General features: G+C 41.1%; 1 protein-coding gene and 1 pseudogene across 1 annotated transcript; one reads left to right on the top strand and one right to left on the bottom strand.

Moving 5' to 3' along the window:
• Positions 1 to 23562: 23562 nt before the first annotated feature.
• SPMAP2L (sperm microtubule associated protein 2 like) lies at positions 23563 to 62374 on the bottom strand. Its single transcript, XM_069595029.1, has 9 exons — positions 61766 to 62374; positions 51163 to 51193; positions 47384 to 47449; positions 45125 to 45253; positions 43818 to 43955; positions 35212 to 35326; positions 28110 to 28241; positions 25540 to 25715; positions 23563 to 24019 (listed from the first exon to the last, which is right to left on the bottom strand). The coding sequence occupies exons 1-9, from the start codon at positions 62235 to 62237 to the stop codon at positions 23905 to 23907; spliced, it is 1374 nt and encodes a 457-aa protein (XP_069451130.1). The 5' UTR covers positions 62238 to 62374; the 3' UTR covers positions 23563 to 23904.
• Positions 56201 to 56663, top strand: LOC138442910 (small ribosomal subunit protein uS17-like; annotated as a pseudogene).
• Positions 62375 to 62586: the final 212 nt, after the last annotated feature.

The raw sequence follows: 62586 nt of genomic DNA, 5'->3' as shown, positions 1-62586 counted from the left end.
TACAGTCTGTTTCCTAGAATTCATTTTCCTAGAACACATTGCTAGGTGGCTGAAGAAAATTTGTATTTTCTTATCAAAGAAGAAGGAAGGGGCTCGTCTAGTGGCTTAGTGGTAAAGAACCCGCCTGCCAGTGAGGGGCCATGGGTTCAATTCCTGGTCTGGGAAGATCCCACATGCCTCAGAGCAACTAAGCCCATTCACCATAACCACTGAACCCACATGCCGCAACTACTGAGCCTGCAGCCCAGAGCCTGTGCTCCATGAGAAGAGAAGCCTCTGCAATGAGAAACCCGTGCACAGCAACTATTAATAGAGTAGACTCCACTAGCCACAACTAGAGAAAGCCTGTGCAGCAATGAAGACCCAGCACAGCCAAAAATAAATAGATAAAATTATTTTTTTAAAAAAGGAAGAAGGAGGAATGGATTTTGAGCAGTCAGCAAACAGCATATGCCACATTAAGCCATTTGTTTTTTGTTTAATTAATTATTTCTTGGCTGTGCTAGATCTTTGTTGCTTTGTACGGGCTTTCTCTAGTTGCAGGGAGTTGCGGCTACTCTTCACCATTGTGCTCGGGCTTCTCATTGCGGTGGCTTCTCCTGTTGTGGAGCACAGGATCCAGGTGCTCGATCTGCAGTAGCTGCAGCACGCAAGCTCAGTAGTTGAAGCTCACAGGCTCTAGAGGACGGGCTCCGTAGCTGTGGCACGTGGGTCTCGTTGTTCTGTGGCATGTGGAATCTTCCCAGACCGGGAATTGAATCCATGTCCCCTGCACTGACATGCACATTCTCATTCACTGTGCCACCAGGGAAGTCCAAGTTATTTCGTTTCTTTCTTTCTTCTTCTTCTTTTTTGTTTTTTGGTCAAACTGAGTGGCTTGTAGGATCTTAGTTTCTCTATCAGGGATTGAACTCAGGACCCTGGCAGTGAAAGTGCCAGGTCCTAACTACTGGTCCACCAGGGAATTCCCACACCATTTCTTCTTAAAGCAGAGGAAGAGAGTAACCCAAGAAAGAGCTTATTATTCTCTAATGGTTACTCTAGGAAAAAAATGTTCTTTGGATTTAAACAAATTCATGGAAGGGAGTAGTATCTTATTAGGGGAGAAGTTACCATGTTCTAGAGAGAAATGAACTTTTTTCTTCCCAGCTGAGACATCAGTTTCTTCAAGGTATTCTCTGCCCAGACCCAGTCTGGGTTAGGCGTCTTTCCGTGTATTATCAAAGGTACTCTTTACCTCCCCATAGTATAGCACTTGCCACACCAGATTGTACTTCACTGTCGACCCCTGCTGTGGAGACTGTGTGTGACTGTGTGTGTTCCCTAAGCTCTTTCCTCTGTCTTTTGTGCACTCAGCTGTGTTTCCCAACCTCCTCTGCAGTTAGGTGTGACCATGTGACTCAGTCTGGTCAATGCAGCCCGGGTGAAGTGATGTTTGCCACTTCCAGGTTTGGCCTTATCATGAAAACTACCCACGCAGGCTCCTAAACTCTCTTTCTGATCTGCTGGCTGAATGGAGAGGATTCTGTAGACCTAAAAGAATGTGGAAGGAGCCTTGGACTCAGAAAGACTGCATGGAGCAGAACACCTGTCTTCATGCTTGAAGAATCCGTTTGTTTGTTTTTTTTTTTTTGCATGTGTGCTAAGCCACTAAGAATTAGCTATTTGTTTGCGTATTTTTGTTAGTGAAGTTAGTCCACCTTGACTAACACAGTTCCACATTAGAATGAAAACCTCTTGAAAATAAAAATTTCCTCTCTCTTTTCCGCCAGGTATTCCTTGCTTTAGTATAGTGCCTATCACACAACAGGCACTTAAAGCATTGTTTTTCATTGTACTGGGAAATATTCTACTTTTTGGCCTCTTCCTTTGTTCTTTGAAATAACCATCTCTCTGACCCTCCCTGGTTTAATCATGGCCCCATAAAGGAATTCCTTCAACAGCAGCTTTTTACCTCTAAGAGGCAGCAATGACAGGTGGCTGAATTTTTTTTTCTGCTGTTTCTCTGCCCCCAGTACCCCATTCTATTTCTTGCTCCTCCATCAAAATCTTAAACATTTTTTCTAATGAAATAAATGTAACTGTCTCAACATATGTCAAGTACCTGAGTGAGTGTTAGTCAGTCAGCTGTGTCCAACTCTTTGTGACCCCATGGACTGTAGTCTGCCAGGCTCCTCGGTCCATGCAGTTCTCCAGACAAGAATACTGAAGCGGGTCACCATACCCTCCTCCAGGGGATCTTCCCAACCCAGGAATTGAACCTAGATCTCCTGCATTGTAGGCAAATTCTTTACCATTTGAGCCACCAGGGAAGCGTCAAATACCTACTATGTGCCAAAATAGCTTTAACTTTGCAATGATGTATCAGTAATTCTTGATATCTCCTCACAGCTCAACACTGAAGCTAACAGTAAATCCTTTTAATAGAGGACTGGGATCACCTATGTTGATTGTCCTCCTTGGCATCGAGGAAGGGAGGAAAGAAGCTGACTCTCGTATGTAAACTCTGCATTGCTAAGAAGATGACACCCAGGGGGCAAAATGAAAGGCACAAGCTGTCCCCCAATTTTTATGTGTTTAAAAAGAATACTCAACAAAACATTAAAGGATCAAAAGATCAGTGTCAACAAGGTGCTCTGATGTAAAATGAGTCGGAAATATTCTTGCTATTATCCCCAGGACACGTTACATGCAAGTATTGCTGAACCTCTAACCAATGTTTTGGAGTAGGATTTGAAACACCAGTGATATCACCTGGGGGGTATATTTAAAAAAAAAAATTTGTTTATTTGGCCATGCCTGGTCTTAGCTGTGGCACACAGGCTCTTCAATCTTCGTTGCAGCATGCAAACTCTTAGTTGCAGCATGTGGGATCTAGTTCCCTGACTAGGGATTGAACCCATGCACCCTGCATGGGGAGCACAAGTCTTAGCCACTGGACCACCAGGGAAATCCCTGGGGTATCTCTATAAAATTGCAGATTCCAAATTTTTAACTAGCTTTCCTCCCAGTAAAGTTAGAGGGACATTGTTACTTAGCCTGTTTGTTTTTTTTTTTTTTTTAGTCACCCATTTTCAACAGGCAAATTGGAAACAACTTTAGCATCTCCCATTCTGTCAAATCACTTTCCCTTTTATTAATAACTAACTAATGTCCCTGCTAGATAGCATATTCAAAAGCAGAGACATTACTTTGCCAACTAAGGTCCGTCTAGTCAAGGCTAAGGTTTTTCCAGTAGTCATGTATGGATGTGAGAGTTGGACTGTGAAGAAGGCTGAGCGCCAAAGAATTGATGCTTTTGGACTGTGGTGTTGGAGAAGACTCTTGAGAGTCCCTTGAACTGCAAGAGATCCAACCAGTCCATTCTGAAGGAGATCAGCCCTGGGATTTCTTTGGAAGGAATGATGCTAAAGCTGAAACTCCAGTACTTTGGCCACCTCATGCGAAGAATTGACTCACTGGAAAAGACTCTGATGCTGGGAGGGATTGGGGGCAGGAGGAGAAGGGGATGACAGAGGATGAGATGGCTGGATGGCATCACTGACTCAATGGACATGAGTCTGAGTGAACTCCGGGAGTTGGTGATGGACAGGGAGGCCTGGTGTGCTGCGATTGATGGGGTCGCAAAGAGTTGGACACGACTGAGCGACTGAACTGAACTGAACTGAACTGAACTGAATGTCCCTGCTAGGAAACCACCCCAAAATATCTGCAGGGTTTTCTTCCTGCTGCATTGTTTTGGGTGGGACAGTTATAGGTGCCCTCCATGGCCTGTGTATTATTTTTCTTTCATCACTCAACTGCAAAGCATGGCCAGTTCATATCCCACAGGTCATGGCAAATTTTATGCAGCCAGGAACTTGGTTCAGGTTAAGGTATTTACTGATTTTCTTTTCATCTCCAAAACTGGAGTTCTCAATGTTAGTGAATGTGTCAAATGATACAGCTACCTCTGAAAAACTGTTTGATAGTATCCACTAAATTTAAAACATATCTTCTGTTTAACTAAAGATAGTTAAACCTATCTTCTGACCCAGAAACTCCTCTCCTAGATATATCCTCAAAAAAAATGAATGTGTATGTCTATGAAAAGGCATTTACCTCAGTGTTCATAACAGCTTTATTCTGAATGATGCCAAACTTTAAATAACCCAAATGTCCATAAACAGAGGAATGGATAAGTTTTATGGCATATTTATATCATAAAATACTATACAGTAATAATAAGATCAAACAATTGATACACACAACAATATGGATGGTCCCCAAAACATTAGGCCATGCAAAAGAAGCCATACACAAATGAATATATGCTGTATGATTCCATTCATATGAATTACCAAGAAAAGGTGAAACTAACTTACAGTGATATGAATAAAATTATAGGCCACTTCTGGGTGAGGAGAGAGGGCTAATGAGCTGGAGGGAGTATGAGAGAATTTTCTGGGAAGTTGGAAATGTTCTAAGTATTGATTTTGCTGGTGGTTTTATAGGTATATATATGTAAAAATTCATCGAGCTAAATATTTAAGACTTAAGCATTCTACTTCATTTAATAGAAATATGGCTAGTTTCTACTACCTTCTAGGGGCAAATCCACATGCCTCTATCTGCAACCTTCCTGTCCTTTCTTTTCTGGGTTTCCTCCACTCCAGAGGCCTCTGCAGTTTCATTTGTTCTTACTGGAAGTTTTTGGCAGTTGCCAGTCTCTGTTCAATCTCCCTTTTAGAGTTTTCTCTTGTTGCTGCAAGTGGTGCCAGAGCTGATCCTGTGTACAATTGTCCCATGTACACTTGATCCTGAGTCCAATTGTCCTGTGAACACCTGATCCTGTGTACACTTGATCCTTTGTACAATTGTCCCTTGGGGTCCTTGGGTGATTGGTTCCAGGATATTCAACAGATACCAGATGCTCGGCTGCTTAAATCCCTCATATTAAATAGCATAGTATTTTCAAACAGCCAGTGTACTTCCTCCTATAGACTTTACATCATCTCTAGATTACTTATGGTGCTGGTATGTGTGTGTGCTCAGTTGCTCAGTAGTGTCCAACTCTTTGCAATCCCATGGACTGTAGCCTACCAGGCTTCTCTGTCTTTGAAATTTTCCAGGCAAGAATACTGGAGTAGGTTGCCATGCCCTCCTCCAGGGGATCTTCCTGACCCAGGGATAGAACCCATGTCTCTCACATCTCCTGCATTGGTGGGAAAGTTCTTTACCTCTAGTGCCACCTGGGAAGCCCCATAAATACTGTATAGATTGTTGCAAATACAATGTAAATGATACATAGATAGGTGTTTATAAAGGGCAAGTTCAAGTTTTGCTTTTTGGAACTCTGGAATTTTTTCTCAAATATCTTTTGATCATGTCTAGCTCTTTGTGACCCTCATGGACTGTAGCCTGCCAGGCAAGAATACTTGAGTGGGTTGCCATTTCCTCCTCCAGGGGAGCTTCCCAACCCAGGGATCAAACCTGTGCTTTCCGTATTGGCACATAGATTCCTTACCACTGAGCTACCTGGGAAGCCCTGAATATGACATTCATCATATGTTATATTATATATTAATATAGTAAATGTAATGTATTTGTTAATAAATTAAGCATACGTTCACAATATATTAACATACTGTATATTAATATAATACATTAAATTTAATATAACATGTAAATAGATTTACATATTAATATATGCTATGTAATAAAAATAAAATATAAATAACTAATTTTAGATCAATAGTACCCATATTTCTGAAACACTCATTCAAAGCACTCAACAAGTTTATCTCTTCCCTTCTTCCTCTTACCCACAACTCTTTGCAGTACCTTCAAATTGGTATGAGGTTACAGAATACAAGTAGTTATAGTATCTGTCTAAACAAAATAAGGTTAGGCAAATAACTTCATTATCCAAGTAATATGCAATATAAATAAAGTGACCATACAATGCATTCCCAAGACAGTCTTGATTTCAAATCTCCTTTATCACGTTAATCACGTTAAGAAAACAGTTTGCCACATATATACCACAAGGTCAAACAGCAACCATTTAAAATCTATTGCAAGTTTAAATAATTCCATTGCATCTCAACTAAGTTACTCCGTTTGCACCGATAGTTGGGAGCTATGAGGGCTGAGTTAATGAAACAAGAACAGAGGTTTGGTAATTAATAAATCAGTCATAGACCATCTGATTTTTTTTTTTTCCAATTTGGCTTTCCCTGGTCTAAGTTGCGGCATGCAGAGTCTTTGCTGCACGTGGGATCTAGTTCCCTGACTAGGGATTGAACCCCAGCACCCTACAGAGGGAGCGCAAAGTTTTAGCCACTGGACCACCAGGGAAGTCCCATTAATAGATCATCTTCAAAAGCCCAGAAAGTTTCAAAATAGCAGCAACCTAAGAGTTCCTGTTTATGAATTTAACTGAGTCTAAACAAAGATATTAAGCAGGGAACTTGCCTTACACACAGGGAGAAAAGCCACGGAAGGGTCAGGTCTAACACAAATCCCAGACAGAAGGGCTGTTTTGCTTCCAGGAGCTGAGCAGCTGACCAAAGGAAAGAGAGCCTTTGGTATTCCTGCCCTGGCCAACTCGGTCATTCCTTTCATCTTTTCTCATCAGGAGTCCACTTTGTTGTCCAGTCTTGGTATAAAATACTTATTCCATAAAAGCGCATGACTATCTGGTCTGAAGATAATAAGGGGTCTTTTCCTTCACTTTCTGCTCCTTTGTCCATTGCACTCCTTGATGTTGAGGAGCATGGAGAGCAATTAGCAAAGCAAAGACAAGAAATTAGAACCATCTGAGTCACTCAGTAAAATTAATTTATCTTTTTTAGAATCTGTGACTTATTAGGATATTAAAAGGCTTGGTGAGGTACACCTAAATTCCACAAACAAGGACTAAATGCAGCTCATTTCAATACAGTAAATATTGAGGGGATGGCCCCCAGGTGGCAGACACAGGGCTGGGCATGGGGGTGTAGGGATAAATGAGGCCTGGACCACTCTCACCAGACAGGCTGCTCAGCACCCAGCCTCCACGTTTCATACAAATAACGAATCATCATGTTGTACAACTGAAACTAGTATAACTTTAGATGTCAGTTACATCTCAATAAAAAAAATTCTTAAATTGATATAGTTGAAAAAAAAGTCAATGGCCTTGACAAGTTTCAGGGTTTCGAGAGGTGGTGGGGCATGGAGAATTCCATCAGCCCTAGGTGGTAGAACCAGGAGAGGAGAAATGATTGGAGCAGAGAAGGGCTTTTTCCCCTTTCTCTATCTTCACGGTACCTCCCAGAGGGAGCCACCCAGGGGCATGAGACTCCAGCCCACACAGCCAAAACCCTGGGGAGCTAAATACCACTCAATATGCACAGCAGCAGGGGCTTCCCTGGTGACTCAGATGGTAGAGAATCTGCCTGCAGTGTAAGAGACCAGGGTTCGATTCCTGGGTCAGGAAGATCCCCTGGAGAAGGGAATGGCAACCCATTCAAGTATTCTTGCCTGGAGAATTACATGGACCGAGGGGCCTGGTGGGCTACAGTCCACGGGATTGCAGTCAGATATGACTGAGTGACTTTTACTTTCACACATAGCAGCAGGCTCCCTAAGGAGTTGATCAGAAAATGAATAAAGCTGTCATAGGACAACTCACAGAAAAGAAAGCTGATGGATTCACACAATGCCCTTTCAGCAGATGCAGGGCCTACCAATCCTGGACAAAGTTACAAACCTCTGGGCTGGTTTCTGAGACCCTTTCCCGTTCCATTTCTTGTCCTAGTTTCCCATGGTGGGGACAGGGATGGGGTGGGGTGCTGTGGCCTTTTCCTTCCTCCTTCTCACTTTCTTCCATCAAACCTTACTTGTCCAGTGTCTCATTCCTTCAGGGTTTCCTCTCTGCCGAGTATCAGACAGACGTCATCTAAGAGCATCAACAAAGAGCACATTTACGTTTTAAGACAGGCCTCTGATGCCTCAGCTTAGAAGAGTATTCGATGTGTGGTTGCTGGGGAAGCACTGTGGCATTTAGGGGTAGGAAACACAATGTAGTAAGGTTTCCACCCCTTCCCTCCCCTTGCCGCCATAGTAATATGGTTGTTACATTCACCATTCTCTTGATGATTTGGACTCAATCCTTTCCATTTGCTGAAAAACAGTTTTAAAAATCCACCTGATATGGTGAACTGTGTTCAGAGGTATCCTGTGTCTCCAAAGGTGGCCAAAAATGTAATTGTTGGCAACGACTAGGAAGGGAAATCCTAGGATTTAGGGGCCAGGATGTGACCGTGACTGCCCCATAGAAGCACTTTAGAGCTCACTTCAAAGCTGGGCAAGGTCAAAGGAAGAGCAACCAGAGGTCGTCAGGAGTACACCTTCTCACTCCACAGGCGCTGGGGAGGGCATAGGAAAACCAGTCACACTATCAGACAGCCTAAAACAGACTAACAGAGATGAGCCTCCATGCAAACAAAATATGTGGCCAAATAATATTTTCAAATACGGATTTCTTCCTTTTCTCTCTGTAGGGCTCCTTTCCCTTCCTTCCATCACAGTGGGCTCTGGCCTCATTACCTTGAGGAAGGGTTGTTCATGGGAGAAAACATATAGTTAGAAAGTATTTTTGCTTCTTGTTCCAAAAATGTAATCGTTTAGGGAATCCTGGGGGCTGGGTGGAGGCGGGGGTGGGGGTTGCAGAAAAAATTAAAGAAAGAGAATCCATGTCATCCCCAGACTGGAAGGTGTTTTTAACAGGTAGGAGTCAAGAGGGAAAAATGAGAGGTGGTGGATTCCAGGAGCAGAAAAGATCTGTGCCTGCCTTTGCAGCAGGCTTCCCAGGTGGTGCTAGTGGTAAAGAATCTGCCTGCCACTGCAGGAGACACGGCTTCCATCCCCGAGTCAGGAAGATCCCCTGGAGGAAATGCTTGGAGAATCCCATGGGTAGAGGAGACTAGTGGGCTACAATCTATAGGGTCGCAAAGAGTCGGACACGACTGAAGCTACTTCGCACACAGCAAGTTAGTCATGACTTTGCAGCCCAGTCACTACTCACGCAAACAATCCCAGAGAGAAGATGGCTGTGTCGAGACAGATAGGATCAGAGGTAGCCCTGCCAAAGACTCCCACACGCCAGTCACAAGGGAAACCAGCAGAAAGCGGGAAGACCTGTAAGGAACTTGTGGAGAGAGATGACATGTCTAAGCAGTAACCTGCATGGGCCAAGGCCCAGAGGATCCTCCCCACCTCACCCCATCCCCATCACTCAGCGTCTTGGCATTCAGAGGTTCCTGGAACCCTAGAAAGATGGGAGGCTGTTTTTCCACCAGCTCAGCTTAGTAAGGCTTGAGGTCAGAAAGCAAGCTGAGTTGAATAAAGACCTGGGGTTTTGTTTGTTTCATAGACCTGAGTTTATGCCCAGGATTCAAGGCAGAGAAGGTGGTGAGTGGCCAGAGCGGGGAGTGGGTAAGTGGCTCCAGGGCTGGAGGAGACTGAGGTCTCATTGTAAGAATGAGTTTGAATTCTCCAACATTATGGAGTTTGCACTACAGAGAGATTACAGAACTGGTTCTCCCCTGAGCAAAAGCTGTGTTCTGATGAAGTGAGATTGCTGATCAACAAGATACTAACAGAAAAACACTTTGTTAAATACCTTCAAATATGTTTGCTGATATGGTGAATCCTATAGTGAGAGTTGCCAAGATACAGTGTTTTCTTACCAAATCAACTGAAGAAGATTTGGAACTTATCCTATAAAGGGTAAAATTTGTTCCTCTGAATAGATTGATTCAATGTTCATAATAGTCACTCAAATGAGAAAACTTCTTTTGGCAATGGGAGCAAGACATTCTATTGCTCTCATTTTGTTCTTAATCCTTATGCCCTTGCAAAATAATGCACCTTTAGGTAAAGTAAACGAAGAACTGAAAGCATGTTTTAGCCTTGATGATTCAAGATTTCCCCAAGACTCAGCAATCTCTTTATCCACCAATTTACCTCTTTTCTTTAATTAGCATACTTTAACAGGGGGTCAGTTTTGCATTTTTCAGATGAATCGAGCAGAAAGTGCAGAGTTCCCATATACCTCCTCGCCGCTGCTCCCCACCCCACAGTTTCTTCTGCTAAGCTCAGTCATGTCCAACTCTTTGCAACCCCAAGCACTGTAGCCTGCTAGGCTCCTCTGTTTATGGAATTCTCTAGGCAAGAATACAGGCGCGGGTAGCCATTCCCTTCTCCAGGGGATCTTCCTGACCCAGGGATCGAACCCAGGTCTCCTGCATTGCAGGCAGATTTTTTACTGTCTGAGTCACCAGGGAAGCCCAGTATCTTGTATTAATGTGGTACAATCGTTGCAATTGATGAGCCAATACTGATACATTATTATTAAGTAAAGTCCATTGTTTAAATTAGGGTTCTCTCTTTGTGTTGTGTAGCCTATGGATTCTGACAAATATATAATAACACACATCCACTGTTACAATATCATGCAGAATAGTTTCATTCCCCTAAAAATCCCCTGTGCTCCATCAGTTCATCCTTCCTCTCTTCCCCTCCCAAAACTGTCTGCCTCTCCAATCGACTTTTATCATTAACACAACTCTGGAGAAAATAAGGACCTTGTAAATATAAGCACTATTTACATAGGTTTAAATTAAGTCCCCATCCTTGCCAGTAGTCAAGCTTGTATTTTGTCCATAGTTGAAATAACTGTACTATTTTGAATTCTAATTTTTTTCAGTCAACATTATTTCAGAGGTCTATTTCCATGTATAACTAGAGTTCACATACTTATCATCTCTAATCTTGCCATAATTTTAAAGATGAATTACTTCATCGTTGCCGTGATTTCACAGGATTAACTGCCCTACAGTTTTTAGATGTTTGTTCAATTTCTAGCTCTTCTACATAAACACTTGCCATTGAATCACAGTTTGATTCTTTACTCATGAACTAAATGATGTCTTAGTTTTTGTCCCTATTTTACTCAAGGAACAAGCTTTTGTAGTTCTCTCATAGGTCATGAGGAGTTCATTTATAGAGTATAAAAATCTGTACCTATTGCAGCACATTTTCACTTTAATGCTCCTTTTAATTTTTAAGCAATATTTAAAAATTTTCCCACAGGGCTATCTCTTAATGTGTGCTAAGTCGTTTCAGTCATGTCTGACTCTTTGCAACCCTATCAACTGCAGCCCGCCAAGCTCCCCTGTCCATGGGATTCTCCAGTCAAGGATACTGGAGTGGGTTCCCATGCTTTCCTCTAGGGGATCTTTCTGACCCAGGGATCAAACCCATGTCTCTTATGTCTCCTGCATTGGCAGGAGGGTTCTTTGCCACTAGCGCTGCCTGGGAAGCCTTAATAGCATAGTATTAATTTGGTTGATGGCCTTATAAACACCATTTTATCATATATAACTTTTATTCTGTAGTTTTTGACTTATAGCTGTGTTTTTCAAGGCTTAGTTTTAGCAATATCCTGACTTGAATAGTATTTTATAGGATTTATAAACCTTTCAAATTACAGAAATAGTGTATGTCAGAATAGTCTCAAAGAGTCAGACACAACTGAGCAACTGAGCACGCAGGCATGTCAGAATAACAATGTAATTCATGCTAAAATTACAACTAGAATTCCAGATGTCTTCAGATAACCATAGTTCTGCTGACGCTGAGCATGAAGAGGACTACAGCTTGCCAGCTGAAAGGACTCTGCCAGGTGCCAGGCAGCAAGAGGGAACAGTTTACAAGTCACTTCCTCAGGCAGCAAGACAGTATTTGTATCATACTACCATTGTTGGGACCTAGAGTTGATACAAAGATTTTTTTTTAAAACTGAAGACCTTTGAGATTCAGCAGATGTGGAAAGAAACCTTCTCAGAGTTTCCCTTATCTGACTAAAAGCAGTAGCTTCTGGGAAATGAGGCTGCCATAAATCCCCTTTGAGGCTCTGAAGGCAGAAAGACTGCTGCACCTGCATAAACAAACATTACAAACGTCTTATCCCATTTGTTCTCCTAAAAATCCACGTCTTTCCTAAAGAAACCTATTTGTCTTCTCATAAGGCCTTTTTCCTCCCTCCTTTTTCCCCTGCTAAGTCTATAAACCTCTAGCTTAAACCGTTTAAAGAACCGACCGCTTCTTTCGTTGGTTTTTATATGCATACAAATAAACCTTTTTCTCTTGTTAATCTCTCTTGTGTCATGTAATTCACAGGCTCACAGACACCTAACCTCACAGAATAGAGAAGTTTTTCCTTCCTAACATTTTAGATTCACAAGAATCAAATTTGCTTACCATGCATTTCCACAGCTGAATGCAGCCCTCAGCCTTCCGCACTGAATTTCATATATGCCTTAAAAACATTAGAAGTTTGTTTTGTTCCCTTCAAGCTGCAACTCATTTCATCTGATCATCAAAAAACCACTTTTTTGTGCGTGTGGAATGTAATCTTTTTAATTTTTTTAAGAAAATTGAGTTTGTTTTTTTTTTAAGAAAATTTACATTATACTAGTTTCAAGTTGTTGTTCATTAAGTTCTGTCCCATTGTTTCTGACTTCATGGACTGCAACACACCAGGCACCTCTGTCCTCCACTGCCTCCCGGAGTTTGCTCAAATTCATGTCCATTGAGTTGATGATGTTATCTAACCATCTCATCCTCTGCTGCCCTCTTCTCCTTTTGCCTTCAATCTTTCCCACCATCAAGGTCTTTTCCAGTGAGTCAGCTCTTCGCACCAGGTAGCCAAAGTTTTGGAGCTTCAGCTTCAGCAACAATCCTTCCAATGAATATTCAGGATTGATTTGCCTTTGGATTGACTGGTTTGATCTCCTTGCAGTCCAAGGGACTCTCAAGAGTTTTCTCCAACATCGAAGCTCAAAAGCATTAATTCTTTGGCGTTCAGCCTTCTTTGTGGTCCGGCTCTCACATCCATACATGACTGCTGGAAAAACCATAGCTTTGACTAAGCCTATTAGTTTCAAGAGCACATATAATTATTTGATATTTGTATATACTGCAAAATGATCACCACAATATGTCTGCTTAACGTCCAAGGATTTTCTTCTTTTCAACATGAAAAACTTCCATGGAGCTAAACAACAGCAACTGATTTAAAGAAGCTTTGTTCTGGCTATGTAAAAATCAGTCTGATTCCTGGGCTATGATTTTCTTTTCCTTAAGAGTTACTTTGCAGAAATAGGAGGCAAGCTGCAGCTGTGGTCTGCCATTTCCCATGCAGTTCTTACAACTTGCTGCTGCAGGAAGAGGCTTTGAAACAGCCTTTTTTCAGCTAACTTCTTACAATTGTTTCAGTAATGTAGATGCTGAAGAACCCCAGCCTGCCAGCCTTATCTGTGACTCTGAGGTGCTGCCTAAAACCATCACAATATTGTTAATCAGCTATACCCCAATACAGAGTAAAAAGTTGGGGAAAAAAAAAAAAGAACCACTCCATGTGTATCAAACCTATGGAGACGAGTTTTGTTTTTTTTTTTAAAGCAATGAAGTTGTAGGAGTTTTTAAACATATTTTAGAGATTAACCCCTTACCAGATTAACCCCTTTTCAGATACACAGTTTACAAATATTTTCTTCCATTCTCTAGATTGCCTTTTTACACAGCTGATTATTTCTTTTGCTGCGCAGAAGCATTTGAGGCTGAGCTAGTCCCACTTGTTTATTTTTGTTTTATCTTTTTGGAATGAAAATTCATGCCTGGAAGGCTGCAGTCCATGGGGTCACAAAGAGTTGGACATGACTGAGCTACTAACACTTATACCTTATATTACCTGGTGAACCCATACTATTTCTGTGATTTTAATTTAGAGCCTTGCTACTGAAAGTGGTGGGGTTCACACACTCAGTAGATAGCATGTGAGGGGCTAAATTGTGTCTACCCCCTGCCAAGACCTTAGAATGTGACCAAATTTGGAGGCAGGGTCTTTAAAGAGATACATTAAAATGAGGTCATTAGTGTAGGCCCTAATCCTATATGACTGGTGTCCTTTTAAGAAGGAGTTTGGACACACGTGCACAGAGGGGAGACTTGTGAAGGTACAGGGAGAAAGAAGGCTGCTGTCTGTAAGGCAAGGAGTGAGGCCTCAGAAGAAACCAACCCTGTTGATACCTTGATCTTGGACTTCTAGACTCCAGAACTGTGAGAAAATAAATTTCTGTTGTTTAAGTCTCCAGGTCTGTGATCCTTTGTTATGGCAGCCCTCAGAAACTAATACATAGCAGTAACATCACCTGGGAGCATTTTAGAAGTACTCATTTTCAAGCCCCAACTCAGACATGCTGAATCAGGATCTCTGGGGAGTGAAACCCTGAATCTGTGTTTTAGTAAGTCCTCCGAGTGATACTGGTGCAACTGAAGTTTAAGTAGCACGGATCTGGAGTCGTGTTTCTCAAGTTGTGCATTAGCCATCACCTGGGCAACTTTGGTAAAAGAGCAGTGCCTGGGCCCCACCATAACATTCTGGTTCAGCTGGTTGAGGGTCGAATGGGCAGCAGCTGCAAGGGCAGACCCAGTTTAGATATTTTCTAAAGCTGCCCTGTTGACTCTAAGGGACTGCCTGGGCTGAGCTCCCCAGGTCTAGAGCCTGTTGTCATGGTTTGGAAACCTGCAGAAGAGACGACTGAGTGTAGGTACTTTGGGTAAACTGAGGCAGCTTACTAACCTCCTAACATAAGAGGCCTCATCAGTAGTGTGATTTCAAGAGCAAGACTAGAAATGATGACCCATCCCTCTTCTACCTGCAAATCCTCAGTTCCTCTCTATGACTTGGTGAGATGGTTAGTTTAATGTATCAACTTGATGGAGGTGTCCAGACCAAACATTATTTCTAGGTGTGTCTGTGAGGATGTTTCCAGATGAGATTAACCTTTAAATTGGTGGACTCAGTAGATGGCCCTCCTCCACGTGGTTGAGCTTCATCCGATCCATTGGGTGTCTGAGTAGAAAAAAAGCAGAAACGGGTGGAATTTGCCCCTTTTCCCCTTGCCTAGTTGCTAGAGCTCAGACATCTCAACTCATCATCTCAAGTCCCCAGACTGAGATTTATATCCTCAGCTCCCCTGGATCTCAGGCCTTCAGACTCCAACTGAATTACTTCACCAACTTGGCTGGGTCTCCAGCTTGCAGATAGCAGATCGTGGGTCTTCTCAGCCTCCATAACCTTGTGAGCCAATTCCTCATGATAAACTCCATTTAGATAGATAGATATGAAGAAAGAAGAAGGAAGGAAGGAACAAAGAAAGGAAGAAAGAAAGATTTCTTTCTGTTTCTGTTTCCCTGGAGAAATTTGAACAAGCACAAACACCAAGGAGGTAACAGCATCTTACTAGATGGGACCAGCCTGACACCAGATTGAAAGGGGGAAATTCAGGGGTTCTGGACCTAGCGTTATTGTCCTTAGTCTTACATGGACTGGGAATGTGCAAGGGTCCTTCAGAACAGCTTAAGGATGTACGGGGCCCTTTCTCTGAGGGCTTAGTAAAGCTTATATTCTAAGCTTCCAGGATTCCTGCTTAGGATTTTATAAACTCCAAGGTGTAAATACCTGATTAGATTTGGTGAGCCCTTTCTTCCTGTGTTTGCATTTTAAAAAGGGATAAAGTCTTTAGGTCATGAGAAACAATTCTGGAGGTGAAATCACTTTATGTACTAGCAAACTGGCAGGAGAAATGAGGGCTGGAGTGGAAAATAATGCTACTAATGGTAACTAATTACTGAGTATTTCTGCCAGCCAATGCAGGAGATGTAAAAGATGTGAGTTCAATCCCTGGGTTAGGAAGATTCCCTGGGGACGGGCTTGGCAACTCACTCCAGTGTTCTTGCCTGGAGAATCCCATGGACAGAGAAGCCTGGTGGGCTATAGTCCATGGGGTCGTAAAGAGTTGGACACGACTGAAACGACTTAGCACTCTCAAGACTATACGTCGAGCACCTCATCCATTGTCTCATTTAATCCTCATAACAATACTGGAAGTAAATCGGGAGAACTTGAACCTAAACCATCTGTACCCACACAGTTCACTGTCTATATTAACATTACTTTCACCACTGCCTCCAGTAATATGCTTTAGGAAACTCTTGCCCAGGCAGATGAAGTTACACACAATTTTTGCTACTGTCCTGAAAGTACACTGCGGGTCTCATCAATTCTCAAAGTTTCCTTTAGAAACCCTCGCCCTGCTGTGTCTGTTAAGCCCTTGCTCAATCCTAAACAAGCCCCAAACCTATAAATATCCCACCACTGCCCTCTCTTCAAGAGATGCTGCTAAGACTCTGTCGAGGAAGGGATCGCCCTGATCTCAGTGAGTTATAAACTCAGCTTTGCTTTGCCCACCAGTTCCTTGGTGGTGCCCTGTGGAGCAGCATTTGACAGCACCATGCGCAGGCTCCTCTGTCCATGGGATTTCCCAGGCAAGAATACTGGAGTAGGTTGCCATTTCCTTCTCCAGCAGATCTTCCTGATCAGGCATCAAACCCACGTCTCCTGCATCTCCTGCATTGGCAGGAGGATTCTTTACCACTGTGCCATCTGGGAAGCTCCAACTTGCCAATCATGGGTCACTTAAAAATCACAGAGGAGCCAGAAATTAAAATGGATGGCTGTCTGATGTACGCCATGCTTTAAGCTCTGCTGAAGCCAAGACTGTGGTGCTTTTAAACTATACAAGCCCCAGGACACTCCTGCCTGCTGAGACATTACAGAAAAGGCAGTGTGTTACCTAGAGTCTATTACTGCTTTCCTTTGATGCCTATCTGCCCAAGCCTCAGCCACCCTTGCCCATTCACAGAGCACTGCCCGCCCACCGCCATCGTGTCCCTGGCATCCTAGGGTGAACTCACTTCCCACTTCACACTGAAGACCAGTAGCTTCTTTCTGCTCCCCCCCACCCCCCCCCCCCACCCCCCCACAGTCCACTTTCTCTGTCTCCAGTCTGCTGCCAGCCCTGTCTTGCAATGCAAACTAGGAAGTCTAACGTCCTGGAAATTCCAGCAGACCACGCCTTGGCAACAGACAGCAGGCAGGAGATGCCTGCAGCAATGGGTGGGGAAGCTTTCCGATCTGGCAGCACCTCCCAGATGGAGATGAAAACCCAACACAAACTGTGGAAGAACGTGTACCTTCAGGCTCCCTCTCCTTACTACCTGGGCCGCGTCTCTGCTGTTAAGAGTGGTCACAGGCCAGGACCTCCTCAGATAGGTCCTTAGGAAGCAAAATCCTCTGGGGGAAATTAGGTAAGGTGGAGGGCTCAGCTTTGTCAGTGACCAGTACACTCCTCTGCCTCAATTCATGCAGCTTTTTACCGACCCACCAGGAGCCACTTAAGTTCAGGTCTGCTACAGGTTAGATCACACATGTCAGCGAAGGGACTTACAACAGCTAGTTGAGGGAGAAGTGTGTGCTCACTCATTTAGCAGACCCAAACCAAGGACTTGCTCACAAACTGGAAATCAGCCCACTGCAATCAGCAACCCCTGCGGCCCTCCCTACCCACCGCAGCTTCAGTCTCTTGCTCCACCGGCTTACTAGCTGTTTGCTCACTATTGCTGAATAACAAATCAACCCCAAACAGGAACTTTAAACAATAACCATTTTGTTTTCTGACAATTCTGTGAATTGGCTGAGCAGTCTTTCTGTTTGTCTTGCGGGATCGATCATGTGAATGCATTCAGCAGAGGGTGAGCTGGCTGCCGGGATGGGACCTCTCTTTCCAGGAGGTCTCTCAAGGTCTCTCAAGGGTTTCTCTTTACGCTTTTCCAGAGCAGTGATCTAAGAAAGCAAGAGCAGAAGCTACAAGGTTTCCTGGGGCCTTGGAAGTCCTTCAGTGTCACTTCTGCCACCTTCTGTCAGTCTAAGCAAGTCACAGGGACCCTAGACTCAAGGCGTTGGGGGGTGGACTACACTTCTTGATAGGGGTATTGTGTTTTCACTGGGGGTACAATGAGGAAGTGACTCCATTATCCACAAAGATGTGGGAAGCTTCTTAATATTCACTATTAATAATGACTAAGCAGACAAAGCCTACTTACCATGTACTGGATACTGTGCTAAGCACTTCACAACAACCCAGTGATAAACATTATCTCCCAATGCTCCTGTTTCCATGTGGAGAAGGAGAATTCCCCAGAGAAGAATTCCCTCACTTTTGCCCTCACCCATCACTATTTCCTCCTTCCTATGGGAGCAGTGACTCCTCTGCTGGTGAACCTAGAAGAAGGAGTGCATTTCTTCTTCCTTGAGATCTCAGAGCCATAAGCAGAGTGTGGTCTGTCTGCTCTGGGGGCAGGTGTGCCTGGAGGAAGGGTATTTAGAAATCCAATTGGTTCACTAAAATCACATTCTCCAAACAGCTTTATCAGTTGTAAAGGAGTTATATTGAACTCCATTTGTCTGGATTTCTCAATTGTTTCTGAACTAAGGCAAGGAAAGGACAGGTATAATTTATTGGAGACTGTCAAATCTCAACAGCACACACTATTAGCTGCTTTTCATTGAGAAGTAATTTGTACAAGGTTGCACAGTTAATACTCTGTGAAGCCTCACTCCGGAGCCAACAACCTTGAACAGAAACAGCACTGCCTTCAACCCCTCTCTCCTAGATTGCAGGAAGCCATGTAACATTAATGCTCCAATTTTCCTTCCTTCAACCAAATCCAGGTTAACAAACAAAAGTCAACTTTTTCTCTGTTCCCACTTGTTCGTCACTTCTTGAGAGTCAAGCCGTTGCAACCCAGGGGTCAACAGAGGCATCCTGACCTTGGAAAATTCAATTAGAGTTGACTCGAAACCCTTTCCCACCAGAAGTGTTGTGAAAGTTCTAAGTCTCACTCGTTCCCCTGGATTTGGGGTAGGAATACCAGTTTATCTCGTTTATTTCTAGTGCGTTGTTACTCCGCCATCCTATTTCCACTAAATTATAAAATATTTTACCATCTTGTGTGTGCTATTTCTCCCCTACACCAGCCATGGAATACGGACAAATTATCTTGACTTCCCCACTTAAATAGCCCTAACACCAACTGTGTGGGAGGCAAGCAGATCAGGCTGGTGGCGTGCAGTTTTGGGGGAGTTTTGTGCTGCTCAGGCCTCTCAAGCCTCTGTTGAGACCTGCTGAGACCTGTCCATCCCTGCTCCTCTTGGACTTTCCACTTTATTATGCAAAACTTCAAGCATGTCTAATAGAAGAGAGACTATTACAATGAACCCTATGCTTCCATCACCTAATTTCAACAATCACCAACTCACAACCAAGAGTTGTTTCATCTATACTCTCATCCACTCCCATTGGGATTATTGCAAAGCAAACTCTAGACAGGGCTTCCCAAGTGGCACTAGTGGTAAAGAACTCGCCTGCCAGTGCAGGAGACATAAGAGGTGCGGGTTTGATCCCTGGTTCGGGAAGATCCCCTGGAGAAGGGCATGGAAACTCACTCCAGTACTCTTGCCTGGAGAATCCCATGGACAGAGGAGCCTAGCGGGCTACAGTCCATAGGGTTGCAAGGAATTGAACACGACTGAATCAACCTAGCACACACACACAAACTCTAGACATCACTTTATTCACAAATGTCTCAGCTTCCATCTCTAAAAGAACTGCTTTTAAAAGCGTGACCAGAACTGCCCTGGTGGCCTAGTGATTAAGAATCTGCCTGCCAATGCAGGGCACACAGGTTCAAGCCCTGGTTCGGGGAAATTCCATCTGCCTCAGAGCAACTAAAGTTCATGCACTGTAACTACTGAAGCCCACGGGCCCTAGAGCCCATGCTCCGCAACAAGAGAAGCCACCACAGTGAGAAGCCTGCACACCACAACTCGAGAGTAGCCCCTACTCACCACAACTAGAGAAAGACCACAAGCAGCAACAAAGACCCAGCACAGCTAAAAAATAATATTTTTTAAAAAGCTTTTAAAAGCATAATCACCATATCAATACCCTCCTAAACATAATCAACAGCACTTCTGCAATACCAGCAAGTACCAAAGCAGGATTCCTCATTTCCTGGTCCTACCTCTCACCAACCCCTAGTCCCAACCACAGCTAACTGAGATGACCTGCACGTGTGTATCTCTGGGAGCTGTCAGGTCTCTACACTGCCACACAGACCCAAGGACTACCTACCTGAACACAGTGCACTGCCCCACCCGGCACAGCAGGCTCAGTACCTACAGCCCCCAATACTTTTAGGAACTTACAAAGATGGTTTAGCCCTTTTCTTTTGACCATGTGGCATGAGGTATCTTAGTTCCCCAACCAGAGATGGAACCCATTCCCCCTGCAGTGGAAGTACAGGGTCCTAACCACTGGACTGCCAGGGAATTCCCTACTGAGATATTTCATTTTATTTAAAATTTTTATTTTTTACTTTATTTTACTTTACAATACTGTATTGGTTTTGCCATACATTGACATGAATCCACCACGGGTGGATTTTTATATGAAAAGGAAAAAAAATGAACTTTTAGTTTAAAAAAAAGTCTTAATATAAAATACTGATATATTCATCTTTATTTTAATACAGTCATAAAATATAATTTTAATATGGTTTAACTAAGTTTACCTAATGAGAACTTTCAATTAAGCTTTCATCTTAAAACCAGAGGAGTGAAAGACGGACTATCATCAGAGGTAGAATAAAACAGTTTTAACCTTTATCCTGTGTCCTGAGAAATTTCAGACCTTTCTGAACTAGTGGCTTAAAAAAAAAAAGTTATTTGATAGTTTTGGTAGACTATGAATAGTCTCATTGATGCCATTTTCCAAAATGGACAATATTAACTTACCCAAATTTCACAAATCTAATAATTATATTATCTACCTTTCTGCTAATAAGGAGCTGAAAATCACTCCAAGGCTTAACAGAGACAGTTAATACACCCAGCTGGGAATAAAAGCTGCAGAAAGGTGACCATTTGCAGCTATTACACTTGACAGCTGAAAGGGGTGAGAAGACATTTGAGCTTCTTAGCAAAATTATTATAACTTTTGGTAGTTAATCATAAGCCTCTGTATAATTCCTCAATGATCTTATTTAATAACTGCTTCTTTAAAGGATTTAGGAAACTTTCAGTTTATACACAAACACATAATAAAGACAGGCACACATACATATGAACATACACACACATCCACTCCAGGGAGCAAGTAAAAACAAATTCAGATTAAAGTACTGATATCAGAAACCAAGCAGAAGAGCGCACAGACAAGCTGTCAATCTCCTGGGGTAGTGGTGGAGGTGATGACGGTAGCAGCTGTTATTTTTTGGTTTCCTGCTATGATTAGGCATGATGCCAGAAATTTTATTTGCTGAGGGGGCTCGCCACATTTGAACATTACACTCATTAAGCTCTAAGATTCTTGTGTGCAAGTCAAAGGAGGAAACAGGTAAAAAGTGAAAACTTAGGGATTTAAAGACAGAACTGGAATTTGTGGCAAGACACAATCTGCCAAAAAGGAGTTTGAATGTCACAGACTTTCACCTTTCTTACTGAATTTTCATAGATATCCTTGAATAGATGTTTCTTTATTTGCTGTTTGTCTTAAGGGTCATTTCCAGAAACCTTAATTTTTGTTTTATTTGGCTATGTCCAGTCTTAGTTGTGGCATGCAGGATCTTCCATCTTCACTGAGGCATTCAAACTCTTTAGTTGCAGCATGTGGGATCTAGTTCCCTGACCAGGGATGGAACCCAGTCCCCTTGCATTGGGAGCATGAAGTCTTAGCCACTGAACCACCAGGGAATTCCCCATATTTCATTTAAACCAATAAACCTAGCTTTCTTTTCCTTCTATCTAAAAAAAAACAAAAACAAACAAACAAAAACCCCCAAAATCAAACCAAAACAAAAAACAACCAAAACTACTACATGGTATTACCTCTCCATGACACTAGTTATTAGCTTAACATAAAGGCTTTAGAGATAGAGCTCAATCATCTGTAAAACTGGTTTCCAAACAAGCTAATTTTCATGCAAATCTAGATAACCCATGAAAGTTAGTTTACTCCATAAAATACTAATCCACGGAGATAATAAAACAAATTAAATTAAAAAAATTCTGGGTGGATGCAATTTGACAAAGCATTATAGCAGTTACCAAATGCCTAGTTTCTGTCACTCATGATAAATGACATTGAGCGTGAGAAAAGGAAGAGGCTGGTGGAGACGGAATCATTTAAAGTAACCCATTTCCTATGGAAACGTGAGGCAGCACTATTTTTGGGGGGCAGCACTGCCTTCACCATTGGCTGCATGACATTTGCTGCTGCTGCTGCTAAGTCGCTTCAGTCCTGTCTGACTCTGTGTGACTCCATAGACGGAAGCCCACCAGGCTCCCCCGTCCCTGGGATTCTCCAGGCAAGAACACTGGAGTGGGTTGCAATTTCCTTCTCCAATGCATGAAAGTGAAAAGTGAAAGTGAAGTCACTCAGTCGTGTCTGACTAGTAGCGACCCCATGGACTGCAGCCTGCCAGGCTCCTCTGTCCATGGGGTTTTCCAGCCAAGAGTACTGCAGTGGGCTGGCATCGCCTTCTCCGGCATGACATTTATGCTTCTGCAAAATGGAGACCAAAACACTCCACTGCAGCAACCCCAAGAAGAACCAAAAGACTCCATTACCTTATTCCCCAGAAGACTCAGTCCTCTTTTGAGCTACAAAAGCTACCCAAGGCTCCCTTCTGCTTCCAGTTGTGGTGATAAATATATAGTAGTAAAACATAAAGTCTACTGGTTTAATCAAATATTTTGAGAAATGAAAAGCTATCATCTAGAACACTGCTTCATAACATTTTTCAGGGCATGAATTATTTTCAGACTATGATAAGAACCATGGATGTGGACTTCACTGGTGGTCTGGTGATAAAGAGTCCAATGACCAGTGCAGGTGACATGGTTCATTCCCTAGTCTGAGAAGATTTCACATGCTGCCAGAGAAACTAAGCCCACACAGCACAATTACAGAGCCGGAGCGCTGCAGTTAGAGAAAGACCACAAGCAGCAAGAAGACCCAGCACAGACAAAGAAAGAAGCATGGGTGCTATTCCCAGCAAACTGACATGCATGCAATTGTACATGAACTCATAGAAGATTTATGGACCCTGCAAAGGCTGTCTTCAGACTCTAGGTTAAAAAATTCTGATCCAGAGTAAGCAGAAATTACCAAGTTTATCAATAATTTGATTTTAATATATAACTATATTTTTAATAAAATTATACTTCAATTTGGAGCTGAAAGTTGCAATTTGATTTATAACTCTATGGCAATATAATCTAGGCATATAAACTCTGGATCTCAATGTTCTTGCTTGTAAACTGAAGATGATAATAATTATCTCATAAGGTTACTGTATTTCCTTTGATATGTATCTAGTGTAGCACTTATCACAAAAATATTTAATACATGTTCATTTACTCATTCAAAAAAATATAGTAACCTGTTTCCTAAATTTCATCTACAGATTATAGAAAGCATTTTGACTTATCCACAAAGGCTTCACTGTTTTTCAGTGTTACTTCTCAGTAATGAGGGGGCAATGGAAAAGTAACACGGAGAATGATTTCAGTCTTCAGGATTTATTTGAGAAGTCAGTGAGATGTGATCAGCTACTGGAGAACATAGATCACACTGGGAAAAGAAAAGCAAAACCAGCAAATATATGGAGGTTTTTTTTTCAGGTCCGCCAGAGCAATGAGACCGCTGAGATATGCATGGGGAGAGAAATAAGGATAGTAAGGCGGGCATTCGTTTTCTCTTTAAAGCATGCTAGAATCCCCGGACCTGCTGAAGACATGATTGCAGGTAACAGCAGCAGTGGTGTTCCCTAGAGGTCCAGGGTGTATTGAGGGGGTGGAGGCTGCAAACTGACAGCAAGAGACTAGGGAACTGTGGCTTTCTGTTTTTAATGAGTAATAGGTTCTGCCAACTCCTGGATCCTCGGAGAACACTGTGTTTTCAAGGCAGCTGGCTTGACTTTAAAGACTTCTGGATCATAATAGACAATATGCATAGGAGTCCTGAAATGGAAAAAAAGATTCAACTTGAAATAGGATGAAAGGGAAAGAGAACTAACACTCCTCAGGCATCCACTATATGTTGGGCACTGTGATATTATCCCATTTTGATTTTCATAAGCATCTCATAAAACAGGTATCATTGACTTCCACTATACAGATAAGGAGATGAAGGTTCAGGCAAGTCGTAAGAATGACCTGTGGTCAAATCTAGATGTGTGTCAGATTCCAAAGCCTTTCCTCTTTCCATAGAAAACAAATGCTGGAAATTCCTCAATAATTTGGCAGTGTTAAAACAAAGCCAGACAGTTCACTAGTGAACTTCAAGAAATTATGTTTTTTTGAAGTTTCCATCCTTAACCACCAAATAAGAATTTTGCTACCAGGACAGAATCTTGAGTACCTGATCTTACTCTTCCCTTTCCTCGGTCAGTGTACAGAGAATGACTGTCATTTCATTTGATGTTTAACTTTTTTTTTTTTTTAAGAAAAACTTATTGCAAAATTTTAAAATATTTTATTATGTAAGATTGAATATATTTCCTATTCCCTGAGCTCAAGACTACTACAACTTTTTCAATTATGTTTTCTTGATGGTGCTAGAAAAAGGGGATCAAGTATTATCCCTTGAAGGTAACAAAATGAATTGAGGTTCAGGCAAGTTGAGAAGTCTTCTGAAAAATGAACAGGAATTAGAGGCAAGTTTTTCTTTGTTGAATATTTTTTCTGATTTATTTGAAATAGTTCATACATGCACATGATGCAAAAACATTGAAAAATTACAAAAGTCTATTTAGGGAAAAATAAGTCTTCTTCCCATCCTAGCTCCCTAGGCCTCCAAAGTAACCATTGTTACCAGCTTATTATGTACTCTGAGATAATATAAGTGGGGCTTCTCCCACGGCTCAGCCCTTAAAGAATCTGCCTGCAATGCAGGAAACTGTAACAATTATGTTTCTGTTCTATAATTCGTTTTCCTTAACAATATAAGTATAGATGTGTGTTAGTCGCTCAGTCCTGTCCCATTCATTGCCACCCCATGGACTGTAGCCCAACAGGCTCCTCTGTCCATGGAATTCTCCAGGCAAGAATACTGGAGTAGGTAACTATTCCCTTCTCCAGGAGATCCTCCTGACCCAGGGATGAACCCCAGGTCTCCTGCATTGCAGGCACATTCTTTATCACCTGAGCCACTAGGGAAGTCCCAACAACAGAGATAGATTATTCCCTTAATAATATAGATGAATAATCCCATATCCATAATAACAGAGTTGTATCCTAGGTCTAAAGCTCAAAGCTAGTTGTATCCTAGGTCTAAAGCTAGTCCACTATTTAATTGTAGTCTTATCAACAATTCATGGTGAGAAGACCATAGATTTGCCACAATAAATGTAACAAGTGAGATGATTTAAAAAATGTATTGTTTTCCTGCAATTCATTTCACTGACCTTACCAGATCACCTTTTCCCTCTCCTTAGTATCCCCAGGCTTTCCTGTCCCATCTTAGCCTTTAATTGACATACCTTGTATTTGGGTTAGCTAGTTCTTGAATTCTGGGAGATATCTTGGAATGGATAGCAGCATAAGATACTGGCCAGAGGGCATCGCGGGGAGGTAAATAATCTTTATGAAGAGGCTTGGCCTTAGCTAGAGCTACTATTCGAGGGCTAGGGTGGGCCAGCAAGGCAGCGTGGGAGATCTATAGTGGAAACAAAATGACACAAAAATTTCACATCTCTCTTTCCAGGTATAGCATTTATCCAGTCACCATTATCTCTCTCCTGATTACTCTCTAACTGGCCTCTCTGCTTCCCTTCTTGCCCCATACAATCCAGCCTTCATACAGCAGTTACTGAGGGCGAGAAGGTGCATTTTAACAAATGTATTCCATGAGCCAGAGAGTGTTCTCAGGGATTTGCCTGTATCATTCCCATGCAATCACCATAATAACTTGACGAGGAATGTACTTTCCAAGGCCCAAGTCAAATCATGTCACTCTCAGGGTTTAAACCTTCCAGCAGCTTTCCATTTTGCTAAGAATTAGGCTCCTTACTGTGGTCAAGAAGGCCCTACATGATCTGCCTGCTATCCTCCATGATCTCACCTTCCTTCCATCTCTCCCTTGATCACTAAGACCCCAGCCACACAGGCCCCTCTGGCCCAGCTCTTTCCATCTCAAGACCTTTGCACCTGCCAGTTCTGCTTGAAACTCTCTTTCCCCATTCTTGTCATGCCTCCTCTTCATCATTCAAGTCTCTAGACTCAAACATCACATCCTCAAGAAGCTCTTCCCTGACCATCCAAGGTATACCAGCCATTCTAATTACCCTATTTTATCTTCTTCACAGAACTCACCAACACCTGCCTTAGCTCATTTATTTTATTATTGGGGTGTTTATTGTCTGCTTCTCCCCACCAGAATATAAGCTGCTTGAGAGATGTACCTGTTTGCCCAAAGCTAGACTAGATTCTGGTGCATAATTATTGCTGAATTAAGATATGCTGACTGACAGACTCATTGACTCATTTTGGTCTTACTTTGGAAACCACATCTGCCAGGAGGCCTTTCTATTATGTTGCTTTGTTGGTAAAATAGGAAAGATGACATGTAGCTACTATTCTCTCCCTCTGAAGAGTATGATTATCTGCAGTAGTGCATGTTCAGTTGCTCAGTCATGTCTGTCTCTTTGTGACCCCATGGACTACAGCCCACCAGGCTACTCTGTCCATAGAACTTTCCAGGCAAGAATACTGGAGTAGGTTGCCATTTCCTTCTCCAGGGGATCTTCCTGACCCAGGGATTGAACCCTCATCTCCTACATTGGCAAGTGGATTCTTTACTACTGAGCCACCTGGGAAGCCTCATCTACAGTGGAATCATTTTTTTAAAAGATTTTTTTAGACCCCCAGACAATTCTAGCAATTAAAGATGGCTATAATCGGGATTTCCCTGGTGGTCCAGTGGTTGAGACTTCACCTTCCAATGCAGGGGGTGCAGGTTCGATCCCTGATTGGGAAGCTAGGATCCCACATGCCTCATGGCCAAAAACCAAAGCATAAAACAGAAGAAATATTGTAACAGTTTCAATAAAAAAACTTAAAAAAAAAAAAGATGGCTATAATCACATACCAAGAAAACCAAGAATCAAGTTTTGATTTGCCCAAAGGTCACAATTCATTTTAGCAAACTCAAGTCACTCTCCCAAGGTTTTATTGATTCCCTAGGGAATTTCCTAACAGAATTCCACATCTAATCCTCAGATTCCTATAATGATGAAATTGGTGTGACTTCCTTTGGCAACATGATCATTAGGTATTTATTGAAAACTCAGTTGGGATTAGAAGTCAAGTAGCCACTAAAATGAATGGAGGGAAGTGTCAGGGAGGAAGAGTAAGGGAAACCACTGAAGGTGCTGGGCTCTGGGCTAAACACTTGCCTTATTGACACCACAAGTCACAACAGTCCTGAAACTTGGAACTATTATCTTGACAATCCCCTTGCTCACAATGCCATCACAACTTTAGGACTTTGGCATGTGCTCTTCCCTTTACTAGAACATTCTCTTCTCTTCTCATTCACTTAGCTGACCCCTTCTCATTCAGCTCAAATAGTCTTTCCTTTGAGAGTCTTTCCCTGATTACTATACACAATAAGCATATTCTCTACCCTCAGCCATAGTCACTCCTTTCCCATTTTCATCATAGCACTTACCACTACTTGACATCATCTTATCTATTTAATTTTTTTTTTTTTGGTTTCCCTCCATTGTGTTCACTGGGCATGGTATCTGGCACACAGTAGAGATTCAAATCCTTATTGAATGAATAAGGCTCAAGAAGGTTATCACAACATCATAGAACTAGCAGTAGTGAGGCAGGAACCTGAACCCAGCTCTTATTGACTCCCAAATCCATGATGCTCTTCACCCTCAACCTCTCTCCGTATCTTGCAGCTAGAACTTCCTTCCTGCTACAGACTACTCTTTCAAGGTTTTCTTATCCAATGACTTCGGTCTATGCCCTACAGAGGCAAAGTAACACCTTGGAATGAGCAGAAAGTGAGCTGAAGGATGCCAAGGTAGTGACGGCTTACGGGACGAATGGGCTTTTCACTTCTTTCTCTTTCAAAGCACAGACCCTCTATCTTAATCCGTGGATGGGCAAGGTCTACAATTCTAGGAGGTGCAATAGCAGTCAGGGTAGACGACAAAATCTTGGTTTCAATCTAGGGGAGAAAAAGAAAATAGTAATTATAAGCATCAAACACTACTATCTAGATCATAGTTACAAAGTAGTATCTGATTGCTAGACCAGACTTCTCAGTAAATTCAACAGAAGAGATGAGAATATTGCAGTAACCCATGATTATAGCCAAAAGGATAAATTTCCATCCTTCTGAAACTAGGTTGTATAGATTCAAACTCAGCTGTTTTGGAACTTACTTTTAAACTAAAGATAGGGAAGAACTGAACCACAACAGTCCTAACAGTTACTATTAAAAGAGACTTAGTATGACATTCATAGAGGTAAAAGGCCTTCCTACAGTGTATCCATCAGAAGTCTCTGGTGGCAAGTAACCTCAGGCACTTGTAATAGTAACTTGACTTCTTTTGTGGGTGTGTGTTATTTTTAAACTCTTAGAAGATTTAGAATTAACTGTCAAATAGCTAAGAACATAAAACTCATAGAAATAACACTTTGTCTTCAGTATGCTGCTGCTAAGTCGCTTCAGTCATGTCTGACTCTGCGCGACCCCATAGACGGCAGCCCACCAGGCTCCACCGTCCCTGGGATTCTCCAGGCAAGAACACTGGAGTGGGTTGCCACTGCCTTCTCCAATGCATGAAAGTGAAAAATGAAAGTGAAGTCTCTCAGTCGTGTCCAACTCTTAGCGACCCCATGGACTGCAGCCTACCAGGCTCCTCCGTCCATGGGACTTTTAAGGCAAGAGTACTGGAGTGGGTTGCCATTGCCTTCTCCATGTCTTCAGTATAAGTATGTGCAAAAATTGATGAAATTTGAACAGGGACCGTAGAATAGATGTGGTACTATATCAATGTTAAATTTCCTGATCTTGGTAACAGTACTGTAGTTCTAAAAGATAATAGCCTATTGTTAGGAAACACAATAAAGCACTGAGTGAAAGGGGTATACGATGTCTGTAACTAACTTTCAAAAATGATTCAGGGAGGGAGTTCTCTGATGATCTAGTTAGGACCTGGCACCTTCAGTGCCGTGGCCCAGGTATGATCCCTGGTCAGGGAACTGAGATCCCAAAAGCTGTGCAGGGTGGCCGAGAAAGAGAAACATATGAAAAAAAAAAAAAAAAAGAAAAACGTATGAACTGAAAAGTGATTCAGGGAAAAAATTAAATATACACACACACACCCTACACAGAGGAGAGAGAATGACAAAGCCAATGGACTTTAATTTTTGCAGATTGTCAGTAAATTTGAAATTACTAAAAAACAAAAAATAAGTGTATATTAAAATAAAAGTAGGCACACGTTTTAGGAGAATTTGGCCTGTAAGAATGATAACATTACAACTGCAGTTTGCAGTGTATCAGGGAGTAAACTGACTTGGAAGGATGACATTCAGCTGAAATCTTCACTTTATGTCATTCTGAAACAAGCTGGGACCTGGGGCCTTTTATTGCAGTGCCTGCACCTTGACAAGTGCCTCCTGGAGCAACAGAATACAAAGAAACTATAAGGGGACTAAAAAGAACTGCTTATGTGCACAGCCGGGGCAAATTATGAATAAGTAGAAGATACAAAAAGGTCAAAACTCAGCTACCACTTTGAGATAACAGGAGCAAAAGCATGATCCCTGCACACAGCACCACCAAGGGAGCTGGCAGACCACCTAAGCCACCCTTCAGTGGCTCAGTTGAGTCCAACTCTTTGCAGTCCCATGGTCTGTAGCCCACCAGGCTCCTCTGTCCATGGGATTCTTCAGGCAAGGATACTGGAGTGGGTTGCCGTTTCCTCCTCCAGGGGATCTTCCCAACCCAGGGATCAAACCTGCCTCTCCCACACTGGCAGGCAGATTCTTTACCACCAAGCCACCTAGCCATCTGTCCCTACCCTCCCCCTGTTTGAGGGAGCAGCTCACCCCCTTCTCAGGAAGCAAGCAAGGGCACCTCTTACTTGTTTTCCCTCCCCCCTGCTGCAGCATGAATCCCAATGAAGCCTTGCCTGAATTTTTCATCTGGCCTCTTATCAATCTGTTGATTAAAGAGTCCAAGAACCTGGGCCAGTATCAATTCTTACAACATTAAAAAACTTCAGAAAAAAAAAAAAACTTCAGGCTCACTATATTTATAAGTTTAATGTATTATATTTTTAAATAACTATTTAATACTTGAGGTTTTATTAATGTAGATGGTTGACATAAAGTAACCTAAAAAGAAATCAAATTTAATATATTTAGGCTTCCCAGGTGGTGAAGTGGTAAAGAATCTGCCTTCCAATGCAGGAGACACAAGAGATGCAAATTCAATCCCTGGGCCAGGAAGATCCCCTGGAGAAGGAAATGGCAACCCATTTCAGTATTCTTACCTGGAAAATTCCATGGACAGAGGAGCCTGGTGGGCTGCAGTCCATGGGGTTGCAAAGAGTCAGATACGACTGAGCAAGTAAGCATGTATAAATATAGTTTAAACTATTTAAATGAATTTAATTAAGTTTGTATATCAAATATTACTTAGGACTCTTAAAAGTTGCTGTCAAAAACTGCTAGAATTATAAATAGAATAATAAAACTACCAAACTAAACTTAAAAGTCTAATAAATAGATTTTCTAATTTGAAATTTAAAAAATTGGCTATTAATTACTCAAGAGCATACCTTTGCACGGTTTTTTCTTCATACAAAAATCATGCTCAAGGATACCAAAAGACTCACATCACTGGGTGTGGAAGTTTTTTCTTAAGTGCCTATAAATTCTTTGCCACTTCTCTCATGGAGAGGTGGGGTTTGCGGCCCTGCCCCCTGGAATTTGGCCAGACTTGTACCTTTATCAATCAACAGAGTATGCCTGCAGAGACATAATGTGACTTCCAAGGCCAAATCATAAGAAAAACATGGAGCTTCTACCTGATTCTTCTGGAAGGCTCACCCTTGGAACATTATAATTTAGGATATTCCTTCTCAGAATACAGCTGTCATGCTGAGAGAGGTCTAAGCCACATAGACCATACAAAGGTGACCCTGTAAATAGTCCCAGCTAAGTTTAACCTTCAAGTCATTCCAGCTGGGGACACTACAAATAGTTTTTGTAATGGACTGAATCAGAGATCAAATTGCGAGCTATTATTTCATGGAGAAAGCAAGGGAGTTCCAGAAAAACATCTGCTTTATTGACTACACTAAAGCCTTTGACTGTGTGCATCACATTAAACTGTGGAAAATTCTTCAAGAGATAGGAATACCAGACCACCTTAGCTGCCCCTGAGAAACCTGTATGTGGGTCAAGAACTGGACATGGAACAACTATCTGGTTCAAAATTGGGAAAGGAGTATGACAAGGCTGTATATTGTTACCCTGCTTATTTAACTTCTGTACAGGGTATATCATGTGAAATGCCTGGCTGGATGAATCCCAAGCTGGAATCAAGATTGCTAGGAGAAATATCAACACCCTTAGATATGCAGATGAGACCACTCTAATGGGAGAAAGTGAAGGAGAACTAAAGAGCTTCTTGATGAAGGTAAAAGAGGACAGTGAAAGAAATAGCTTAAAGGCTAACATTTCAAAAATGAAGATCATGGCATCTGGTCCTATCACTTAATGGCAAACAGATGGAGAAAAAGTGGAAACAATGTCACATTTCATTTTCTTGGGTTCCACAATAACTGCAGATGGTGACTGTAGCCATGAAATTAAAAGGCACTTGCTCCTTGGAAGAAAAGTTACAACAAACCTAGACAGCATATCAAAAAGCAGAGATGTTACTTTGCCAACAAAGGTCCATCTAGTCAAAGCTATGGTTTTTCCGGCTGTGAGAGCTGGACCATAAACAAGGCTGAGTGCTGAAGCATTGATGTTTTCAAATTGTGATGCTGGAGAAGACTCGAGAGTCCCTTGGACTTCAAGGAGACCAAACCAGTCAACCCTAAAGGAAATCAACTCTGAATATTCATTGAAAGGACTGATGCTAAGGTTCTAAATACTTTGGCCACCTCATGCAAAGAGCCGACTCATTGGAAAAGATCCTGATGCTGGGAAAGACTGAAGGCAAAAGGAGAAGTGGGCAGCAAAGGATGGGATGGTCAGATAGCATCACTGACTCAATGGACATGAATCTGAGCAAACTCCAGGAGATAGCGGAGGACAGAGGTGCCTGTTTTACTGCAGTCCATGGGGTTGCAAAGAGTTGGACATGACCTAGCAACTGAATAACCACAATGGACTGAATGTTTATATCCACTCCCTCAGCATCCCTCCAACCTCCAGCCAAATTCTTATGTTAAAATCCTAACCCCCAATGCAATGGCACTAGAGGTGAGGGCTTTGATAATTAGGTTTGATGAGGTCGTGAGGGTGGAACCTCCATAAAGAGATTAGTGTGCTTATGAGAAAAGGGAGAGAGATCAGAACTCTCTCTGCTTACATACAAAGCATAGGTCATGGGACACATATCGGGAGGATGGCTGTTACAACCCAGAAGAGGGTCCTCATTAAGAAAAGAATCTAAGGGCACCTTGACTTGGATTACTCAGCTTCCAGAATTGTAAGAAATGTCTGTTGTTTAAGCCACCCAGTCTACGGTATTGTGTTAACAGCAGGCCAAGCAAGGCAGGTATGGAGCTTTCAGTTGATTTCAGCTCCCTACCATGTGAGACACCCAAGCCATTAGAAATCTCCTAGTTGAGGCTCCAGACATCATGGAGCAGAAACAAGTCATACCTGCTTCCCTGTCAGAGCTGCTGACTCATAAAATCCTTGAGCAGAGTGGGCTTCCCTGGTGACTCAGGGGTAAAGAATCCGCCTGCCAACATAGGACACAACTCTGCAACTAGAAAAAGCATGAGCAGCAACAAAGACCCAGCACAGCCAAAAATAAACAAATTTAAAAAAATTTATTTTAAATCCTTGAGCATAACAAAATAACTGCTATTTTACATCACTATGTTTGGGTGTGGTTTGGTATAAAGCAACAGATAACCAGATCAGAACTTCGGGATGCGTCCTCTGTTCAGGCATACTGTGTTTTGTGGCACTTTGCAAATGCTGTCTTTTTTTTTTTTTAATTAAAAGTTTGTGGCAACTCTGCATCAAGCAAGTTTATAGGCACCATTCCCCCAACAGCATCTACTCACTTTGAATCTGCGTGTCATATTTGGGTAATTCTCATAACATTTCAAATTTTTTAATTACTGTTATATTATGCTGATCTGTGATCAGTGATCTTTGACTTTACTATTGCAAAAAGATTATGACTCACTGAAGGCTCAGATTATGGTCAAGAATTTTTAGCAGTAAAATATTTTTTAATGAAAGTATATACATTGGGTTTTTAGACATAATGCTATTGCATACTTAATAGACTACAGTAGTATAAACATAACTTTTATATGCTCCGGGAAAAAAAATATTCATGTGACTTGACTTATTGCAATATTTGCATTATTGGCATGGTCTAGAACTGAACCCAAAATATCTCTGAAGTATACCTATATTCGGAGAAGGCAATGGCACCCCACTCCAGTACTCGCCTGGAAAATCCCATGGATGGAGGAGCCTGGTGGGCTGCAGTCCATGGAGTCACTAAGAGTCAGACACAACTGAGCGACTTCACTTTCACTTTTCACTTTCATGCATTGGAGAAGGAAATGGCAACCCACTCCAGTGTTTTTGCCTGGAGAATCCCAGGGACGGTGGAGCCTGGTGGGCTGCCATCTATGGGGTTGCACGGAGTCGGACATGACTGAAGTGACTTAGCAGCAGCAGCAGCATACCTATCTATATTAGTTCTAGACTACCTGGAATTTGTTCTCTGAGCAGATTAGATTTAAAGCTATTAATGATTCTATTGCCAGGGGTCAAAAAAAAAAAAAAAAAAGACACTGGTAGTCCATGGCATCCATTGACAAAACAGAAAGCAACATTTGGGTAACCAAATGAAATAAAGAAGTATATGGGGTTGGTTTATTGCCTCTAAGTGCACTGGAGAAATTGAGAAAAGAATTATCAGCTCAGGGCTTTAAATTCCCACTTGAAGGTGTAGTTAAGAGACTGGAAAAGTTTTTGTGACTTCATAAATCCTTATCTCCTATGGTCACAGGACTGAAAATACTGAAAACCAAACTCAAAATCTACTTCTGTGAATAGGTGTGCTGCTGCTGCTGCTAAGTCGCCTCAGTCGTGTCCGACTATGTGCAACCCCAGAGACGGCAGCCCACCAGGCTCCCCCGTCCCTGGGATTCTCCAGGCAAGAACACGGGAGTGGGTTGCCATTTCCTTTTCCAATGCATGAAAGTGAAAGTGAAAGTGAAGTCGCTCAGTACTGTCCAACTCCTAGCGACCTCATGGACTGCAGCCTACCGGGCTCCTCCGTCCATGGGATTTTCCAGGCGAGAGTACTGGAGTGGGGTGCTGTTGCCTTCTCCGGTGAATAGGTGTAGTTCAGTGCAAATTGAATTCCCAAACTTATATCGTTTCCTATATTAAAGTTAAGGAATTAAAGTTAAGATTGAGAAGGAATTGGACCTTGAAAATTGGAATTGAAACATAAGGGCACATTCCAGTGAAGCTGGGTACCCTTGAGTATCCTGAGCCTTCCTCCCTTGTCTGAAGAGGTGAGACTCTCCTGGACTGAAGAACCTGAAATGGCCACTGAAGCATTTTCCAGGGAACTTCTGATTTGCCCCTACTCTCTCTCATTTCTCCTAGGTCTATGACCAGACCCAAGTCCCAGCTGCTATGACAGTCTTCCATAGACTTCTCATCAGCTCCCATAATTTCTTAAGGTTAATTTAACATAATATTCATCGTGAATCTGCTTCTCACATCAAATCCTGACTGATACATTAGGCACAGCGGAGATAGCAAAGTTCATTTGATGAGAGGGGAAAATAAACAGGAAGAAAAGAAAAATACCCACCTAGAAATAAGAGGGAAGACATTACAGTTACAGTCAGGTTACAGAATCTATAGGAACTGTCTCTTTCACATACAGACCCACTTACACTTTTTGGAGGAACATAGTTTGGATTTGTGGCTTTGGCTACTGAGAGTCGTAATATCCGAGGAGAAGGATCAGAGAATTGAAGAGAATCTCTTATTAAGTAATCACTGAAGGGTCTATAGGCAAATGGAACATGAAATATAATCACTGGAAGAACCATAACTCCATTCTTCATTGCTATAATTAACCTCCAATCAATTATATATATATTGTTTCTATCTCAGGAGCATCTTTTCCCCAAATCATTCATGCTCTTTCTATTAGATTGGTGTTTCTCAAAGTTGTTTTACTATGACCCACAGTACTAAGTAAGTGAAGTCACTCAGTCGTGTCTGACTCTTTGTGACCCCGTGGACTGTAGCCTACCAGGCTTCTCCGTCCATGGGATTCTCCAGGCAAGAATACTGGAGTGGGTTACCATTTCCTTCTCCAGGGGATCTTCCCGACCCAGGGATCGAACCTGGGTCTCCCACATTGGAGGCAGATGCTTTAACCTCTGAGCCACCAGGGAAGATTTTATGACATAGTATATGTAAATTTGCATATCTGAAACTAAATGATTATGAAATGATGCTTTCCCTAGGCAATATATTCTGATTTTTAAAATTTCATTTGATTTCATTAAAAAAATAATTGGAATTGATTTCATGATCCACTGATGGGTTGAGACTTGCAGTTTAAAAAACACTTCACTGTCTACCAAAACATCGTATTAAAACCCTGAGATAAAAATTCCAGTCACTATCAAGAACCTTCTGTGGTCCGCTCCTCTGCAGTGCAGTCTGAGAGTACTGGCCATAACTCCCAGCAACCTGGTCGATTATCACAGTGGCTTCCCTATGTATGCCTTTTCCAGAACAGATCTGTCAAGCAACAAACCTACAAACACAGTATGGAAAAAGTTTTTCTCAAATAAATACGATTATCCTCTAGGATTGGTCTGTTAGATTTAAAAGCTGAAATATTGTTAGCATATCATAGAATTTACCCTTTGAAATGTACAATTCAGTGCTTTCTGGAACATTCACAAAATTGTGCAATCATCACCACTACCTAAATCCAGGATGTTTTCAATGCTCTAAAGAGAAATCCCACAGCTACTAACAGTCCTTCCCCATTACTCCATTGATCATCCCTAGAACTAGTAATCTACTTTCTGTCTCTATGGATTTGCCTATTCTAGAAATTTCGAATAAATGAAATCATACAAATATGTTGCTTATTGTGTGTGGCTTACTCTACTCGGCATATTTTCAAAAATCATGTATCAATTGTTGTTTCTTTTAGGGCTGAATAATATCACATTATATGGACTTGTCATATTTTGTTTATTCATGCATCCACTGATGAACATTTGAGTTGCTTCCACTTTTTGGCTATTTTGGAATGCTGCTATGAATAACCATGTACAAGTTTTTGTGTGACCATGTTTTCAATTCTCTTCGGTGCATGCCTAAGAGTAGCTGATCATATGATAATTCTATGTTTAACATTTTGAGGACCTGGAAAACTATTTTCCACCCAAGCTTCACCATTTCACATTCCCACCAGCAATGTATGAGGGTTTCAATTTCTCCAATACAAGTTATTTTATGTATATTTATTATTGACACTCTAGGGTGTGAAGTAGAATCTCATGGTTTTCATGTGCATTTCCAAGATGATTAATGATATTTAGCATTTCTCATATGCATTTTGGTTTATTGTATATTTTCTCTGGAGAAATGTCTATTCAAGTCCCTTGCCTATTTTTAAAATTGGGTTGTCTTTTTTGTACAATTTTAAGAATTATTTATATATATATTCTGAATACTAGTCCCTTATACAATCTGCAAATATTTTCTCCCAATGTATGAGTTGTCTTCTCATTCCCTTGAGAGTGCCCTTTGATGCAAAGAAAGTTTTTACTTTTGATGAAGTCCAATTTATTGTACTTTTTTTGTCACGTGTGTTTCTGGGGTCATATCTAAGAAGCCACTGCTTAGTTACAGAGATATATGCCTATGTTTTCTTCTAAGAGTTTTACAATTTTTGCTCTTATATTTAGGTCTGTGATTCATTTTGAATTAATTTTTATGCTTGGTGTGAAGTAGGGGTCATTTGCAAAAGAATGCATTTGGACCCCTACTTCACACCAAACATACAAGGAATGAAAAGCCCAGTTATCATGGGCCTCCCTGATAGCTCAGTTGGTAAAGAATCCTGCAATGAAGGAGACCCCAGTTCAATTCCTGGGTTGTGAAGATCCCCTGGAGAAGGGATAGGCTACCCACTCCGATATTCCTGGACTTCCCTTGTGGCTTAGCTAATAAAGAATCCACCTGCAATGTGGGAGACCTGGGTTCAATCCCTGGGTTGGGAAGATCCCCTGGAGAAGGGAAAGGCTACCCACTCCAGTATTACGGCCTAGAAAATTCCAGACTGTATAGTCCATGGTGTTGCAAAGAGTCAGACACGACTGAGCGACTTAAAAAAAAATCAGTTATCATAGCACCATTTGTTTAAACGACTATTGTTCTTCAATTAAATTTTCCTTGTCAAAAATTAATTGATATAAACATAAAGGTTTATTTCTGGACTTTCAATTCTTTTCCATTGATCTGTATGTCTTTTGATCTTTTCATTGATCTATATCTTTATGCCAGTAACACAATGTTTTGAGTATTGCAGATTTTTAGCAAGTTTTCAAATCAGAAGCTGTAAGTCTTACAACTTTGCTCTTCTTTTTCAAGACTATTTATTTGCTACTCTAGGTTTCTTGCATTTGTATATGAATTTTACAATCACCTTGTCAATTTCTAGGACTTCCCTGGTGGCTCAGATGGTAAAGCATCTGCCTAGAATGTGGGAGACCCAGGTTCAATCCATTGGTTGGGAAGATCGTCTGGAGAAGGAAATGGCAACCCACTCCAGTACTCTTGCCTGGAAAATCCCATGAGGAGCATGGTAGGCTCCTACAGTCCATGGGGTCGAAAAAGATAGCTAGAATTTTAATAGGTATGAGAAGAGAGAGTTTTACTTCTTCCTTTCCAACCTGAATACCTTTTATTTCTTTTTCTTGCCTCATTGCTCTGACTTCAATCTGTAGTATGATGTTGAACGGCAGCTTTCCTGGTGGCTCAGTGGTAAAGAACCCACGTGCCAATGCAAGAGTCACAGGTTCAATCCCTAGATTGGGAAGATACCCTGGAGTAGGAAATGGCAACCCACTCCAGTATTCTTGCCTGGTAAATCCCAGGGCCAGATGAGTCCTAGCAGGCTACAGTCCATGGCGTTGCAAAAGAGTCAGACACAACTTAGTGACTGAGCATGTGCACGTGATGTTGAATAAAAATGGTAAGAGCTGATGTTCTTGTCTTACTCCTGATCTCAGGGTAAAAGCATTCAGTCTTTCACCATTAATTATGATGTTAGCTGTGGGTTTTTGTAGATGCCCTTTATCAAATTGAAGAAATTCACTTTGATACCTAGTTTGTTGAGTATGATGTGTGTTAAATTTTAAGTTCTTTTTTTTGAGTCTATTCAGGTAATCATGCTCAGTTCAATTCAGTTCAGTTCAGTCGCTCAGTCATATCCAACTCTGCAATTCCATGGACTGCAGCATGCCAGGCTCCTTGTACATTACCGGAGCTTGCTCAAACTCATGTCCATCAAGTCGGTGATGCCATCCAATCATCTCATCTTCTGTCGTCCCCTTCTCCTCCTGCCTTTAATCTTTCCTAGCATCAGGATCTTTTCCAATGAGTCAGTTCCTCCCATCAGGTGGCCAAAGTATTGGAGTTTCATCTTCAATATCAGTCCTTCCAATGAATATTATTCAGGACTGATTTCCTTTAGGATTGACTGGTTTGATCTCCATGTAGTCCAAGGGACTCTCAAGGGTCTTCTCCAACACCACAGTTCAAAAACATCAGTTCTTCGGCATTCAGCTTTCTTTATAGTCTAGTTCTCACATCCATACATGACTACTGGAAAAACCATAGCTTTGACTAGATGGACCTTTGTTGGCAAAGCAAGGTCTCTGCTTTTTGATATGCTGTCTAGGTTGGTCATAGCTTTTCTTCCAAGGAGCAAGCGTCTTTAAATTTCAAGGCTGCAGTCACCATCTGTGGTGATTTTGGAGCCCAAGAAAAGAAAGTGTCAGTTTCCATTGTTCTCCATCTATTTGCCATGAAGTGATGGGACTAGATGCCATGATCTTAGTTTTTTGAATGTTGAGTTTTAAGCCAGCTTTTTCACTCTCCTCTTTCACTTTCATCAGGAGGCTCTTTAGATCCTCTTCACTTTGTGCCATTAGGGTGGTATCATCTGTATATTTGAAATTATTGATATTTCTCCCAGCAATCTTGATTCCAGCTTGTGCTTCATCTAGCCCAGCGTTTCTCATGATGTATTCTGCATATAAGTTAAATAAGCAGGGTGACAATATGCAACCTTGATGTACTCCTTTCACAATTTGGAACCAGTCTGTTCCATGTCTGGTTCTTGGCCTGCATACAGATTTCTTAGGAGGCAGATAAGTGGTCTGGTATTCCCATCTCCGGAAGAAGGTTTTTTGTTCTATTTGGTGTACTACATTGATTTCAGAATGCTGAACTCAATATATTCTTGTATTCCTGGAATAAATCCAACTTTGTCATGGTGTATAATTGTTTTTATATGTTAGATTTGTTTTCTCAGTATTCTGGTATGGACTGCTGCATGTATATTTTGACTTGGTTTGGTAGTATTTTGGTATGAACTGTTACATATATACTCATAAGAGATATCGTCTGTCATTTTGTTCTCTTGTAATGACCTTTCCTGGTTTCGGTGTCAGGAATAATATGGATCTCATGACCTAGTTTTTGGAGGAAACTGAAGGATTGGTGTTAGTTCTTCTCTACACATATCACTAAGTTTATCACTGAAGGCATCTGTTCCTGAGCTGTTCATAAGAAGTTTTTAAAAATTATTAATTAAATCTCTTTATTTATTATGAGTCTTTTGAGATTTTCTATTATTCAATAAGTTTCAGTAGTTTGTCTTCCTAGGAATTTGTCCATTTCATTTATGTTATCTAATCTGTTGACCTTATAATTGCTCAGAGTAATCCCTTATAATCCTTTTTTATCTCTATAAGGTCAATAGTAGTAACTCTTCTTTTGCATATTATTCCTTAGAAAGGTCCTTTCTTTCTCTCATGGTGGTTTAGTTGCTAAGTTGTGTCTGACTCTTTGCAACCCCGTGGACCACAGCCCACCAGGCTCCTCTGTCCTTAGGATTTTTCAAGCAAGAATACTGGAGTGGGTTGCCATTTCCTTCTCCAGGGGATCTTCCCCACCCAGGGATTGAACTCAGGTCTCCTGCATTGCAGGTGGATTCTTTGCCAACTGAGCCACCAGGGAAGCTCCTATCTTTCATGATTTTAGTAACTTGAATCTTTTTGTCTTGTTAAGTCTAGCCAAAGTGTTTTTTTGTCATTGTTGATGATCTTTTCAAAGAGCCAATGTTCGACTTTGTTGATTTTTCTCCATTTCCCTAGTTCCTATTTGTTTCTACTCTGATCTTTATTATTTCCTTCTATCTGCTACTTTTGAATTAGCTTGATTTTCATTTGTAATTTCTTAAGATGGAAGGTTAAATTATGGTTTTCAATCTTTTATTTTTTAATGTAGGCATTTATAGCTAAAATTTCCCGCTAATCACTATTTTAGCTATAAGTAGTGGTATATTGAGTTTTCATTTTTATTAATATCAAAGTGATTCATTCTTTGACCCATTGTTTTTGTTTAGGAAGGTATTTAATTTCACATATTTAAAATTTCCCTTCTGCTATTGGTTCCTAATTTCATTTTACTGTGGTCAGAGAACTGATTTTATATGAATTCAACTCTTCTCAAATTATTGACATTTGTTTCATGACCTAATATATGATCTATCCTAAAGAATATTTCATGTACAATTGAGAAGAATGTGTGTTCTGCTGTTATTGGGTATACTGTCTTATAAATGTCAGTTAGGTATTGTAGGTTAATATGAAACATCAAAAATGTCTCAAAAATTGGTGACAAACAAGTAGTCTTTTAGTTTATACATTAAAATCTATAACTACCAAATTTACATGTATATTTTAACTAAATTAATGGATTTTATTGAATAAATTGATAAATAAGCAAATTTTGTGGATGAACTGGGCCACTTTTGCTGGATTTTATGATGGAAAAAGACTCAAGTTTTCCAGTTCAACCACTCCCTGAATGCAGGAATATTTTTTAAAATCCACATAGTAATGCTCAAAATTCTCCAAGCCAGAATTCAGCAATATGTGAACCATGAACTTCCATATGTTCAAGCTGGTTTTAGAAAAGGCAGAGGAACCAGAGATCAAATTGCCAACATCCACTGGATCATGTAAAAAGCAAGAGAGTTCCAGAAAAACATCTCTTTCTGCTTTATTGACTATGCCAAAGCCTTTGACTGTGTGGATCACAATAAACCGGAAAATTCAAGAGATGGGAATACCAGACCACCTGACCTGCCTCTTGAGAAACCTATATGCAGGTCAGGAAGCAACAGTTAGAACTGGACATGGAACAACAGACTGGTTCCAAATAGGAAAAGGAGTACGTCAAGGCTGTATATTGTCACCCTGCTTATTTAACTTCTATGCAGAGTACATGATGAGAAACGCTGGACTGGAAGAAACACCAGCTGGAATCAAGATTGCCGGGAGAAATATCAATAACCTCAGATATGCAGATGACACCACCCTTATGGCAGAAAGTGAAGAGGAACTCAAAAGCCTCTTGATGAGAGTAAAAGAGGAGAGTGAAAAAGTTGGCCGAAAGCTCAACATTCAGAAAACAAAGATCATGGCATCTGGTCCCATCACTTCATGGGAAATAGATGGGGAAACACTGGAAACAGTGGCAGACTTTTATTTTTGGGGGCTCCAAAATCACTGCAGATAGTGATTGCAGCCAAGAAATTAAAAGATGCTTATTCCTTGGAAGGAAAGTTATGACCAACCTAGATAGCATATTGAAAAGCAGAACATTACTTTGCCAACAAAGGTCCGTCTAGTCAAGGCTATGGTTTTTCCAGTGGTCATGTATGGATGTGAGAGTTGGACTGTGAAGAAAGCTGAGTGCCGAAGAATTGATGCTTTTGAACTGTGGTATTGGAGAAGACTCTTGAGAGTCCCTTGGACTGCAAGGAGATCCAACCAGTCCATTCTAAAGGAGATCAGCCCTGGGTGTTCTTTGGAAGGAATAATGCTAAAGCTGAAGCTCCCGTACTTTGGCCACCTCATGCGAAGAGTTGACTCATTGGAAAAGACTCTGATGCTGGGAGGGTTTGGGGGCAGGAGGAAAAGGGGATGACAGAGGATGAGATGGCTGGATGGCATCACCGACTTGATGGACGTGAGTCTGAGTGAACTCTGGGAGTTGGTGATGGACAGGGAGGCCTGGCGTGCTGTGATTCATGGGGTCACAAAGAGTCAGACATGACTGAGCGACTGAACTGAACTGAACTGAAAGTCATCATCCCTGTTTGTGCTTGAACATTTTCAGGGAATTAGGTGGAGATAGCAGTTGATTTCTCCAGATAAACACTTTCCCTACTGAATAGTTATCAGAAAGATTTCTGTACACTTAGGTGACGCTGGCTGCTCTATAAATTCCTTGTTCTACTTCAAGTTCTAGAATCAACATTAAGTAACTTTAATTTGATATTCCCTTCCCCTTTCAGATGCTGACCTTTTAAACACAGCTATCACCTTTTAAACACAGTTATCACTGTTTCTTTGGTGTCTTCTCTAAGTTAAACATATTATTTCTCCTAACTATTATTCATATAACACTTCCCAGAAGACTCAACATCTTATTCATTCCCATCTGAATAGTCTCAAATTTATTATCAGTTTCTTAAGGTATAACATCCATGAGTGGACATACACACCTAATGTGCGCTGACTAAAGTAGTGCACAGTAGTAGTATCACACTCCTGTATGTGAACCTTGTACATATTCCACTAATACAACCTAACATTTTCCCCAATAACCTCACTGCAATCATAGTTCTCATGTGGAAGGTATCACCTAAGCTGTCTTTTAAAGTGAAAGTCGCTCAGTTGTGACTGACTTTTTGTGACCCCATGGACCGTAGCCTGCCAGGGTCCTCTGTCTATGGGATTCTCCAGGCCACAATACCAGAGTGGGTAGCTGTTCCCTTCTCCAGGGGATCTTCCCAACCCAGAGATCTTTTAAAGACAAGTAGAAATCCAGCATTTAAAGCAAAAGGAAGAGTATTTATAGTCACAGGGGCATAAGAGAACATGAATTGCAAAAACCTGTAATGTTTCATTTGAATATTTTTGAACTGGCTGACAATGGTGAGTATGGTGTGAATTTTAGCTTCACTACAGTTTGAGTCAAATATAATTATTGATGATGATCTTCTGATTACCTAAAATTCCTGCAAACTTTTGATTTTTCACTCTGATCCTTTGAAAACCAAGTGGACTTCTATTTTGTGAAATTGCATATACTCAAATAAGAACAACAATATTGTGACAGTCACCAAATCAGATGAGAATTTATAGAGATTCTCAAGGTACTCTACCTGTCTGTTAGGTACCCTCTCTTGAATCTGTTGGGCTGTGCCAGCTTCTGGATCCTTTTGGAAGGGTGGCAAAACAGTGCAGGAGAGGGGATCTCCCAGATTACAGACTCTCTACCGCAGCTATAATAATATTGAACCCTGCAAGTTGTAGAAGAGAAAGTGAGTGAAACAGGCATGAATTTGAATGATCAAATCCAAGCAGTCTAATAGTGTAATAGGAGCCCACAAAGAAGTAATAAATTCTATACATTTTCCAACTGATTCTATGAAGACAGCATTACCATAAACAAAGACACTACAAAAAAAAAGACACTAGAAGAAAACTACAGATTAATATCTTACGAATATAGATGCAAAGATTCTAAGGTTTTATTGGAACACAGGCACAATTGTTTACATATGTCTATAGGTACTTTCTCGGAGTTGCAGCAGACAATTTATGGCCAACTTTACATCTGGCCCCTTTCAGAAAAAGTTTGCTGACTTTTAACTAAATTGTATATTGAAGGAGGTAGAAAAGTGGCTACCTCAGTTATCATATAAACCAAACTTCACATAATGGTTATCTTCCCTTTTTTCTTTACTTTAACTTCCCTCATGCCTGTACCCATCCTCCCCACACCTTATCTTCTTTCCTCAAAGCGCCAACTAGGAAAGTCCAGTCATTCAACAAACATCCAATGAAAACAAATTTGCAAAGGGCATCAAAAGTCTTAACAACATTATTACTTTTAGATGCCCTAATTAACTCATTATAACCAAGCCCATAGGTGCTATACAAAATTCATAGTTTCATGAATAAGTGTTATATATTGTACTATATGTAGTATATAGTATATAACACAATAGTGTTATATATTGTACTTGAGTGTGTGCTGTCGCTTCCGTCATGCCCAGCTCTTTGCGACTTTATGAACTGTAGCCCGTCAGGCTGCTCTGTCCAAGAGATTCTCCAGGCAAGAATACTGGAGTGGGTTGCCATGCCCTTCAGGAGATCTTCTCGACCCAGGGATCGAACCCTCATCTGTCTCCTGCACTGGCAGCTGGGTTCTTTACCACTAGCACCACCTGGGAAGCCCATCTATGGTACATATCCTTGCATAACACCCTCATTTTATTAAAAAATCAAAATCATGATAAGCCAAGAAACTGTAAGATATAATACAAGTCTGCAGTAGCTAAATATTAGATGTTGCTCTGGAAAACTTTTACTGTAGCATCAGATTGGAAATGGATATAGAATCCCTAATCTTTAGTAAATTTTGTGTTTCTGAAAACATACAACCTGGTAATACACAAATACTAACCTGTTAGGTACATATCTGTGGGAGACTTCCTTAGGCTGGGCAAGGCTCTCTAATCTTTGGGTCATTTGAGCCTTCATAGCACTCCGGGAAACAGGGCGAATAGGATCTTGATTTCCCCAAAACAGTTTTCTGTTAAAAAGCAGAAAAAAAAAAAAGGTAAGAAAATTCACTGATAATTGACATCTTAGAAATGGCTCTTGGTGGCTTCTCTATTGATTTTACTTCACTTCAAGAACTATCTCTATTATAAAATTTTACAATTTCCAGGCATCAGGAGCTGATAAACTACTTATGGAAGTTAAAACAAGAACAAGGCTGTTTTATCTACTGTCTTAAAAGGTGATGACCAAAAACAAATCTATTAGAGACAGTTCTGTTTCTGCCATCATGTAATGGATGCTGTAATTACAGTAAGATCATCATAAAATGGGCACACCACTTATCCACACTGTGACCTCACCTTGGTGAAGCATTGTGCCAGGTGGTCAGATCTAATTAACTCCCATAGACCCCACCTCCAGATACCACCCCACTGGGGCTCGGGATTTCAACATGTAAAATTTGAGGGGACACAAACATTCAGTCCGTATCATCTGATAAAGTACTGGCATTCAAAAATACAAAGAACTCTTAAAAATTCAACCATAAAAAACAAACAATCCAATTAAAAAGTGGACAAAATATGTGAATACATATTTTAAAGAAGATGATACACAGATGGCAAATAAGCATATGTAATATGCTCAACATCATGTCCTTAGGGAACTGCAAATTAAAATAATGGGGTACCTCTGCACATTTATTAAAAGGGCTAGAATACAAAGCACTGATAACACCAATGCTGGTGAAGATGTGAAGCAGCAGGAACTTTCATTCGTTGGTGGTAGGAAGGGTACAGATACTTTGGAAGACAGTTTTGCAGTTTCTCACAAAGCCAAGATCATAGTCTAACCATATGATCCAGTCATCGTACTCCAAGGTCTTTACCCAAATGAGCTGAAAACCTTTATCTACACAAAACCTAAATATGACTATTTACAGCAGGTTTATTCATAATTGCACCAAGTCAGAGGCAACCAACATGTCCTTCAGTAAGTGAATACACTATGGTACATCCAGACTATGGAATATTACTCAATGCTAAAAAGAAATGTACTATTAATGAAAAGCCATGGAAGAACACTAAAGGCATTTTGCTAAGTGAAAGGAGGCTGTCTGAAAATTTACATATTGTATCATTCTGACACTATGTAACATTCCAGAAAAGGTAAACCTGTAGATACAGTTAAAAGATCAGTGGTTGCAAGGGGTTTGGAGAGAAGGGAAAGAGGGAGAGTGATCAATAGGTGTCACACAGGTAATTTTTAGGGTAGTGAAACTATTCTGTAAAATAATATGGGTCGGGAAGATCCTCTAGAGAAGGAAATGGCAACCCACTCCAGTATTCTTCCTGGAAAATCCCGTGGACAGAGGAGCCTGGTAGCCTACAATCCATGGGGTCGCAAAGAGTCAGACACGACTAAGTGACTAAACTGTCACTTTTCAATGCAAGTTAATACTGTTAATAATAAGGTGAAGTAGGGGAGGGGTGGTAATACAGAAACCTTCTCTGTACTTTAGTTTTTCTGTAAGTCTAAAACTGCTTTAAAAAATAAAATCCATTAATTTAGAAAATAAAAGAGCAATGGATTAGTGAAAAAAATCAGGCTTTGTTCACGAACCAAAAGAGAAAAGGGGATGTCCTGTGATCAGGAATGGAAAGCCAGTGGGTCCAGCCTGCTGGAGACCCCCGAGAACAGATATGCTCTCGGCAGAGGCTTAGAGACACAGGACCAGATGTTAGAAGTGGCAAACCCGAACTCGGAGGATGGACGCAAGTGTGTCACGTGTGTGTAGAATAATGCCCTGAGACAGTGATTCTCAAACCTGTCTGCCTGTTAGGATCATCTGGGAAGTCTTTAACACTCCTAAAGTCTAGACTGTGCCCCAGGCCAAGTGAGTCAAGATTTCTGGGGATGGAACACAAGAATCAGTCAGCTTTTAAATTTTCCAGATGACTCCAGTGTGCAGACAAATTTGAGAACTACTGACCTAAGGTTCGCTTTCCATGTGCTGACTCAGCTGAGGTGACAATACTGATTCAGTGGCTCCAGCCGAGCACAGAGGTGCTAGGATGCGGAGTAAGCGGACAGGTAAAAATAATACTCATTGAATGTAAGGAATAATCATCACAAACAAGACTACATAATATCACCTTACCTATCTGGGGCTCCCCATTGTTTCTTAGGCCTAGAAAGATCTTGAATTCTCTTCCTAGAAAAAGAACTAACAAATACCAGCAGATTAATTCAATGAGGATGCTTAACAAATATGTTTACATTAGATATAATCAAACAAATCTCATCTGAGGGAGAAATAAAAACCAAGGTTCTATTATACAGGATTTGAAGAGTACTAAAAAAGCTAAAAGTATTCAAAAATATTGTGAACCCCAAATTCTCACTTTTAAAATCATTAAAAATATACTATACAATAAAACAAAGACAATAAATACACAATAAGACTGTACTGTCTCCAGCAGAATCCAAGTAAAATGTACACTTAATGGCAAAACCCCTCAATTTTCATAGAAAGTAAGTTTGTAAATGCTTGAAAGCACTGGATGTTGAAGAGACTGTACAGGAAAATTTCAGACAGAATTTGTGGCTTCAGGTAAACTATGAAATAGGCAAAATATACTTTGGGTACCACTCAACCTCCATCCTGCTCTATTCTGCTCCCTTGGACTTCCCTGACTATCCTGAATCCACTTATAGCAGACAGTTTGTGGTCCCCACGTATCCACGTGTTCCTTTACAGTTTCCAGACTCCTTTGCAGCTGTTTGAAGCTATGTGACTAATTATGTCTATCCTCAGCCGAAGTTACTGAACAATAATAACAAATCTTTTCAAACATGAAATTGTGATGGTGATTTGAGATAACCAAAAGATTCTTTCGCAGTTAAATGTTTGAGGTCTGATATGTAATTGATGGACTTCCTAGGTGGCTCAGTGGTAAAGAGTCCATCTGCCAAGGCAGGAGATGCTGGAGACACAGGTTCAATCCCTCTGTAGGGAAGATCTCCCTCTGGAGAAGGAAAAGGCAATCCACTCCAGTATCCCTGCCTGAAAAATCTCATGGACAGAGGAGTCTGGTGGGCTACAGTCCATGGTGTCACAAAGAGTTGGACACGACTGAGTCACTGAACACGACTGAGTGACTGAACACACATATACGTAATTGATAAAATGCACCCTGCCCCAAGCCATGTCTGCTATTGTCTAGAAATAATGAAGATACTGTCCACTGCCAGGGAGAAAATAACTACAACCTTACTCAATTTTAAAAAAAAAATGATTTTGCTATGCAAGTACTGTTCGAACCCTGCTATGATGGCCTGAACCAACTTTCCAGAGAGGGTAGCTACGCGGAGGAAAAAGCAAACTATAGTGCAGACAAAACATCTTCTTATATATGAATCTTTGCAGGCAATTTAGCTCCTGGCTTCATCATCACCTCTAAGCCAGGTTTTCCCTTTCTATCTTTTCTTCACCACCTAAATAATATTATTTTAATGCATCACTTTATACATAAGACTACTGACAGTTTCTCCATTTATTTATATAGATGGTTAAACTGTATTGTTACTTTAATTGGAAATGATCTCATTAACACCTGCTAATCCTGTGTGAAGGTCTGACTAATCTCTCCTTTTCATTTACTTATTGTGCATTGTGTCACCATAGCTACGATTTCAACCTACATCTCTTCATCTTAACGCAGGCTTGCCTTCTCTCTCAAATATTACATTACCTTACCACATCTACTCGTGATCCTGTGCAGAAACAAAAGAATGTGGTGGAAGGATCTGAACTCCTGAAGGCAGATTTCTTTTTTAATGAGGATTACTTTGCTGTTCCATATTTTCATTGATAATTAATCTCCTGTTAGTTTGCCAATAGCTAACAAAAATTTTGGAAATTCTTACCTTAGGAGCAGACCAATAAATATATGTTTATATAGCAACAATTAGGAAACAATTTCATGTCTGAATTGATGGGGTAATTCAAATAATTCTTTCTTTCGGTCAGAATGCTCTTTTACACTTGACAATTTTCCTTATCCTAGAGTAGGAAATGGCAACCCACTCCAGTATTCTTGCCTGGAAAATTCCATGGATAGAGGTGCCTGGCAGGCTACAGTCCATGGAGTTGCAAAGAGTTGGACATGACTGAGTGACTGAACACCCATGTGTATTTTGCTTATACTAAATATTTCTTTTAAAACCATTAGGTACAGCACATTTGTTTAACAAGATTATTTAGAGAACTGGGACAGGCACAAAACAAAATTTTCTCACAGAGTCAAACCAAATTAACCAATCAAATGAAAGCAAGAAACAACATAACAACAAAAACAAAAACACTGAAAGAAACACTCTTCATAGTCTTTTTTTAAGTAGAAAAACTTTCCAGATGTAAATGATTTCACTGTCTATTTAGTAATAGGAGAGTTTGCTCACTTGGCATGCATTTATTTGAAGTAACTTGGTATTTTAAGTGGATATTCAGGAATATGCAGTAAAGGTTATTTCTACCAGATTTGCTGCCTGCTACTGCTACTGCTGCTAAGTCACTTCAGTCATGTCTGACTCTGTGTGACCCCAGAGACGGCAGCCCACCAGGCTCCGCCGTCCCTGGGATTCTTGAGGCAAGAACACTGGAGTGGGTTGCCATTTCCTTCTCCAATGCATGAAAGTGAAAAGTGAAAGGGAAGTCGCTCAGTCGTGTCCGACTCCTAGCAACCCCATGGACTGCAGCCGACCAGGCTCCTCCATCCATGGGATTTTCCAGGCAAGAGTACTGGAGTGGGGTGCCATCGCCTTCTTCGGATTTGCAGCCTAGTCATCTTACAAAAGTGACATGATTACTCTGAATTTCACTTTCTCTCAGAAAATCTAGTTGATTATATCCACACTATCAACTTCTCAGGATTCCTGTGAGAAAATAAACTTTAAACAGCAAAGTAGTGCATAAAAATAAGGCAGCAGTATTTAATGCCTAAAAGAGGTGAGAAAAAAAACAACTAGAAAATATAGCACTTAGAAAACGCAAACTAAGTCCAACCAATGACAATAAATGCAGATGGTAAACAATAACAATATGAATAATTTCAACTCACTTATTAAAAGAGTGAAAAAATAAAATCTGGTATTATTTACTTCTCATCTATAGGAGCCATTGACATGAACCTTTGGTATTTTCTCTTGAATGATTTTATCCTATTACCTTTTCTAAATAATCTTAACCAAATCAAGAATGAGCATCTATTTTCAGGAGACATCTAGTTTATACATTGCAGATACACACACACACATTTACCGCCCCCCCCCAAGATTGCTTTATCATGCTTTATTTTACTTTCGTTCTCTTTTTTATTTATGTTTTAACTGAGGAATCAATTTTATTATAGAGACATATGGAAAGAATAGGTTATTTTATTAAAGTTTAAGTTTTTTTTTAATTTTTATTTTTTTAACTTTTTTTTTTTTAAACATTTTTCACACATTTCTTTTTCTTCATAGAGGGCACTTTCTTGAAATTTCATTAGCTACTGAATTTTGAATTAGAGGCAAGAGGAGACTGAGATACACTAACATGGAGCTTCACAAAATCTGTGACATGAGATGGTCAGTGCAGAATCCCAAGTGCCTTTAGGGACTTAACCTTTAGTTTCAGCCCTATTAAGTGACACACACAGCACTGAGTGACAAGTAAACACTGAGCAAGAATTCTCCTACATCTCTATCTTAACCACTTTATCTCTCTTCTTTCCTTTTCCCAAGGGAATTGCCCCTAGAAAAGGGCCTTATGACAAAGGGAAAGAACAGGAATCTTCTCAAAACCCCCAAGATAGGCTTTCACTTCAAATGCCCCAGATTGAGTGCCCCTTTCAGCTGGTAAAGTCTGAGAAAATAGTGCTATATCTATACTCTTACCGTTTCCTTACAAAGTCACAAGGACCAGGATCTGCAAAAGGAAAAGTAAAAGCAAAAATAAGATTCAATAAGAATCAAAGATATTCCTGCACACCACAACTAAAAGATTCCACATGCCACAGCTAAAAAAGACCAGCATGCTGCAAAGACTGAAGATTCCCAAGCTGCAACTAAGACCCATGGCAGCCAAATAAATAAGTTTTTTAAAAATAAAAGATATGATAAAAATAGCCATTACAAATCAATAAACAAAGGGACTAGGAAAAATAACTATTTGGGAGAAAGGCCAAAGTGGCTCAGACAGTAAAGAATCCATCTGCAATGCAGGAGACCTGGGTTCGATTCCTGGGTTGGGAAGATCCCTGGAGAAGGGCATGGCAACCACTCCAGTCTTCTTGCCTGGAGAATCCCTGTGGACAGAGCAGCCTGGCAGGCTGCAGTCCATGGGGTCGCAAGCGTCAGGCATGACTGAGAGACTACGCACAGCACATCTTGCCAAAGTAAACCATAAATAGTTAAATTTTTTAAAAAAATTGAATTAGAGTAAAAATAAGAGAATATCTACTTAATGACTGGATTTTAATCTGCATTAAAGGTAATGAAAGATAGAGAGGAAACATACAGATTAAAATATTTAAAACTTAAAATGTGTGTCAAAAAATAAACTTTAGAAAACAAATTGGGAGAAATATATAGTAACAAAATGATAAAGTCTTAATATCTGAAGAGTATAAAAGTACAGATGAATAAGAAAAACACTAAAAAAGTTTCAAAAGTTAAATAGACGAAGAGGAGTTCAAAGAAGAGGAAGACATATGAAGGGCTAATAAACATAAAAAGTTCAAACTTGCTTATAATCAAAACAATACAAATACAGAATGAGGTTTTTTTAAAAACTATCACATTAGCAAAAAGTTTTTACAAAGAATAACAACGCTGGAAGGATCAGATGAAGTACTTCCATGCTGCTGGTGGATATTTAAATTAGTTCATTTTGTGAAAAATAATTTGGTGTATGAGTCAGCAATACTTATCTTCCTTAACCTAATTCTACTTCTAAAATAGAAGTACTTCAGAGTACTTTAGAAGTAATTCAGAGTACTTTCTTTAGTCCTCTAAAGAAGTAACTACAAGTGTGGGCAAAGACTTATGCACAAAAATGTTAATGGTGGTACCTTCAGCAGTAAAAAGCTGGATACACCTGTATTATCCAAAACAGACGAAATGGAAGCAAATTAATTCATGTTTAGAAGTTCTTTTTTATGTGGGTGAATATACGCCTTATCCTAAGGCCTATTACAGTAGGCTTCTTTAGGACAAATTGTTCCAGTTTCTCCTGGGGAGTTTCTAACCATATCTGGGAGCTCTGAAATAACATTTTGTACTGTCTGGAGTGTTCAGGGTAAATGAAAGTGGGTGTGCTCTGACATCAGACAGACATGGCTCAAACCCCAGTTTTATTATTTACTCAACTGTTCAATCTTGGGCAAATTAAATAATTAATGCTAAAAAATTTTCTTTTCTTTTTTAAAATATAAATTTATTTATTTTAATTAGATGCTAATTACTTTACAATATTGTATTGGTTTTGCCATATATCAACATGAATCTGCCACGGGTGCACACGTGTTCCCCATCCTGAAACCCTCTCCCACCTCCCTCCCCATTCCATCCCTCTGTTGAAACATGTATAATATCATATGTGAAACGAATGGCCAGTCTGGATTCGATGCATGATACAGGATGCTCGGGGCTGATACACTGGGATGACCCAGAGGAATGCTAAAAATTTTTAAATTAGGATTCTGCTTAACTTTCTATAAGTAAAGAAAAAGTTTAAGTAACTATTAAGTTTGAGTAATTGTAAAGTTTAACTAATTTACTGTTAAGGGTTCCAACTATGAAAAGCAATATTAATACAATGAGAACCTAATTGTGAACATGTATTCACGTGTGTTTTCACTGATTTCTTTATGCCTGTATACCCTCCCCTTCATTTCTAAAAGGACTTGAAATTGCTTACATAAACACATAACAGGATATTACTAAGATGAAAAATTCAGGAAAACAGGTAGAAAAAAAAGGTGGACGGAGAAGGGAAATAAAAATACAAAATGAAGAATGTAAAATAAAGTCATGTACCATTATATCTGAACATTTTACCACTGAGAGCAAAAGCCATAAACTTTTCCTAATATGAAATCTGAAACTCCTCTCTTGAGGTCTCTCAATGGTTTTATACACACACACATTAAATAAATTATAAGACTTGATAATGAAAAGATGAAGAAAATCTTATTTTCTTAGATTTTTCCTTCTTCAAATTTTATTTTTGATATATGTATTACATGAAACCAAGATAAATTTTAAAAAATAAGAAGTTTTCAGTAAAGTATCATAATAACTGAATATAAGGCTAGATTTTATTCCCAAAAATTATTTCTCAGAAAAGAGGTTACCCTACATGCAAGTCCTTGTAAGAACTCATCTTAGGAAGCACTTCCTCAATTACTTTCCCAACAAAGAAATGGCAAACAAAAACACAGCAGCCTGAAATAATTTCAGTTAATGCTAGAATGGAATAATTATAGAGCTCTCCATACAATTAAGTTTAAATCTGTATTTTACAAAAGAGGGAAGAGGTAAAGAAATTGAAAACAGATTTAATAATATTTTGGTGATATAATTTTATAATCTTAAGCACTGGATGTTGCTTTAAACAAACATCATTTTAAAAAGCAAAAAGAGAGACAAAACACAAAGAATGAGGTGATTGTATTGTGAAGTTAAAAGTACAGCTACAGAATGAATTTTTTAAGAGTTCTGTTATATTACATGAATGGGTTCCTAACAATAGCCAGGAATAACATCAAACACAGATCCCTAATGCTATGCTGGAATCTAGGCAAAACCTGAAACTGGCTGCTGAAATGTGGTTAGGAGCTTTGTCAAAGAGGGATGGAGCCAACCTCATCTGAACTCACTTGTCAACCTGAGAGTCACCACAAATGGGAGAGCCTGACACTGTGTGTCCCCAAGTAGAGCACCACCTATGAAAAATTCTTGCTCAAAACAATTTAGTTTCAGTCTAAGCAAGTCTCTCAATCTATATGCTTTGCAAGAAACAGAGGAGCTACAAGAACAAGTTAAAGACATCACAAAAAAACAAATTAAATTCAGAATATGGGATATTTTACCCAATTTTTCTAACAAGTGTGCTTTAAAAAGAGAGAGAGGATTAGAGTTAGTGTTAAAGAGTGACAGAGAAGAGCCATGTGACCCTTGTTTGAGGCCTAATTCGAATGAACCAGCTGTAAAAATACAGTTTTGAGACAGCTAAAACTGAAAATTAGTTGTTCAGTTGTTCCAACTCTCTGTGACCCCCTGGACTGTAGCCCACCAGGATCCTGTGTCCATGGGACTCTCCAGGCAACTCTACTGGAGTGGGTTGCCATTTCCTTCTCCAGGGGATCTTCCCCACCTAGGGATCAAACCTGGGTCTCCTGCATTGCAGGCAGAGACAATTAAGGAAGTTTAAATATTTAACAGGTATTAGATGGTAATAAATAATAATTGTAGATCTGAAGTGCAAATAATGACATGATTCTTACATAGTGGATACAGTGAAGTCTCTCAGCCGTGTCCGACTCTTTGTGACCCCGTGGACTGTAGCCTACCAGGCTCCTCTGTCCATGGGATTTTCCAGGCAATAGCCCAGAAGTGGACTGCCATTTCCTTCTCCAGGGGATCTTCCCAACCCAGGGATCGAACCCAGGTCTCCCGCATTGTACACATTTTACCATCTGCGCCACCAGGGAAGTCTGACATGATATGTTTCTTTAAAAAGTCCTTAGTAATTAGAAAGGCATACAAGATATAACAGGCAAAATGACATGCAGTCTAGTATTTTCTTTAAAACAATTTGTCCTACAGGAGGCCCCAAAATGTGTGTGTGTGTGTGTGTGTGTGCATGTGCTCATGCATGTGTGTATAGTAGGAAGGGTTGGCAGGAGAACGCCTAGATGAAACAGTTAGCAAAATGATAAATATTAAAACTAGATGGGGGTGTATTATAACATTCTCTATTTTGGGTGCATTTGAATATTTCTATAATAAAGCTGTAGAGATAAAAATGATTTTTCTGGAAAAACTGTTAAATTAGTCAAGAGGTAACCATAGTGGTATTAAGCATGCAAGTGAAAAAGTTGAATAAAACTGTTTTTCTATGAAATATGACATTAGAAATAACTATTTCTAAATTATATCATTGATTTTAATGTTATTTTAATTTTATAGGTATAGCGAAGTTAACACAATTCTAAACAAACGTTTGTCTATTCTGTCTTTCTCCCTAAAAGATTATCTATTCAAATTGGCCAGAATTTTTTCTTTCCTTATATTCAAGAATCTATAGTAATCTCACTTTGGCAACACTTTGCTGTATCAAATTAAGCAGTTGTATTAACATCCAGATTCTCAGCATTTACAAGTGTCTGTAGAGAGTGCTTAGTTCACGCATCTCAATTTCACTAGAGAGGAAACACGCATCTATGACAAGACCAACAGTAACTTCCAAGTCTCTTACCTCCTAGTTTAGTGCTCTTTCCAATAGCATCAAGCTCCCTCTTCTACTAAGTATGTGCTTGCATTGAAATCCCCAGAATGTGGTTGGAGCCATGATTCGGGCATAACAGGGTTCAAGCAGCCATATTTCTTTGGGGGCGAGGGCAGGACTGTACACATCCAATCCATCCTTGGCGCAGACCTTCCTGAGCATGACTCTAGTAACACTCCCTAAAATATTTCCCAGCTCCTTTTTCCTAGAGATTAACAACAGTACTTTTTTTCCCCATTCTTCTCTCCCAGTGATTCCCACTCTCACTCCAGTCTAGCCACTGAGATATTCCAGGCTTTGGATCAAACCAACAGAGCTTTGAACACTGGTCCTACCACTATACACCTGCAGACAAACTACCTAGTCTCAGATTCCTCATCTTACAGAATACTTTGCAGAGCCTTTTTTCAAGTGGCCAGGAAGATGGCAGACATTCAGACTGGGCATGCCTACGAAACAGAACCGATCATTTTCCAAAATAAGAAGAGGGCCCTGCTTAGAGAAACTGGCAAGGAGATGGTCCCATGATACAACAAGAACATTGGTCTGGTCTTCAACACACCAAAGGAGGCCTGGGGGGCACTTAAATGGAGAAGAAATGCCCTTTCTTTTCCAATGGTATCATCTCCATCCAAGCGTGGATCCTGTTTAGTGGCTAAGATGAAGATGCAGAGGACCACTGGCATCACTGAGACTACCTCCACTACCCAAAAGCACTGCTTTGTACCATGAGAATATGTCAATGCACCTTTCCTCCTGCTTTAGGGATGTCAAGATCCTCAACACTGCCACAATGGGTGAGTGCTGGCCTCTGAGCAAGACAGTGTGCTTCAACGTGGAGGTCACCAAGGCTGCTGGGACCAAGATGCAATTTCAGAAGTTCTAAGACTGGACCCCTGCCTACTACTCCAAACAAAATAAAGTTATTTTCCCAATCAGGAAGAAAAAAAAAAGTACTTTGCAGAGTGATACAAGGACATTCCTGGTGGCCCAGTAGCTAAGACTCCGTGCTCTCAATGCAAGGGGCCAGGGTTCGATCCCTGGTCAGGGAACCAGATTCCACATGCGGCAACTAAAGAGCTTGCATGCAGCAATGTTAGCTCAGCAGGTTAAGAATCTGCCTGCAATGCAGGAGACACAGGAGGTGTGGGTTTGATCTCTGGATTGGGAAGATCCCCTGGAGAAAGAAATGGCAACCCACTCCAGTACGCTTGCCTGGAAAACTCCATGGACAGAGGACCCTGGTGGGTTACAGTCTAAAGACTTGCAAAGAGTTGGACACGACTCAGCGACTACCTTTCACTGTCAGATCACGGTGGGCCCTGGAGGAACCTCTTATTCTAAGGCTGACAGGAAGAAGCCCCGAAGGATTCTGAGCAGGATGGTGAAAAGCATCTCCCTTTAAGAGATAATCAGAATGTATTGCTGTACTATGCCCTTAAGATATCTGTATTTTATTCCACAGCACACAAACTACACTGCTCACGTTGCCACCAAGCCAGCAAGTGGAACAAGCCGGCTGGTGCTCCAAACTATCTTCTGGGGAAGGCTGCCATCTGCTGGGAGGAAACACGATCAAGGCTGTTCCCTGATGGGGGCTGGGGCACTCCTTACACCGGATTCCTTCCGCATGTAGCAGCAAGCGTTTCTAACATGAAAAGGATGAGGTACCAAAGTATAACTATTCTCCACCTTGCCCTCTACCCCGTTTTCTTAAGGAGCCCATGTTTGAGCTGCTCAGCTTTCAGGTGTGACCGGGACACCGCTGATCTATCAAGGAAAGTCAGGCAGCACCTCTCAGAACAGATCTAGGGGGCAAGAGAGAGGTAAGCTGGTGCTTGAGAGGAAGAGGAAAGGTGTCTGTGGGGAAGCGCTGTCATGGTGGCAGGGACTTGGGAAGAGATGTGTCTCAAGAACATTTTAGCCTGCTTTGCTCTGTATGAGATGGTATAATTCCCTGGAAGATACTCCAGTAAAACCTACGTTACTTCTCAGAGCTTTCTGAACTAAAATTTGTGCTTGTTTTAGGTCTTAAAGTAGTCGAGTTCTATGCTGGGTATGACCATGTAAACAGACATTGGGATGTTCTTTGACATAACAGGTTAAGCCGTATAATTATTACTACTATTCATTCTTCTTTGATCTTCTCTCAGGCACAGCTCCCTCGCACTGTGCTCCCCGCTGCCTTAGCTCTGGGTCATGTGGGCAAGAAATGGGAGAGTATGGGAAAGGCTTTTGCTTGCCACTGAGAAGGCAGAAGAAGAGGCCAAGCTCTTCTGTCTGATGTAACAACAACAAAAACTAGGACCTCCATGCAAACTAGAGCTCAAAAATATCACCTCCCCAAGCTACCTATGAAGCTATGTCTCCTCTCATACCCCTCAGTCTGTACTTTCGTGGCTTTTTTCTCTATTTTCAAATATATGCTTCATTTCACCTGATTTTATCTATGTTAAGATAGCATTAGCAACTGAGTAAGCACTGAGACAGTTGGATTTATAGATTTTAAAAAGACACATGTATCCCAATATTCATTGCAGCACTATTTATAATAGACAGGACATGGAAGCAACCTAAATGCCCACTGACAGCTGAACGGCTAAGGAAGATGTGGTACATACATACAATGCATTATTACTCAGCCATAAAAAGGAATGAAACTGGGTCATTCGTAGTGATTCAAGGAGAACATTTTTGACAGCGTGATCTGGTACGTATTTATAAGGAGGTGACAAATACCTAAGAGAAGAGCAAACTGACAGAGGAAAAAGCAAGTGAAATGACTGAGTTAGGAGCAAGGAGGCCCATGCGGCTGGAGAGCAGAGACAGTGGGGAGAGTGGTGGGACAGGAGGCTGGAGAGACAGTCAGATCAGGCCTTGTAGGCCTGCTTAGGATTTTCATCTACAAACTCTGTGACGTGAGAACCTCTCTGGAGAGCTGAGAGCAGAAAATTTGCGTATAATTTATGTTCTTAGGGATCCCTGTGACTGCTACATGAAGCATGAATTGGTGGGAATAGAGGGGGGGATGAGTGAATGGGGCAAGAGTGGAAGCTACTGCAGCAGATCAAGCAAGAGATGACAGTGGTTTACAAAGGTGGTGAAGGTCTGGATGTTAAGGATGGATATTGTCATGACATATTTCAAAAACAGGGTTTGCTAATGGCTTGGAGGCAACGTGTAAAGGAATCAGGTGTCGAGAATGACTCCAGGTTTTTGACCTGAGCACCTGGATGAATGGATGGTGGTGTCATTTGCTGAAATGGAGGAAGATCAAGTTTGGGGGTAAAAGTAACAGTTCAGTTATGGATATGTTAAATTTTACATTCCTACTAGATATTCAAGTAGGAATGTTAAAAGACAACTGGTTATAAAATTCTGGAAAGAAAGAAATTGAGGCTGGAGATAATTTGGGAAGTCATCAGCATACAATTAAAGCTAGAACAGATGACACTGCCCAGGGAACAAGGGAAATCTAAAGAATCTGAGACCACCGAGCCATCACCCACTTCAACTGAGAGGCTGGGAAGAGACAGATGATCCAGCAAACGAAACTGAGTCAGGAACAACCGATGAGGTAGGATAATGATGAAGGCAGGAGTATCCAGCAGTCAAATAAAGAAAGATCTCCAAGAAAAAAGGAAGATATCAAACAAGTAAGCTGAGGATGAAGAATCAGTGGTTGAATTTGGCAAGCAGGGGTCATTGTGACCTCAACTAGAGCAACTTCAGCTAAATAGAGGGGATAAAAGCTTAAGTAGGTTCTTCAGAGAATGGGAAGAGAGAACATGGAAATAATGACTCATAAACAACTATTTTGAGGATCTTTTTTCTCTAAAAAAGAGTAGAGAATAGGAGTGGTACCAGGAAGGATACACAAGGCTAAGGGGAGGTTTGGTTTCTTCAAGCTAGGAGTTATTGCTGCAAGTTCATGTGCTGATAGGAATGATCCAGTTGAGAGTGAAATAAAATGATACAGGAAAGAGAGGAGCAAAGAGCTTAGAGTTAGACGGGATAGGATCTAACATAAAGGTTGAGAGAATGGCCTCTGGTAAGAACAAAGACAGTTTGTCTATTAATAAACGAAAAGCTAGAGTATATACATGGAACCTGGTAGTTTGATAGGTTCCATGTTAGATAATGAATTGATTAGGGAAATGTAGTATGATTGCCAAGCAGCACTGAAAGCACACTTGAAGTTTACAGTCATGGATTTAAAGATCAGTCAACATAGTTGTTTGTTTTCTCTCTCTTTTTTTTTTTTTTCATCTTTTCAAGTGCAGACCAGAACTGGATTTCAACAAGCAAGAAAGAAGGAGAGACAATGAAGCCAATACTTGCAAGGAAGTGATTTCATTGGTAGATCATGGACTACAAAGTGAGAAAGAAGAGACAAAAAGACATAAGGTAGTGAGTGATATATAATGAACAGTTGATAGCATCAGTGGATTAGAGGTCCCTTTGAAGCTGAAGAATTGAGAGCGTACAAGGAAGAGTAAGTGAACTGGAAAAATGGGAAGTGATTAGAGTGCTTGAAATAGATATTTTGGAAATGGTACAGCAATTGACATTATCAAAGGCCAGTGCAGTGGATGTCTAAAATGGGGTGAAAGATCCCGTCATTCAAGGTGAAGAGGTCAAAGAACTATGAAGCCAAGTGGATCACCTATATGGATACTGAAATCTCCATGCATGACAACAGGGTTGGCAGTGGACAGAAAGGCAGTCAACTAGAGCAGTTTCAGTGGAGTGGGTAAAATTACAGGCAAGAAAAAGGAGTCAGTGAGTACAGACAACTCTTTCGACAAGCTCTGCAATGACTTGCAGAAAAATGCAGCTGATTGAAGGAGGAAGGTCTGAAGAAGACCTGAGGTTAACGGTTACTTCAAGACAGAAGATTCTAGAGTGTATGTGTATGCTCATGGGTCTGATTCATTAGAAAGGGAGAAACTGATCCTGTAGGAGAGAAGGGAATAACTGCTGGAACAAAGTTCTTCAGGAGACAAGAGTGGACTCCAAAGCACATGTGGAAGATTTGCTTCTCATAGAAAGAGGTGTGGCTCTTCCCTGCAGTATGAGAAGAGACAGAATCCACGGATGCAGATTCAAGTAAGGCAATAGATTAGTGGTAAGAAAATAAGGGAGTTAATAACATTGCTTCTGTTTTCTCAAGTGCGAGGCAAAGTCTTCAGCTGTTTGGAGTCAAAGATGTGAAGGCTGGAGATGTAAAGAAGACATTTAGACTTCTCACAGATTAGGGGAACTAATTTGCTGGGTGAATAAAATGGGCTTGCTAGGTGGTGCCAAGTGACCAGCTGAGATCTGTGGTCATGAAACTGAAATAAAAGCAGTCAGTAGGGCTGTGTGATTTTCTACAGGAAGAGTCAGCTGCTCAGGTGTAGGTGGAGGGTGGTTGGTTGGGCTTAACCAAGGTTGAGGTTTTCCCAGGAGAAGTACGGTAAATGGCCAGTGAGCCAGTGGGGTGGTGGAAGATGTTGTAAGCAACTGAAATGACAGACCATAGAATCAAGACTGATAAAGAAAAGTCAAGGAGAACATGAGATGAAACATGGTCAGCCAAGGGACTGGAAGCCCAGCAGGGATAAGGAATTGTTCTGGGTAGAGTCATCAATGAGAGGCCGTAAGTGAGCTGGATGTTTATACCCCAAAATCCCACCAGCCCTGTTATTTTGTGAACTTGGTAAAGACTGAGCATATAGTAAACACTTAGTGAATGTACCCTTTGCTAAGAAGTCACCAGGTGGAGAGAGGGCAGAAAGAAGAGATTGTTTCATTAACAAGAGTCTCAATTTCCTATCAGGGCTTCTTTAGGTCCAAAGACAGGGCACTGAAAAGCAGTAGGTAAATGACATAAGTATCACTTTCCTTTACATCAAAATGGGCCCTTGCAGACAAACCTTCTCATTAGAGCCCCCAGGTCTAGATGGGGTTGGGTTGCTCAGTGCCCCGAGAGACCGAAACACCTACCGCTCAGGGAAGACGGTGCAAACTGTGGCGGGAGTCTCATCAGCAGAGATGGGGAGACCATCACGCTGGCTCTAGGAAGCAACTCGATTTCTTGAGACTTGTGGGGCTTGCGGGGAACAGGGGGCCCCTGGGGCTTTCGGGGCTCGCGGGGCTTGCGGACCTCATGGGGCGCATGGGGCTCGTAGGGTGCATGGGGTTTGAGAGGCTTGTGGGACTCATAGGATTGGTAGAGCTCATAGGGCTTGGAGTGATTGGGGATCTCATCGGACTCTGCATACTCCTCGGACTCGCCTCGCTGGTCTTGCTCGTCGGTCTCCTCGGAAAACCCCGCCTCCTCAGACTCCTCTAGCTGCTTGTTCCTGTCGAATATCCTGACAAGGGGCTTCTGGAGGGCTTCGGAGCGAGCGGATGTTTCTGCCGTGTGGTGCCCAGCGGACAGCCCAGAAGGACCCGAAAACTCTTGGCTCTCCATTGGGGGCCCAGAAGCTCCCGCTGGTTGACTGCCGGACGCCAGTCTCCTTCCAGAAGATAGAAGAGGATGCAGGCGGCCCGCGCCCGGCCCCAGCGAGCCCAACCCGCTTGCGGCGGTCGCCCGACAAGGCCCGCCCCCTGGGCGCCTCTCTGCGCGTTCTCCGGTTGCCAAGGGGACACTCCAAGCTGCTGGAGCCCACCTGGGCTCCTCCCGGGAGAAATGAGAAGCAGTTGAAAAGGAGAAGGGGGCGGGCTCCTAATCTGCTGTTTTTGCCTCCTTGAAGTCTGTTTCTGTGGTGTTAAGTCAGAACTGTGGTGTTGAAAGACTCTTGAGAGTCCCTTGGACTACA

Source organism: Ovis canadensis, chromosome 6 (genome assembly GCF_042477335.2).
Source record: "Ovis canadensis isolate MfBH-ARS-UI-01 breed Bighorn chromosome 6, ARS-UI_OviCan_v2, whole genome shotgun sequence".
In the NCBI taxonomy this organism is placed as follows: Eukaryota; Metazoa; Chordata; class Mammalia; order Artiodactyla; family Bovidae; genus Ovis; species Ovis canadensis.
Note: the sequence above shows the minus strand (reverse complement) of the source record. Positions and strands in the feature narration are given on the sequence as shown.

Bases quoted from the DNA above. Each gene is read 5' to 3' on its own strand.
- SPMAP2L (XM_069595029.1), bottom strand. From the start codon at position 62,237: ATGGAGAGCCAAGAGTTTTCGGGTCCTTCTGGGCTGTCCGCTGGGCAC. The intron at 28,242-35,211 runs GTAAGTGGGTCT...TTTCTCCCCTAG, and splicing joins ACTATGTTCCTCCAAAAAGT to ATTGAAACCAAGATTTTGTC. The intron at 25,716-28,109 runs GTAAGCCGTCAC...TTTCCACTATAG, and splicing joins GTGAAAAGCCCATTCGTCCC to ATCTCCCACGCTGCCTTGCT.